This window comes from Neomonachus schauinslandi, chromosome 11 (assembly GCF_002201575.2).
Source record: "Neomonachus schauinslandi chromosome 11, ASM220157v2, whole genome shotgun sequence".
Lineage (NCBI taxonomy): Eukaryota > Metazoa > Chordata > Mammalia > Carnivora > Phocidae > Neomonachus > Neomonachus schauinslandi.
Window position 1 is genome coordinate 54,233,462 of NC_058413.1, and position 72,089 is coordinate 54,305,550.

The 72,089-nt window shown below is 37.7% G+C and overlaps 1 protein-coding gene across 1 annotated transcript; it reads right to left on the reverse strand.

Moving 5' to 3' along the window:
* Window positions 1-2,847: 2,847 nt before the first annotated feature.
* PGM2L1 (phosphoglucomutase 2 like 1) lies at window positions 2,848-56,168 on the reverse strand. Its single transcript, XM_021704668.1, has 14 exons — window positions 56,058-56,168; window positions 35,050-35,217; window positions 31,057-31,163; window positions 30,244-30,328; window positions 26,322-26,405; window positions 13,332-13,525; window positions 12,309-12,498; window positions 11,897-11,994; window positions 11,064-11,244; window positions 9,069-9,162; window positions 8,382-8,511; window positions 7,958-8,147; window positions 4,633-4,766; window positions 2,848-2,950 (listed from the first exon to the last, which is right to left on the reverse strand). Exons 1-14 carry the CDS (start codon window positions 56,166-56,168, stop codon window positions 2,848-2,850), a joined length of 1,869 nt encoding a protein of 622 aa, XP_021560343.1.
* Between the last annotated feature and the right edge of the window lie 15,921 nt (window positions 56,169-72,089).

Genomic DNA, 72,089 nt, shown 5'->3' on the forward strand with positions numbered 1-72,089 from the left:
TTTTTCTCACAATCTCTGTTGTATTCCTTTTTATTTCTGCTATGTCCTCTCCTCCCCAGCTCCTGGCAGGAATTGAATCAGTAAGAGGGGTACTTTTTCTCACCTCCTACAACTTGGTCTCTTTTTAGTGGTTGCTAATAAAGGAAACCAAAAGTTTCACTATCTATCTGCTCATCATTATAACAAATGCACATGGGTAAACAACTTGCCCACAGTTGAGTCCCTACTTTTAGAGAGGTAAGTTCGCCCTTCACAAGAAGCATTTCCTGTGCCATCTTATTGACCCTTCTTATTGTTTCTTTATTTCTACTGTTTATCTTCAGTGTATGCTTTGATCTTGCCCACTAGTTCATTCCTTTTCCCCAAAACTCTAGAAAAGCCCAGTTTTAATCTACACACTCAATGAGAATGGACTCATTTTCATGATATTGTTCATAAAGAAAAAGCTAAACAATGTAGAGCCCAAGGCTGAGACCTACAGTCCAGCACTCTTGTCTTTCCTGGTCGGCTTGGGTTACTAAATTTACCCTGTTAGGCAACTGTACACCACTATGTCAAGTTCATGTTCAATATCACGCTAATATAGACTTGAGAGCTTGGCTAGAACCAAATAATTCCCTTAATCTATACACATCGGGAACATTTGTAACATTTTGTTGATTTTAACCTTGGATTTTTACATTTTTGAGATAAGAATCTAAGCTTTAATAACTTTTCACCTTGATTAAGATGACATATTATATTAAATGTTGTATTATATTAAAGCACTCAAAACTGTTCTCTTTATAATAGAATGACAATCATGACATGGCTTTAGTGATTATGAATGGGTTAGCATATCATTTTAGCTCCACTTTGTTCTTCGGTCACTGAAACACAGATACTAAGCCAAATATACATATTTTTCATATATATAGCATTGTTCATACTAGTTGGTAGAATATAGGCCATCTCCTAAATTACATTCTACATTCCTAAAAGCAAATAAAACAAAAAAAGTCTGCACATTTCTTCTTCAGTACAAAGCCTTTAAAAACAAAGTCATTCAGAAGTATAGTGCTCTACACTTAGCTAGCTGTCTATTATCTACAGTCATATGAGATCTAGCTATAGGAAAGGAAGTAATAAATTAACTATAGTGGCAATACAATAATTTGAAAATTATATTTGCACTATATGGGTTCAACCAAATGTTAGCTGATAGAGCTGCAACAAACCATACCATTATTTACTAAATAGTCTAATCAGTTTAAATGTTATATTATTATTATTATTTAGGAAATAAACACTCTAATGCCAGTTATGTCCCATTAGCAATTTGTTTAGTACAATTACACCCAAGGTCTTGTTATTGTTACCTCTTAACTATACCACATGTGTTTAAGTATTCTGTGAGTTGTATAGGACAGGATACACTTTAAGAAAATAAAATAACATTAAATTAAATTAAATTAGTACTTCTCTCGTAAGACTTTTTTAGAAGACTGGAGAATCAACCAAAAGTGACCTTCCAAAATTTTTTTCCACACTGAGGGGCACCTGAGTGGCTCAGTCAGTTAAGCCTCCAACTCTTGGTCTCAGTTCAGGTCTTGATCTCAGGGTCATGAGTTCAAGCCCCACACTGGGCTCTACGCTGGGCATGGAGCCTACTTGAAAAAAATATGCAAAAATTTTTGTCCACATTGAAAGAGAAATACTCTTGGGATCAGAAATTCTACAGTAGCCAGCATGATATTAGAATAAACTGGACTTTAGTTTTAAAACATGTAGTTTTAGTGTTAGATAACACCTAAAATCTGGATATTTTATTTCTTAGTAAAATTAGCATTACTTCATCTGATAAAGGAATAAATCTACTTATAAAAAGGTAATTCCAAAGTCAGATTTTTAAATAAATTCAGAGCTCCTTTCTCAGTTCAGATTTTTTCTTTACCTGAAGGCTGTATTATTGACATTAATTCTTACAAGAAGATCCTTAAGCACAGTTACATTGAGTCTGATTTTATTAGGATTTTTATTTACATTCATAAGATTTTTAAAGGGGCAAATTGATCTGATATAGAGGGGAAGCACCTACGTAGTTTGGTCTGAAATAACTGTCTGAAAATTAACTGACTAAATTATATTCCATGCAGGAACACTGTTTTAATTCACACCATACCCTGAGAAGGCACCAAGAAATCTGACAAGAACGAAGCCACTAGGAGCATGGCCACTATTGTTTCACGTTTGGTAAACGTCAGAATTTTAAATACATACAATAAATTTACACTGCACCAAGAGCACCTGAAACCACATATGGTAACATCTGTTCTAAGCTAGAAATGCTAATACCCGATTTCAAATACTCTACTTTGTAAGTTAATACCTATGACGTAATAATGACACTTTCCCACACTATGCTGGCAGCAATGCCATTTTCTTGTCAATTTTATAGACTAATTTCTTTAACTAACTCTATAACTATATAACATTTATCTGCCTTTTAAAAAAAACCGTGCTATACACAATTACAATAATGGAACTAAGCTCAATCACACTTCAATAAGAAAACTCACTTATGTATTGGTTTTTTTTTTTTCTGTTAAAGGAAGAACAACGCGTTACGAGAATACTTTCAATGCAATGACATTTGTTCAAGATTATGAAAAAATTTGAATCCTTTCTCTCAAGACCATTTCCTTTCGAATTTATAGTTTGTTGCGTCAGCCCACCAAAGGAAAGCAAATCAAAGTACAAAGATACTTGGCCAGATGAGATAGAGAACACTAACATGACTTCAACGCATGGAGTTCCGGGTTGTTCTGTTCTACGTGCCAGTGCAAAGTCATGGCGTTCTGGTGTGCACTAAACAGAACGCCAGATCAGTCCATTTTTACTGGGCTCAAGAAAATTCTCAATCAGAGCTTCAATGAGTTTCCTCAATTCCTCTTCTAGGAAGGCAGTGTCGCTGAAGAGAAAGATGAAGAGTTTCGCAAGTCTTGATTTTCAACACTTTAAATTTTGTTTAAATTGTTATAATTTTAAAAGGGGACGATTAAACACTTTGTAAGCCAAAAAGAAGTTCACTCAGTTAAAACAAAACAAGACCAAAGGTGGGGAAAAAATCACACACAAGAAAACACCATGATCACAAACTGAAGTTGAACTGCATTAAAGGGAGTTCCTTGGTACACGATACATGGATGAGTTTTGGTGTATCTACAGATTTTTCTCCTGGGTCAGGCAATTTAATGGTCCAGAACACCAATACCAGGTATTCTGCTAAAATGGCTTCCTGAAATACTTTGAAGAACACCCATAGATATTAGGGGATGATATGGCATGACTCAGATACAGAGGAGTGATGGGACTAAAAAAATAAATGGACATTTACACGTATGTGCTTCAAGGCATCACTGCTGTTGCCCAAAACATTTCTAGGAAAGCCTCTTTTCAACTGCCTTCATGGTCATTTGTTATTACCGTAATAATCATCCTTTATTTTTAATCAAATATAGCATTACCCAATTTGGTTTCCTTTAAACTCTACTCTGAATGACTTCAGGATGTCTTTTTTTGCCCCCAAAGGGAATAAAATCTACTCTTAAATGCAAAGATTTAGGGACATACAAAATAATGTACCTTGGACTCGGAAGGCAATTCTAAAAAATCTCTTTCCCCAAAATATACTGATCAGTGACATTATAGAAGGTACTACTTTTAATGAGTTTAAATAGCCTTTGAATATGTTTATTAAAGTCAATTTAGTGGCAATTCATACTCTTAAAAGGAAATAAATTGGGCAGATTAAGTCAAATCACAATAGATGTAAGAAATAAAGAAATTATTTGTTGATCATTTCTTTATGTTCATCATTTAATAGTTAAAGCTCACAAAACCTTCCCAGTAATAAAAATTCACTAAAATTTTAAAATTCAATTCCCAAATGGTCCAGCTGCTTTGGAAAATAGTCTGGCAGTTCCTCCGAAAGTTAAACATAGAACTACCATGTGACCCAGCAATTCTCCACCTACATATAGACCCAAGTGAAATGAAAACATGTCCACACAAAAACTTGTGCACAAACATTTGTAGCACGGTTATTTGTAATATTAAAACTGTGGAAATAACCCAAATGTCCACCACCTGATAAAAGGATAAAAAAAAAAAAAGTGTTATATCTATACAACAGAATAGTATTAGGCCAAGAAAACAATTAAAAAAAAAAAATAAAGTGATTCGTGCTACAACACAGATGAACCTTGAAAACATTAAAGTAGAAGATGCCAGTCACAAAGGGCCATATGTTGTATGATTCCATTTATATGAAATGTCCACAATAAGCAAGTCAATAATGACAGATAGTAGATTGGTGGTTGCCTAGGGCTAAGATGGCAAGTGACTGCTAATGGGTATGGGACTTCTTTCTGAGGGGATGAAAATGTTCTAAAATTGTTCTAGTAAAAAAAATTTTGATTGTAGTGATCTTTGCACAACTCTGAATATACTAAAAACCACTGAATTGTATGCTTTGAATGGGTAAACTGTATAGTATGTGAATTTTATCTCAATAAAGCCTATACATATATATATAAAAATATATAAATCTAAATATATATGTGTATATATATTTAAAAAGCCAATTCTTACCTCTGCTCGGGGGATGCACACATCTCTGCATAATACTTTATCTTTGGTTCTGTACCACTTGTCCGAAGAGTAGCGACACAGCCATTTTGAAAAGTGAATGTAATCATTTGGCTGTTTTTACTTACAGGCAGCACCTATGCACAAGGTGAACAACAGCTGAGTTACACTCGGTACCTTTTTTCATTTTCAAGAGCTGTAAAATATACTCTACTTATGTGAGGTACCTAAAGGAGTCAAATTCATAGAAACAGGAAGTCGAAGGCCATTGGCAAGGGGTGGGGTAAGGGGGAAATGGGGAGTTGTTTAATGGGTATGGAGTTTCAGTTCAGCAAGATGAAAAAGTTCTGGACATCTCCTGCACAACAAGGTAGACAGAATTAACACTATGGACTGCATGTTCAAAAATAGTTACAGTGGTAAATTTTGTTACGTGTTTTTTACAATTAAAAATATTTTTTGAAAATTATAAAATACAAAAGATTACATGCATAATAATTCATAAATATGCCATTTACTGAACATTTATAATCATACAGGCATTGGGTTATATACCTTACACACACGATCTCCAGGCCTCAGCAACAATCTTCCAGGGTAAATATTACTGCCAATTTACTGACATGGCTCAAAAAGAGTAAATGACCTGGTCAAGGTAATCAGCTAAAGTGGCAGAGCAAGAAGTTGAAGCCAGGTCTGTCTGTATCAAAGTCCAAACTGCCTCTACATTTGCAAAGGGCTTTATAAGTTCGAAACTCTTTCTTTTTTTTTTTTTTTTTTTAAGATTTTATTTATTTATTCATGAGAGACAGAGAGAGAGAAGCAGAGGGAGAAGCAGGCTCCCAAGGAGCAGGGAGCCCGATGTGGGACTCGATCCCAGGACCCTAGGATCATGACCTGAGCGGAAGGCAGACGCTTAACTGACTGAGCCACCCAGGTGCCCCGAAGCACTTTCATAGACAGTTTATCAATCATCTCCAAAGCAGAGTGCACGTGTCCTAGAGGACAGGCAAAATAATCCACTGGGGTACAAAAAAAATTTTATATTTTTTACCTAAAAGTTAAAAAAGGAAATGAAGCTTTACTGACGTTGAACATACGGATTCATACTAGTACCCTTCCTGGACCACAGGTCAGTCTGTGAAGGTATCTTGGGGGAACTGTGGTGGTTGTATAGGACAGAGGTGGTGCCTTTCATCAGGTGTCCAGAGCCTGGTCCTCTCCTTGAAACCCCTCCCTCAGTTAGTGGTGCTACCATACACCAGCTGCTTAAGACAGAGACCTTGCTCCCCTCTTTTTCACTCGCAGACCATCAGCTAGCAAGTCCTGTCTATTCTAGTCTTTATTTAACTCAACTTTGTCCAACTCTCTCCATCACTACTGCTACTGTATTTAATTCAGGCTCCCATCATGTCTCATCTTATTACTGAAATAGAGTACTAACTGACCTTCCCGCCTGGGAGTTTGCCTCTCTCTAACCCACCGTGTGTGCCATTCCTCCTTGAACTCCACACTACAGTTGTAGAGGACTCTTTGTGGTTCTTTGGAGGAGAATATGCCTTCCTACCTCCAGACCTAGCACTTGCTGTTCCCTTTGCCTGAATACTCACCGTTCCTCCTCCATCGGGATAACTCCTATTACTCATACTCAGCTCACAGAAGTCCCCTAGAATGTCTTCTGTAAGCCTTCCAGATCTGAGCATCTGTGCTCTTCCATGGCATCTTATGCACCCCCTGGTCCTTTTATCATTTTGTAAAGTAATCCTTGCTTACTTCCATTTCCCCACTAGACTCCTGAGTGCAGAAACAGTGCCTTTCTCATTGCTCCTTCTCCAGTGTGCCAATATCTGTAGCACCGAAGGGCTTTGATAAATGCCTGTTGAACACACAGAAAGCAATCTGGAGTGTGAAGAAAACACTCAGGAGGTCTTTGACACTTACTATGTGACTGCTGGGGTAAATTAACAATGTCTACAGTACCTGCCTTACAAAATTGTTGTAAGCATCTATGGAGAACAGATAGAAAAGTACTTTGAATAAGGACTATCATAAACCTTAAAGGGAGTTAATAGGAAAAAAGCATCACACCAAGAACTACTCTGAGCACAACAACATTAGTGAAATAAAAAGAAGAAAAAATTTGGTTCTTCTCTTCAAGTAGTTTACAAAGATAGAAAGATAGATACCAGTAACTGGGAACGAATATTTGTTGATTAGATGAATAGACACAAAAGGAATATGAGCTCTATTCTATGCAAGAAATTGCAGATTTCCCAAAATATATTATGCCCCTAGCATCAGAGACAACATCAGGATATTATAAATGGAAGTTAAGGCTAATAATCCTAACAATAACCAAATAGATATGATCAGCAATTTATGGCATTTAAATATTTGTTGAGCCCCTACCATGTAGGCAGGAGCTTTGACAGGCATGGAGGTATGTCAGAAATGGATCTGCCATGGACAACAATGATAACACAAAATAGAAAGTGATAAATGACAAGAGTCAGGCCCAATATATAATGAAACCTCAGGAGGAAGATATCTAATTATGGGACCTGGAGGGTATGTGGAGGAGGTGACATCTGCCTGAAGTCTTAAATAACGCCTAAGATGTGGACCTGCAGCAGTAGGAAGGAGAGGCAGACTGGGGAAATAGCTTGAGCAAAAATACAGAAATTTATATTTTTATTTCTTTAAAGATTTTATTTATTTATCTGAGAGAGACAGATAGCCAGAGGGAGCACGAGGCAGGGGAGGGGCAGGGGGAAAGAGGGAGAAGCAGACTCCCAGCCGAGCCAGGAGCCCGACTTGACTTGGGTTTCAATCCCAGGACCCTAAGATCATGGCCTGAGCCGAAGGCAGACGACTAATTGACTGAGCCACCCAGGTGTCCCCAAATACAGAAATTTTTAATAAAAATGTATGCATATAAGAAACTGTAAGTTGCTCTATTTGGATGCAGGTATAGGGACTAAGGTTGAAAAGGGAAGTTGCAAATAGAAAGGTGTAACGGTGAGCTTTGAAACAAAAGGCTTTCAGACTTTATTTTCAACATCACACATTCTCCCTCTCTCTGTTCCTTTCTCTTTTTGTCTAATTCTCTTTCCCACCTCCCCACCCTCCAGGGAGGAGCATACACTTGGGGAGAGAGGAGGACAGGATCAGAGGCAGGGAGCCTGTCAGTGGGATTATAACTGCTCTGGAGAAAAGCAATGGATCCTAGTTTCAAAGACATTCACAGGCTTGAACTTCCACTATTTTACTATAGTACAAAGTAATACAAATTGTTAAAAAACTTAAAAAAAAAAAAAAAGGTACTTACTGATTTCTTATTAGGCTGGCTGTTATCATAGCCAGTGGTAACGTCCCGTATGTGCAATATAGCAAATGTCCCACAGAATTTTGGATATTCTTTTGGAGAATCAAAATTGCGAAGCCTTTCAAATATACTTTTGATGGTACTTGGATCATAACACAAGAAATATGAAGTTTTTGAAATATGATAACCATATCTGCACAAAGATTTAAAGTGTTAAAATCAGATTTCAGATAACTCTTCAGAGAAGTACATAATAAAGATAAGCCTATTATAGTACTATGTAGAAAGTGGCAGTCTTTAGTTCAGTTTTTGAACTTTTTAGAAAGGACTGACTATTTTCAAAACCAAATTTAGAAAGCTAAAAGTAGGACCAAAAAAATGAGAAATTTGGCAATTGAAATGAGAAGTTCATAATAATAGAACTTACTTTTCATAAACCTTAATCAGTTGCTGTTTCAATGTTATATTCATGGTTTCCAGGTAAGCTGCCATCTCGGCAGCAACTACGGCTGCACTCACCCCATCTTTATCCAAAACCGAAGTGCCACACAGAAAACCTAAGAATTAAAACACATTTTTATTTTTATTTTATTTTTTAAGATTTTTGTTTATTTGAGACAGAGAGAGGGCGTGCAGGAGCAGGAAGGAGGAGCAGAGGGAGAGGGAAAAGCAGGCTCCCTGCTCAGTGGGTAGGCTCCCTGCACCGCACTGAGCAGGGAGCCCGGATGGAGATGGGGCTTGATCCCAGGACGCTGGGATCATGACCTGAGCCGAAGGCAGACGCTTAACTGACTGAGCCACACGTTATTTAAAAAGGGGAAAACTTAAGCCTATAATAATTTCAATAGTTTTACATTTCTTCAGAAGAACCAACGAATTTAAGAGCCTACTAATGGATGAAACCCAGTGATACTAAAGGTACTTAGGGGACTTTTAAGAGTCAGAGTCTTCCCCCCACCCCACCATGAAAAATGCATCTACATATTTCTGAGTTCTCTGTGGTTTTTACAACTCAAAATGCAAAACCAGAAGACAAAAATTCCTCTTCATAAACATACTACATTTTAAAAAATGCTCTCATCAAATTTCAAAGATTTCAATATTTACTACATACCAATCGACTCCTCAAATGCAAAAAGGACTTCTTTCCCATTTTCCAGGAGGTCTTTTATCCTACTTCCAATCCATTTAAAACCTGGTAATGTTTCCTGAAATGCAGAGAAGGCCACTCTAGTTAAATGACTCCTCATAAATATATCTAGAGAAAGGCCTGTCACTAAATGCACGTAACACTCTCATAGTGATCTTCTCTTACGGTTTTTGGTCCACACAGATTTATATCATGGTGAGCACATAGCCAGAAGTGCTTGGATTCATATTGCCACGACTGATAACCTACTATTTATTGAGCACAGAAATAGGTGATTTACACCAAATATAATCCAACATTTGTAAGTGGTGATCCATATAGTCACAAAGTAACATAAATACACACATATATTATGATCATCTACTATTTATCAAGCACCGTTAACAGGCACTTTATATCATTGTTTTTTTTTGTTTACAAAAACTCTTGCTGAAACAGAGGCTCAGAGGCTCAGTGAATTTGCCCAAGACCATGCTGTATGTATGAGATGGAGCCAGGATTCACTTACACTGCTTCTCAGAAACTGTCATTTGGGCTGTATTATAAGTACTAATATAAGAGAACCTATGAAGGTTGTGATTTAGTCCCCCCGAGTAATCAAAGGCCATAAAGCTTTTTAATGATGTACTTTCAACATTATCACAGTGTATGCTTGAATCAAGTGTTCCTTACCACAATACCATAGACTAATTAAAACCAAGGAAGTTACTAAGCCCTTCTTTCATAATTGGATTCGAGGACTTTTCATCAGATGAGCTACTATTCACTTTAAAGACATGAACTGTTTTAGAGTCAACAGAAAGAGCATGTAATAGACACTGATTCTAGAGCTCACCATTACTAACTTAGGATTCCCAATTCACCTCTCTACTTCCTCAGTGGGAAAAAATAAAAACCAAAACCTCTGCTACCCTCCCCAGAACCAACAACAAACACAAGGAAGCAAATTTATAATACTAGTCTTTACAATCATGTTCTTTTTTCTCTTTTGTGCTCTTTATACTTTTTTTTTTTTTTTTGCCATAGATATTGAGGAAAATGTTAACATTACCATAATTCAGAATCTTGGGCTTGAATAAATTTTCAATTTTTTCTCTTTAGCAATTTGTTTTTGTTTTTTTTTTAAAGTAGGCTCTGCGCTGGGTGTGGAGCCCAATGCAGGGCTTGAACTCACAACCGTGAGATTGAGACCTGAGCTGAGATCAAGAGTTGGACAATTAATGGACTGAGCCACCCAGGCACCCTGCTATTTGTATTTTTTTTAAAGCCTGAGATTGAAAGTTCTATTTCATTAAATTAGGTATAATTTTCTTTTATTCAGCCAATTAGTGTTAAGACCTGTAGCGTGGCTGTGGCTCAAGAAAAATGCCCACAGGTGTGACATTTGCACTGATATTTGACAAAGATGGCGGAGGAAAAGCAATTTAATTGGCATCAGTCCCAGAAGCTATAAAAATTGTCAGCTTAACTCTCTAAGGCTCACGAAAGTTAATGATCTGTGCTGAGAGAGAGTTATTATTTGTTTTTTGGATGTAGAATCATTGGATCTTAATTTACAATTTAGAAGACTAAGTTTCTTAAGACTGAACTTGAAGAGCTTAAACAATGGTTGATGATACCTACAATTTTTTGGAATGGAGTTTCTGTTACTGATGAGGTCACTAGGAGCCAGATTTTCTCAGTATGAAAACCAGATTTTATTGTATGGAATAATAAGCATTAATGCAATTTTTAAAGAATATCTTATCTCAGTTCCAGAAATTCACATACTGGATGGATGGACTTGGCTCAAGGTGTCTAAACTGTCAAAAGATTAAGCAAGTGTTAACAGAATTTAAAAAAAAAGGGGGGGATTATAAATCGAATCAATACAAGTCAGTTTTGGTGGGGAGATGGCTTTAATGTATACACTTAGAAACTGATTGAGAAAAGTAGCACGCAGATTTTCTCTGTTCTTACTTCAAAATGAAATCCTTCTTTGAGTGCAATTGCCTTCAAAATTTTGGAAGAGACTGTGGTGGCTAACATATAAACGTTCTTCACATCAGCATTTCTTGATGTATTTTTCTTCCAGCAATCAAACATCCACCACCCAAACAAAGCTGCCAATTCATTCCCTGTGAAAACTTTCCAATGACCACTGTAGAGAGAATGAAGATTCAAGTCAAGACTTTTGTAACTTCTCATTAAAATTTCTTGACCCTAAGACGTATAAATTACCATCCCTCACATAGGAAAATCCAAAAGCTATTATATGAGATTCTTGAGAAAACATTTAGGATTATTTCTAGCTCACCAGCAGTGAACTTAGGGTAGAAATGGCAACAATGTCTGTTGAAAAATTATTACACTGTAACTATTGTTCTCCTACTTAATGAGAGAAAAGTTATAATATGATGTCCTGTCTATATAAGGACATTTGTCACAACATTATAAGGGCAAAAATACATAGCAATCCAAAGGACCAAGATTAGAAAACGGTTATATTGATAAAGCAATCTGTTGGGCTATCATGCCTTTTTAAAAATCATATTTTAAACAATATTTAAGGACTGAAAAAAATGCTCATGGTACAATATTAAGTGGAAAACAATCAAAATATAAAAATATATGTAGCATAACAATTTTATAAAAACAAATATATCTTAAGGAAATATCAAAATGTCAACCTAGGGGTTATTTTTGGATAGTGGACTTACAGGAAATTTATTTTCTTATTTTTTTATTATTTTCCAATGAGCCTGTAAGACTTAAAATCAAAAACTCTTTTTCGAAGTTGAAGCTTTACTTACTTCTCCTGAAGCTCTGCCACTGCCAGCCGGTCTGCATCAGGATCTGTGGCTAGCACTACACGGGCTTTTTCTTTCTCTGCCAGTCTCAAAGAAAGTTCCTGAAACAGTGAGCCAAATCACCAGATTGTATTCCAGAGGTTAAATTCAATGTTAATAATCCTACATGTAGGCACTACGTTAGTTGACATAAATTTGAGAAGGAATACAGTTTGACTAAATTTAAAATAAGCCTAGAAGTAGGGATATCCATCACAGAAATTTCAAATATAACAGGATATATGGTTCCAATAGAATTTAAATGATGTCCACGAAGGTGGTTTCTGTCTTTGTAAGTAATCTCTGAGTTGTCAATGACTTCTATTTGATGAAGTTTAATACACTAATAATAATGTAAATAGAGAAAAAAAAATACCAGCACAGATTCTCCTTCTTCAGGATTTGGGCATTTAACGGTAGAAAAGTCTGGATCAGGATCTTTTTGTTCTGGTACTGGAATTGGAGGCTTAAAACCAAATACTTGGAAAGCCAACTGCACATAGTCGTGTCCAACCCCATGGAAAGATGTATGTACAAATTTCAAGGTGGTCTTTGAGTTTAATTCCCTGTAAAGGAAAAGAATTATTCAATCGATATCATAAAACTTGGTGCTTATGATATAATTAAAATAAGCTATAGAGAAGAAGCTAAAATTTATTTTTTAGGATGAAGAACAGATACTCAGCAAGCCAACGGCTTTCTAGCAATAGCGTTAGCTATTTATGGAACAGTTATGAAAATATGGAAATAAGGCAAAATCAAATTTTAGAGGAAATTTCCTAATCTCATATAGAGAATACATATATTTAGCTATAATTTTTTAACAGCTTTATTAAGAAGTACTTAATATACTCTACAATTCATCTATTTAAAGTGTACAACTCAGTGGCTTTCACTATATTCATGGAGTTATTCAACCATTATACTATAATCAATTTTAGAACATTCTCATTATCCCCAGAAGAAACTCTACCCCAGAGCTGCCACCCCCTAACACTCCCATTCCTCCTAGCCATAGGCAATCACTAGCCTCTGTCTGTTTCTGTCTCTGTAGATTTGCCTTCTCTGGACATTTTATATAAATGGAATCATACAATATGTGGTCCTTTGTAACTGGCTTCTTTCACTTAGCATGTTTCCAAAGTTTATCCATGTTGTGGTATGTATCAGTATTTCTTTTTACAGCTGAATAATATTTCATTGTATAGATATACCACAGTTTATTTATCCATTCATCAGTTGATGGATATTTGGGTTATTTCCACCTTTTAACTATGGTGATTGGTACTATTTAGCTATACTTTTAATATAATGAACAGACAACACATTTTTATCTCTATTTCTTTATTTGTTAATCTTATTATATGGTAATGCTATCCCTACATTCCCATTTGGATACCTGTGAAAACAGATCTTTTTAAGATCTTCCATGTATCTTCTGCAAATGTCCTGCAGAGGATCTCTCTTCAGTGGGCTGGTATCCACTAAATTATCATTCCAGGAACCATTCCAAGGTTCCACACATTCTTCGATACATTTCAGAATTTCTTTATCATGAGGAGATGTGATCTGAGCACCAGTTTCCCAATAAACCTAGGTGAGAGGTAAATACAGCTATAAGTACGTGAAATGTTGCCCAGATATTTTTAGCTACAGTAGAGATATTTGGCTTTATAAAGAAGTATCCCAAATTAATTAAGTAGAAAATATCAACATGGGACCAACTTAATACCAAAGGATGTTGATGATAATGATGCTACAGGTACTCTTCAATAAAATGATCATGTGTTGGGGAGAAAAGATGGCGGAGGAGAAGGGGACCCTATTCCAACTGGTCCCCGGAATTGAGCTGGATATCTACCAGACCACTCTGAGCACCCACGAAATCAGCCTGAGATGTAAGAAGATCTGGATCTCTACAAACAGAATATTGCAGGCAGTTGGTTTCGAGGTACCAAGTGGGTAGCTGTGGTTCCGCGGGCAGATATCAGAGGATAAATGGCAGCGGGAGGGAGCCTGGCCGTGGGGATCCTACACCACTGGTGCACGATAGCCTCCCGCGCTGGGGACGGGCACAGACTTGCAGACCGATAGCAGCGGGGAAAGGACTTTAGGGCAGACCTCGGGACGGAAACCAGAGCGGCAGGGTCACGCCTGTGAACTGGGAGCAGCTGGCGGTTTTAGAAGCACAAAAGGCAGAGATGTGCCCTGACCTGGAGGCAGGACTGGGGTGCTGCGGAAGGGCGCACAACCCAGGACGCTGCAGTTTATAGCAGCACAGATAGAACGGAGATAGTGTGGCCTGGAGAGCTCACTGAAGAACAGACTGCGATCTCTCTGCTCTGAGGCAGAGGGTTGGAAATGGTCTCTTCTGCTCTGACTTGCGGAAGAGACGCAGAAAGCCACCAGGGAAAGCCGCCAGAAAACAAAAGCCCCCAAAACTGGTTACCACTGAGCCCATCCCCCGCCACAGGGGGGCAGGGCAACTCTGCCCAAATAGGGTTGCCTGAATAACAGCATGGCAGGCCCTTCCCCCAGAAGACAGGCTGGGAGAACAAGAGGCCAGCAGCCCTAAGGTCCCTAGAAAACAGGTGCATCTTGCTTGGGTTCTGGTCAATAATTTGGACTCTATACATTCCTTTAACCACCCATCAATAGAATGACTAGGAGGAGGAACCCCCAAAACAGGAAAGACTCAGAGATTACGACTTATGCTGCAGATTTACAAATGGATGCAGATATAACCAAGATATCGGAGACGGAATTCAGGCTAGCAATTGTGAAGACAATAGCTAGAATGAAGAAATCAATTAATGGCAACATAGGGTCTCTAAGGGCAGAAATGAAAGCTGGATTGGCAGAACTTAAAAATGCTATCAATGAGATCCAATCTAATCTAGATAATCTAACAGCTAGGGTAGGTGAGGCAGAAGAACGAATTAGTGACCTGGAAGACAATAGATAAAAAGGGAAAAGAGGAAGCCAGGGAAAAACAACTCAGAATCCATGAAAATAGAATCAGAGAAATAAGTGACACCATGAAGTGTTCCAATGTCAGAATTATTGGAATTCCGGAGGGAGTGGAGAGAGAGAGAGGACTAGAAGATATATTTGAGCAAATCATAGCTGAGAACTTCCCTAATCTGGGGAATGAAACAAACATTTGTGTCCTAGAGGCAGAGAGGACCCCTAACAAGATCAAGGAAAACAGGCCAACACCCTGGCATGTAATAGTAAAACTCGCAAATCTTAGAACCAAGGAAACCATCCTAAGGGCAGTTAGGGGGAAGAGATTCCTTATGTACAGAGGGAGGAACATCACAATAACCTCAGACCTATCCACAGAGACCTGGCAAGCCAGAAAGGCCTGGCAAGACATATTCAGGGTACTAAATGAGAAGAACATGCGGCCAAGAATACTTTATCAGCAAGGCTGTCATTTAGAATGGATGGAGAGATGCAGAGCTTCCAAGACCGGCAGAAACTGAAAGAATATGTGACCACTAAGCCGGCCCTGCAAGAAATATTAAGGGGGATTCTATAAAAGGAGAAAGACCCCAAGAGTGATATACAACAGAAAGTTACAGGGACAATCTATAAAAACAGCGTCTTCACAGGCAATATGATGACAATTAATTCGTATCTTTCAATAATCACTCTCAACGTGAATGGCCTAAATGCTCCCATAAAACAGCACAGCATTGCAGATTGGATAAAAAGACAAGATCCATCCATATGCTGTCTACAAGAGACTCATTTTGAACCTAAAGATACATCCATGGAGATGGAGATCCATCTTCCATGCCAGCGGACCTCAAAAGAAAGCTGGGGTAGCAATTCTTGTATCAGACAAATTAGATTTTAAACTAAAGTCTGTAGTTAGAGACACAGAAAGACACTATATCATTCTTAAAGGGTCTATCCAACAAGAAGATCTAACAATTGTAAATATCTATGCCCCCAACATGGGAGCAGCCATCTACTTAAGCCAACTGTTAACCAAAATAAAGAGTCATATTGATAACAATACGTTAATTGTAGGAGACCTCAATACTCCACTCGCAGCAATGGACAGATCATCTAAGCAGAAAATCAACAAGGGAACAAGAGCTTTGAATGATACATTGGACCAGATGGACCTCATAGATATATACAGAACATTCCACCCTAAAACAACAGAATACTCCTTCTTCTCGAGCGCACATGGAACTTTCTCCAGAACAGACCACATACTGGGTCACAAATCAGGTCTCAACCGATACCAAAAGATTGAGATTATTCCCTGCATATTCTCAGACCACAGTGCTTTAAAACTGGAACTCAATCACAAGAAAAAATTTGGCAGAAATTCAAACACTTGGAAGCTAAAGACCACTCTGCTCAAGAATGTTTGGGTCAACCAGGAAATAGAAGAAGAACTTAAACAATTCATGGAAATCAATGAGAACGAAAACACATCGGTCCAAAACCTATGGGATACTGCAAAGGCGGTGCTAAGGGGGAAATACGTAGCCATCCAAGCCTCACTCAAAAAAATAGAAAAATCCCGAATTCACCAACTAACTCTACACCTTAAAGAACTAGAGAAAAAGTAACAAACGATGCCTAAGCCACACATTAGAAGAGAAATAATTAAGATTAGAGCAGAGATCAATGAATTAGAAACCAGAAACACAGTAGATCAGATCAATGAAACTAGAAGTTGGTTCTTTGAAAGAATTAATAAGATCGATAAACCACTGGCCAGACTTACCTAAAAGAAAAGAGAAAGGACCCAAATTAATAAAATTATGAATGAAAGGGGAGAGATCACGACTAACACCAAGGAAATAGAAACAATTATTAGAAATTATTATCAACAACTGTATGCCAATAAACTGAGCATTCTGGATGAAATGGAGGCCTTCCTGGAAACCTATAAGCTGCCAAGATTGAAACAGGAAGAAACTGACAACCTGAATAGGCCAATAACCAGTAACGAGATTTGAAGCAGTGAGCAAAAACTCCCAAAAAACAAGAGTCCAGGGCCTGATGGATTCCCTGGGGAATCCAAACATTCAAAGAAGAAATAATACCTATTCTACTGAAGCTGTTTCAAAAAATAGAAACAGAAGGAAAACTCCCAAGCTCATTCTATGAGGCCTGCATTACCTTAATCCCCAAACCAGGCGAAGACCCCATCAAAAAGGAGAATTTCAGACCGATATCCCTGATGAATATGGATTCCAAAATCCTCAACAAAATCCTAGCTAACAGGATCCAACAATACATTAAAAGGATCATCCATCACGACCAAGTGGGATTTATCCCCAGGATGCAAGGGTGGTTCAATCAATCGCAAATCAATCAATGTGAAAGACCACATTAATAAGAGGAGAGAGAAGAACCATACGGTCCTCTCAATTGATGCAGAAAAAGCATCTGACAAAATTTATAGCATCCTTTCCTGATTAAAACTCTTCAGAGTATAGGGATAGAGGGAACATTCCTCATGTTCATAAAATCCATCTATGAAAAACCCACAGCGAATATCATCCTCAATGGGGAAAAGCTGAGAGCCTTTCCCTTAAGATCAGGAACACGTCAAGGATGCCCACTCTCGCCACTATTGTTCAACATAGTACTAGAAGTCCTAGCAACAGCAATCAGACAACAAAAAGAAATAAAAGGTATTCAAATTGGCAAAGAAGAAGTCAAACTTTCTCTTTTCGCAGATGACATGATACTTTATGTGGAAAACCCAAAAGATTCCACCCCCAAATTACTAGAACTCCTACAGCAATTCAGTAATGTGGCAGGATACAAAATCAATGCACAGAAATCAGTTGCTTTCTTATACACTAACAATGCAACTGTAGAAAGAGAAATTAGAGAAACGATTCCATTTACAATAGCACCAAAACCCATAAGATACCTTGGAATAAACCTAACCAAAGAGGTAAAGGATCTATACTCTAGGAACTACAGAACACTCATGAAAGAAATTGAAGAAGACACAAAAAGATGGAAAAATATTCCATGCTCATGGATCGGAAGAATAAACATTGTTAAAATGTCTATGCTACCCAGAGCAATCTATACCTTCAATGCCATCCCGATCAAAATTCCAATGACATTTTTCAAAGTGCTGGAACAAACAATCCTAAAATTTGGATGGAATCAGAAAAGACCCCGAATCGCCAAGGAAATGTTGAAAAAGAAAAACAAAGCTGGAGGCATCACGTTGCCTGATTTCAAGTTATATTACAAAGCTGTGATTACCAAGACAGCATGGTACTGGCACAAAAACAGACATATACACCAATGGAACAGAATAGAGAACCCAGATATGGACCCTCAACTCTATGGTCAAATAATCTTCGACAAAGCAGGAAATAACATACAATGGAAAAAAGTCTCTTCAATAAATGGTGCTGGGAAAATTGGACAGCCACATGCAGAATAATGAAACTCGACCATTCTCTAACACCATACACAAAGATAAACTCAAAATGGATGAAAGGCCTCAATGTGAGACAGGAATCCATCAAAATTCTAGAGGAGAACATAGGCAGTAACCTCTTTGACATCACCCACAGCAACTTCTTTCAAGATACATCTCCAAAAGCTAGTGAAACAAAAGCAAAAATGAACTTTTGGGACTTCATCAAGATAAAAAGCTTCTGAACAGCAAAGGAAACAGTCAGCAAAACAAAGAGGCAACCCACAGAATGGGAGAAGATATTTGCAAATGACACTACAGATAAAGGGCTGGTATCCAAGATCTATAAAGAACTTCTCAAACTCAACACCCAAAAAACAAATAAGTCAAAAAATGGGCAGAAGACATCAAAAGACACTTCTCTGAAGAAGACACACAAAACAGACACATGAAAAAATGTTCATCATCATTAGCCATCAGGGAAATTCAAATCAAAACCACATTGAGATACCACCAGTTAGAATGGCAAAAATGGACAGGGAAAGAAACAACAAATGTTGGAGAGGTTGTGGAGAAAGGGGAACCCTCTTACACTGTTGGTGGGAAAGCAAGTTGGTACAGCCACTTTGGAAAACAGTGTGGAGGTTCCTCAAAAAATTAAAAATAGAGCTACCCTATGACCCAGCAATTGCACTCCTGGATATTTACCCCAAAGACACAGATGTAGTGAAAAGAAAGGCCATATACACCCCAATGTTCATAGCAGCAATGTCCGCAATAGCCAAACTGTGGAAAGAGCCAAGATGCCCTTCAACAGATGAATGGATAAAGAAGATGTGGTCCATATATACAATGGAATATTACTCAGCCATCAGAAAGGGTGAATACCCAACTTTTACATCAACATGGATGGGACTGGAGATTATGCTAAGTGAAATAAGTCAAGCAGAGAAAGTCAATTATCATATGGTTTCACTTACTATTGGAACAGCAATGGAGGACATTAGGAGAAGGAAGGTAAAATGAAGGGGGGCAGAAATCGGAGGTAGAGATGAACCATGAGAGACTATGGACTCTGAGAAACAAATAGGGTTTTAGAGGGGAGGGGGGAGGGGGGATTGGTTAGCCCGGTGATGGGTATTAAGGAGGGCACGTACTGCATGGAGCACTGGGTGTTATACGAAAACAATGGATCGTGGATCGCCACATCAAAAACTAATGATGTACTGTATAGTGACTAACATAACATAATAAAATTAAAAAAATTAAAAAAAAATAATAATTGAAAAAATAAAATTAAAATTAAAAAAATGATCATGTATTATTTTCACTTTTAGAAGTATACTTTAATAACAACACAAGTAAAATATATCAGGGCATCATTAATGACAACATATTAATATGCATATGCCATAGTATCCAATCATACTCTTAGATCTATAACTATATACTAAAAATAATCTAAGAAATCATGGATATCCGTAAAATTTGATACTATAAAATTTTAGCATTATAAAGTAGTTCTGCAATAAAGAAGAAATTATTTTTCAGATATAAAGTAGAATATATGTCACACCAGATTAAGTCTGTATCAGGAAAGATAATTGGCATGTTAATTATTACATATACATTTCAGTATATTTGTTTTCAGTACTTAATGAATGAAAATACATTCCATTAAGCTGTCAGTTTGTCAAGTAGCTTGATCAACAAGACATTAGAAACAGTTAACAAAGAAAAGCAAGAAAATGTATTTCTATAATTCATAGGATCTCAAAGTTAGAAGGGACTTTGCTTAGAGAATATCTATAATGACTTCTACCATATATATGACAGGACTACCCTCTTTTGCCTTGTGAATGAAGGAAAGAATAAATTTGAATATGTACTATGTACTAAGCTCTGTGCCAAACAAGATGGTAGACTAGATGACCTGAAAATTCTTACTCTTTATACAAACACCTTAAAATGTTAGCTAATGTCAGAAAAACATTATCTAAAATGCATAGCTTAGTTCATAAGAAGAAAAGGGAAACTCCAGGCAATGGGAAAATAGGAAAACCAGAGTGACATAATGCTGTGAGCTGATGGTGTGACTGCCCAGGGTTTGGGAACTGTCCATTTATCTGGTTTTTGAGTTGTAATGCCCATGTGGAACATAGGAAATTGGGAGATCTGAGACTCCCCCCACCCCCACCCCCGCCATCCGTGGAAAGACAGAATAGAAGTTCTGCCCACTAATTATAGAAAGGTGTTGAGGAAGCATGTCTATTCTTCTGGGGTATTAAAAACTTTCAAATCTGAGGTCTCAGTTAACACAGAAAGTGCTCCCAGTCAATGAAACTCCTGGTTCCTGCAGAAATTAAAAAAACAACCAAAAACTGCTCTGAGTGATGTTCCCACATTCCAAGGCACAATAAAGATTTTATCCATAGGCCCTAAAGGCCTATGAATGAAAATTTATAAAACATGAGAAAAAACGCCTAGCCTTTCTCCTTTCCCATTTCTTCTTGCCTTTGTATATGGATATGATGCCTAGAGGTACAACCATTATACAATGTTCACACTTGAAAGAAAGGCCAAAAAAACTGCAGAGATGAAAGGCCCAACAACACTGAGCTACAGAACCCTGCCAGCAGCCACCTACCTCTGGACTTTATGTGTGAAAAATAAACTCCTATCAGCTTAAACCATTTTTGTGGGTTTTCCAAACCTGTAGCAGAAACAATCCCTATCTGATTTAATAACAGAAAAATCCATGCAACAAAACATACCCATGAACAAACTTTAAAAGAAATATGAAAAGGGGCGCCTGGGTGGCTCAGTTGGTTAGGCATTCCACTCTTGATTTCATTCAGCTCAGGTCATGATCTCAGGGTCGTGAGATCAAGCCCCACCTTGGGCTCCACGCTGGGCATGGAGTCTGTTTAGGATTCTCTCTCTTACGCTCCCTCTGTGCCTCCCTCTCCCCCGCTCTCTCTCTCTAAAAAAAAAAAAAAAATTCTTAAAGGAAATATGAAAGACCTATTAAAAATTATTTAAAATGTTACTGAAGTATGTAATAGAAGTCTTGAAAGAATAGAAAGATACATCCTGTTCATGAATAAAGAGACTCAAAAAATATTATAAAAATATTGAAGCTTCCTAAATTAATCTATAAATGAAATATGATACCAATACAAATGCCAAAATAACTTTTTTTTCCCCAAATGGAAAAAATATCATAATACCGTGCATGGAAAAATATAAATAAAGTCAAAGTCAAATGAGGATATGGGGGGAAAATACCTGCAAAAGAGATGACCAAGAGCTATTTTTTACATATACAGAGTTCCCACAGATCACTAAGAAAAAGAGCAACAACCCAAGAGAAAAATGGACAAAACCTTTTACAGACATCTGAGGAAAGGGAAAACAAGTATCATGCAAATAAATGAAAAGATCCTCAACCTTACTTATAAAACAGGTGCAGATTAAACATAATATTTTCACCTATTTGATTGGCAAAGACCAAAATGATAATATGGAAGGTATGGGATAAAGACCCTCATACACTCTTAGTGAGAGTATCAATTGGTGCAACCACCTTGAATAGAGAGTGACAAATTTTCTTTCATATCTCTTTGACTCAAAAGTTTCACTTCTAGAAATTTATCCTATAGATCAACAGTGCCATAGAAATATAATGTGAGCCACAAATGCAAGCCACTTATGCAATTTTAAATTTTCTAGTAACCACGTTAAAAAAGATAAAAAGAAACAGTTGAAATTAACAGTAGTATACTTCATACAGCCCAATATAGCCAAAATATTATCATTTCAATATGTAATCAATATAAAATTCATTAAATATTTTACATTCTTTTTTCATACTAAGTCTTTGAAATCTGGTGTGTATTTTACGCTTTCAGTACACCTCAATTCAGACTAGTCATATTTTAAATGTTCAATAGCCATAGGTGGCTAGTGGCTAGGATATTGAACAATGCAAATATAAGATGAAAAGAATAAAAGCAACAGCTAACATTTATTGGGCACTAGGCATTTTTCATGCAATATCTCCTTTAATCCTCACTCTCACCCTATAACCTTGGTTCTATTATTATCCCTAGTATGTTGATGAGGAAACTAAAGCACAGAGAAATGAACTTGCACAGGGTCACAAAGCTCTGAGCGGCACAGACAGGTTTTATTTATTTATTTTTAAAGATTTTATTTATTTATTTGAGAGTAAGCAAGCGAGAGAGCACAAGCAGGGGGAGCAGCAAGGGGAGTGGCAGAGGGAGAAGGAGAAGCAAGCTCCCCACTGAGCAGGGAGCCAGATGCAGGGCTTGATCCCAGAACTCTGGGATCATGACCTGAGCCAAAGGCAGACGCTTAACCGAGGCGTCCTACAGATAGGTTTTAAACCCAACCCATAGTCCTAACTACTATTCTGTACTTATTATATAAATCTACTTGCACATATGAACGAAGACATATGTAGAAGAACATTCTTTGTAGCACTGTTTATAAGTAGCAGAAAATCAGAAATAAATGAACTGTTCACCAACAGAGGATTGGTTAAATAAATCAGGATTATGGGGAGGCTGGATGGCTCAGTCGGTTAAATGTCCGACTCTTCATTTCAGCTCAGGTCATGATCTCAGGGTCGTAAGACTGAGCCCCATGTGGGGCTCCACGCTCAGTCTGGAGTCTGCTTGAGATTCTCTCTCTCTCTCCCTCTCTCTCTGCCCCTCCTCCCACCCATGTGTTCTCTCCTTGCTGATCAGGGAGCCTGCTTCTCCCTCTTCCTCTGGTTCCTCTCTGCCCTGCTTGTGTTCTCTCTCTCTCAAATACATATTCTTTAAAAAAGATAAATAAAATAAAATAAATCAGGATTTGTTATATAGATTTTTAAAGATGAATGATCCTATCAATTGATTGATTGAGAGAATGATCTCTAAGATTGTTTCATACTGTTGTGTGAAAAATGCAAGGCGCAGAACACTCCATATAGTACTCCACCATTTATGGAAAAAAAATGTGGGAGTGACAAATAGATATATGATTACAAGTGCTGGGGGGTAACTAAAACCAGAAATAGTATTTGCTTCTGAAATGGGGTACGGGGGGTGGGGAAAGGAATGGGAGAGATACTCTTCACTGTTTATATACTATTTAACTTTTATCCTTTTTACCTTGTGCTTATATTTTAAGGAAAAAAAAAAAAACCTTTGAGGCTTTCCTATGTGACAAATATGTTTACCAGCAATGAACATCAAAACAGACTAAGTCGCTTCACCCATGAGTTTATATTGGAGAACAGGGTTGGAGAAGGTCAAACAAAGAAGTCAATAAAGAAACAATTCATCCTCAAGATAGCAGATAATCAGAAACAGTGATAAGCTCTGTGAAGGAAATAAACAAGATGATGAGAAAGTCACTGAGGAAAGCCACTTCAGATAAGTGGCCTGGGAAGGTCTCTTCAAGGAAATAACATCTGGGCAGGAACCTGAAGGATATAAATAAACAAATCTGCAAGATGAAGGCAAGAGCAATGCAAGCAGAGGCAAAACCATTTACAAAGGCTCAGAGATGGGAGAGGGACTGGAGGACGAAGGAACAGGAAGAAGCGGGAGTGTGATAGAACGCAGTGAGGACAGGAATGAATGAAATGAGGTTGGAGAGGTAGGCAGGAGACAGTCCTGTAAACCCGAAAATGGATTTTAGGAAGAACAATGGGAGCGGGGAAGATACAAGCTAGGATGCTGCATCTCTGACAGAAGATGACAATGCTTTGGAATGGTGGAGGCAGAAGAAGTGAGCAGAAGCAAACACATTCCAACATACCTTTTTTTTTTTTTTTTTTGAAGCTAAATGTGATTTGCTTTGTTTTATTAGAAAAAATACTCAGGCAAGGTCTACAATCATCGGTCAATTAAGAATGACTTACAAGAACATGAGGCAATAAAATAAAAAATACAGGTACAAACTATATATCTGAAACACTTCTATTTGGCAATTTTATAAAAATCAAAATTTTAAAAGAACAAAGGAGATTGCAGATTACTTCGTAGATACAGAATAAAGCAATTGATGAAGTGCTTAAGCAAAAGAAAACAAAAAAAAGTAAAACACACTGCTTTTCTTTTCAAAAATAAAATCACATTTGCTACAGATCAAATGGATAATACCCTTATTAAACAACCATTCCAGAATGTCTTCTAGTAGCAGTGCTTTTATTTGCACTTCATTTAATTTTATATGACTCATTTCATGTATATAGCTCTTTACCCCACTGTTAACGAATAAAGTCTCCCATAATTTTTATTCTTTTAAAAATTTTTGAAGTAAATGAGAAATGACTTATGTATCATGGAACCTTTCCCATTTCCCAACATACCTTTTATTTTATTTTTTTAAAAGATTTTATTTATTTATTTGACAGAGACACAGTGAGAGAGGGAACACAAGCAGCGGGAGTGGGAGAGGGAGAAGCAGGCTTCCCGCTGAGTAGGGAGCCCGACATGGGGCGCAATCCCAGGACCCTGGGACCATGACCTGAGCCGAAGGCAGATGCCCAACGACTGAGCCACCCAGGCGCCCTCCAACATACATTTTAGATGTAGAATTCGTAGAACCTGTTTGTGGGTTAAATGTTAGGAGCAAAGGAAAAGGAGTAATCGAGAATAATTTTTCGTTTTTGTTTGGGTGGGTGGTAGTGCCAATTTACAGAGACCAGGAAGAATGGGGGAGGAACACATTGGGGTGTGTATGTGAGAGGCTGTGGGGGAATTAAGATCGCTATTCTAGAGACAGTAGTTCTGAAATGTCTGTTAGACATCCCAATGGATATCAAGTAGACACAGCTGGATTTAGGAGTCTGATCTGATGCTCAGAGGAGAGATCTGGGTTGTCAGCTCTCTTTGACAGTCAACTTCTCCTTCCCTGCAATTCTCTTTTTCTCCCTTTGGTTTTGATGGCACTGATCTCTCCTGGTCTTTCTCCTATCTCCAGCACTTCTTCTTTCTCCCTTGCCTTAAAGTTGATATTCCATAGCAATCCCTTTTGGGCTTGTTTTTTACTATCTACTATCTATCTTATCTGATAGATAAGCCACTTATCTGAGTAAAAGACTTCCAAATACCCTTACATGTTCTAATATATATGATGGCCCCCAAATCTGTAACTTCAGCTTAGATTTCTCCCCCAGGCAACAGATCTATATATCCAGTTGCCTACAGGGTGTTGCTACCTGGTTGACCCACAAATACCTCAAACTTAGTATGTCCCAAACTGAATAATCGTTTCTTCTTTGCCTCTGTGCATGGTAACACTACCAATTTAGCTAGCCAGGGCCCAAATCTTAAATTAGTATTAAATATTCTTTTCCCTAGTAAAACAGAGCTCAGTGTACCTGAAAGACCTTCCATACAAGAAGAAAAACAAATAAAAGGCCACGCACTCATCACCCAGGAGCTCCAAACACCGGCTCAATAATGTGCTGTATCCTCTGTTTGCCATTTTTCACCCTTCTCCACCCTGCTTTCTGCCATGGATGCTGACACATCACATGGATCCTATGGCCGATGGGGCATCCCAGTAGAAGACTGGAGGGAAAGGAGAGTAAGATCAAGGTACTGTTCCTCTGGCTCTCCTCCTGCAAACTCTCATTCTTTAAGTTCACAGTACAATATGATTTTGTTTCTAAAATGGTAGATAGGGTGAATTTGGGGATAGGATAGGGAAATCAAGGGCAGGAAGATGCTAGAAGCAAAAAGACCACTGAAGAGATTTTCATAGTGTCCATGTTGAGAAGTAATAAGGGTCATTAGGGAAACATCCTTTGAGGGCTGGCTTTCATGTTTTTATCTGCCTGTCCCCCACATCTAAGCCTGCTCCTCAGCGATGAGAATATACTAAGCACATATTATTTAAAAAAATAAGAACTGTGAAATAAGCAAAGATCAGGAGTCTAAGGTTTACCTTGTATCCATTATCTTCTTTGCGGTTGTGAGAAGCAGTAATCATCACACCTGCAACTGCTTTGAGCTCCTGGACTGCATATGGCTGAAAAAAACAGTAACACCATAATTCCATTTTGCTCTCCAGCTACTTACACATTTGACATAAGAATAACCTGAGTAAATAACAGGAGAAGACATTAAGACATAAAGAGCCTAAAACTTCAACAATCAACTCCAGATACACTGGGTACGATATAGCTAAAGCCATCTAACTGTTAGGTCACCAATAGCCACCTAACTGATAGACTGAATGGCTTTTTCCTCCTAGTCTAATTTACCTTAGTCCTATAAACTTTTCTTTTTCTTTTGTTTATTTAACAGATATTTAAGGAACACTTACTATATGCCAGACTCTAGAAATATGAGTGATGAATATAATCTTAAAAATGTTAGTGTTGGAAGTTAATTTAGGAATCATCTAATCCATCATATTTTACACATTATAAAATCGTAAGGGAGAAGATTCAAGGGTAGAACAACATAGTCTACTGACTTCCAATTTGAAGATCTTTATATATACTCCATGACCTTTATAACATAATAGGTCAAGTCACCACCTTCTCTTCCAAAATTAATTTCCAGGTTGGATTTACCTTTTTCTCTGTAGTAGCTATTATTTGTCAGCCTAGGATATACCCCCTACCCTTCTACCATCACTTCTGATTTCTCTTCTCCTGGCCATAGGGAACAAAAGATCCAGGTCTGATCAGAGTAACTTATTCCCTTGATGATATGATTCAGAGACTGGCTCATAACCACCCAAGCCTGGTCAGAGTCCTTCCCCAAGATGTTTCTTCCGCAGCTAGTCAAAGAGAATTGCTAAGGAGGACCACTAAAAATATCTTCCCTACATACTAGAGCAAATCTACCTGTAATGAGAGAGGAAGGCCAACACACAGGAATTGATGGTAGTTGAAGGTGGCAACCCAATGGCAGAATCCTACAGACATGGTCTAGATTCCTGGAACCTCTCTGTTTTCTGTCATTCATTAGAGCTAATTGCTTAGTGATTCCTTCAATTCTTTGAGCCACTCAACACATTTCCAATGAATCACTAGAATGGTTTATAGAGATATTATCTATTCCTCAAACATTTGAGAAAACTTGCCTATAAAATTATTTGTACCTGCCATTTTTAATTTGAGAAGATTAAAAAAAAAAATACCAGTTGAATTTATTTAATGATTACAGGTCTCTTCAGGTTTTCTATTTCTTATCAGTTTCGATGTATCAATTATTCTAGGAAATTGGCCATTTCATCTCAGCTTTCACATTTATTTGCATTATGTTCAGAATACTGTGGTTTTCTTAATCTCTACTGTATGTATTATGCTCCCTTTTAATTTGTCTTACCTTTTTTTCTTGAGCATCCTTGCCAAAGGTTTGTCTATTTTTATTAGTCTCTTCAGTGAGTCAACTTCTGCTTTTAGTCATACCCTGTTTTTAAAATTTTTCTATTTAATTGATTTTTTCCTCAGACCTTCACTATTTTCTTTTACTTTATTTAGATTTAGTCTATTTTGATTATAACATACTAAGCTCGTTATTTTTTCATCTTCCCTTTTTCTAATATGTTAAGGCTATATATTTCCCTTGAAGTAGGGCTTTAGTTATAGTCTATAATTTTTGCTATTTATTATTTTCACTGTGGCTCAGTTTCAAATACAGGTAGTCCTTGCTTTGCAGTTCCAATACACATGAATTTCTGATACCATATTTTAGTTAAATAACACCCAACAACACAGTCTTCCAACAACACATTCAAATTTCAGTTACCATGGTATATTAACTGTGAGAAACTGTATCAAGTGCAAACTTGCTACCTCTTCAGTCCACAAATATGTATGTATATAAGAGATCCATCATGATCGGTGACCAATCATGTCACTCTGTTAAAGTCTGCCAGTGATCTGTGCATCTGTTATCAGCTCTCAACAGACAGCAAAGCATGTAGTTGTGTTGCCTCCTTAACTCCTGGTGATAAATCCATGGGATAGTTTGCAAAAATGGATAACTGAAAGACGGAACTGGCCAAAAAAGATGACAGTGTAGAAAAGGAACAAAAAGTGACAACAATGGAAGGGAAATTTGAATCAAACATAAATGGAATTACAGAAAAACATAGCTGGGAATGTTGACATAGCTGTCATTCAAGAGACTCTAGATGTGCACCCAGATGAGCTTAGTGTAGGTGAACATATGGATATAAATGAGGAATGTGGTTGGGATGAAAAGGATGAAGATGTCCCAGGGGAAGTGATATTGGCAAAAAAATTTCACATTAAGGAACTCTCAGAGAAAAATCGTAACATTGAAAGTACAGTGGATAAAATATGGGAAGCTGATCCAAACTTATAAGGGAATGTGACAATTCACCAAGACATAGAAAGGATGCTCACTCATATTAAGTTATAAAACAAAAAGCACATACTGTTTATACTTTTTTTTTGTTATAAAGGTATCCTTTCTTTTCTTTTTTTTTTTTTTTAAAGATTTTATTTATTTATTTGACAGAGAGAGAGACAGCGAGAGCAGGAACACAAGCAGGGGGAGTGGGAGAGGGAGAAGCAGGCTTCCCGCTGAGCAGGGAGCCCAATGTGGGACTCGATCCCAGGACCCTGGGATCATGACCTGAGCCGAAGGCAGACGCTTAACAACTGAGCCACCCAGGCACCCCTCTTTTTTTTTTTTTTTAAGATTTTTATTTATTTATTTGACAGAGAGAAACACAGCAAGAGAGGGAACACAAGCAGGGGGAGTGGGAGAGGGAGAAGCAGTGAGCAGGGAGCCCGATGTGGGGCTCGATCCCAGGACCCTGGGATCATGACCCGAGCCGAAGGCAGACGCTTAACGACTGAGCCACCCAGGTGCCCCAAAGGTATACTTTCTCTATCTATCTATCTATCTATCTATCTATCTATCTATCTATCTATCTATCTATCTATCTATGTAATTTCTACACCCAACATGGGGCTCAAACTTACAACCCCAAGATCAAGAGTCATATGCTCTTCCAACTGAGCCAGCTAGATGCCCCTGTCCTGTTCATACTCTTGATAAAGTTTTTACCAAGAAATAAAACACTTTATTCTCAATGTTTTTAATGTTTTAATTATAGTGTACTAAATAAGTATTAATTTTACTATTTTTTTCTTTCCCTTAGACATTTTAAACCAAGAATAGGGTATTCTTAATGTTTTGACAAAAAACTTTAAAGTTCACAGAACAGTTGTAATTTTCCCATTGATTATTAAGGATCACTGTGCATGGTTTCAGCTTATAGTTATCTTTACAGTCCAACAATACCATGCAAAGCAAGGACTGCCTGTAGTTTCTAATCTTCATTATTATATCTTCCTTAATCCAGGAATTACTTATATTTTAAAAATTCCAAACATACGGGGTTTTGTGAGTTTCTTATCTCTGATCTCATTGCATTGAGGTCCAGGACCATGGTTTGACAAGCAGTTCTCTGGTATTTACGGAAATTTCCTTTTTGACCCTGCTTGATAAGAATGAATATCCTACTGAATGCAGTATCTTCACGCACACCCCCCACTCAGATCAAGCATGCTAATAGTATGTTCAAATCTCTCCTTAGCCATTTTTATCTGCTTGATAAGCCAGTTTCTGAAAGAAGAGTATTAAAATATCAGACCATGACTGTGGACTTGTCATCTTGTTATAGATTAAAATCTTTGGTGGGTCAACACATGCTTGTTGAATGAAAATAAACTCAGAGCAAAATTTGTTTTCCTTCCTTTCGTCCTTCCTATCACTTAATATAGAACTATAAGCATGACAAAGATTTGAATCCCAGTTGAATTAAGAAATCTTTTTAAGAGCAACAAACTGTACAATCAATAACATGTCACACTTACTACAAAAGGTGTAGGAACATATTTTGAAAAAAGGTACACAGGAACATCTTTGGCCAGTAAGACTGCAGCAGTGAGTTTAGCAAGTCTAAAAAAAAAAAAAAAGAGAGAGACAGAGATTTTACTTAGTCCTTAGCTTACCATACATTTTAAAACCCAACCCTCCACAAAATAAATGTTTCATATTATAATTGTTCTGAATATGTAGTAGCCTAATACAGCCAATTCTTAAAATCACTGGTTATTTAGGCTTCATGCTCCAACTTAAAAATGTGAAATAAGATTTTTTTAAAAAGGAACTTAATAAGAAATAGAACTGATATTTTAATTTCTTCCTTTTTCCTCCTCCTTTACTAAGAAATAAAACCCGCAAAAGGCAAAAAGAATGGAGTAAAGTGAAATAAGAGACTTTGATCAACAAAAATGCATAATTAAACCCTGAAAAAAAAGTATCACTATCTCATGATTACCTATGTATGAAAATACCCTAAAACTAATTAAATGTGAGTATAATGAAAGAATACAAGCTATACAATCACTCCTACCCAATACGTTGGCCAAAATATTAAAAATCATAACATAAACTATGATGTCATTCTAAATACTAACCCTAAATATTTAAAAATTTTAATCCTGCCTGTAAGAGCTAAAGGTTATAATACAACCTTTAAAATGCTTCTAGTCCAGCTCTAAAATAAACATTAGCATGTGATCACATTTCTATTTGACAGTTTCCTGTTTCAGAAAGCTTACTACTAATTTTTTTTAAGGTTTTATTCCAACCCAACTTAATCTCTCAAACAATTCACACTGTACCTCTGGCTGCTGCAGCTGCTAGTTACTTGACCCCGGGTGTCATACCCAACAACAAAGCCTCTCTGCTTGAAGTCTGAGAAACATCTTTCAAGGTATTTGTACATTCCCTGAAGCAGATAAACACAAAAGATTAGTTCCTGACTAATACCTGCATTTTCCACAACTTAAAATCTATTATTTTTTATGTGTAGTGTGCAGCTAATCGGCTCAAAGGGAACTGGCTTCCGCCTTTATGCTCATGTTTACCAGTGTGGGAACAATACTGTTCAATCCTCAGATGTGAGATGACAAACATTTATTTCCTCCAGTTTCAGACACATTTAATACCACAGAAATATCAATTAAGTAACTGTGAAAGCCAATATAATACATAAAACGTTAGGGAAAAAAGAGGGGACAAGAGAGTCAGTATGCTAAAAACAAATTGTTAGAAGAACCAAAAGAAATCTTGCCTTAAGGCTGTAGACAACAGAATTTTGACCATTTTAGGTCCTGCTAAATCATAACACTGAAGCCAACCAAAAGATTTGACCTGTTTATGACACAAACATTTTTAATCAGCAACATAAACTTTCTTTTTTTTTTTTTTTAGATTTTATTTATTTATTTGACAGAGAAAGACACAGCGAGAGAGGGAACACAAACGGGGAGTGGGAGAGGGAGAAGCAGACTCCCTGCCGAGCAGGGAGTCCGATGCGGGACTCGATCCTGGGACTCCAGGATCATGACCTGAGCCGAAGGCAGTCGCTTAACCAACTGAGCCACCCAGGCGCCCACAACATAAACTTTCATTAGAACATTTCTTTCTGTCCTTCCTTCCTTCCTTCCTTCTTTAAAGATTTTAAGTAACCTCTACACCCAACATGGGGCCGGAACTCCCAACCCCAAGATCAAGAGTGCACGTTCTACCGACTTAGCCAGCCAGGCATCCCATTAGAACATTTCTTTCTTTTTTTTTTTTTTTTAAGATTTTATTTATTTATTTGTCAGAGAGAAAGAGAGCGAGCGAGCACAAGCAGGTTCCCCACTGAGCAGGGAGCCCGACGCGGGACTCAATCTCAGGGTCCTGGGATCATGACCTGAGCTGAAGGCAGATGCTCAACTGACTGAGCCACCCAGGCATCCCACCCATTAGAACATTTCTATAGATGGCTGATCCCATTTGTAATTCCTTAGTTTTAAAATCTCACAGAAAGAAAATTTCATGAACTAGGAAAATTTGCAGTCAATGGTGACAAAAAAAGAAATGAAGTATTTAATATTGAAATCATCACAAAAATAAACTAGAACCATTTAAGTATCCTATGAATGATTCGCTAACTTTAATAAATGCTTTTATCTCTAAAAATAACACTTCAGGGCGCCTGGGTGGCTCAGTTGGTTGAGCGGCTGCCTTCGGCTCAGGTCATGATCCTGGAGTCCCTGGATCGAGTCCCGCATCGGGCTCCCTGCTCGGCGGGGAGTCTGCTTCTCCCTCTGACCCTCCTCCCTCTCATGCTCTCTGTCTCTCATTCTCTCTGTCTCAAATAAATAAATAAAATCTTAAAAAAAAAAAATAAAAAAATAAAAAAATAAAAATAACACTTCATACTGTAATAGTGCTTTAAAACCACTTTCACAAATGTTGCCACATTTAATCCTTACAACCCTGAAAAGAAAAATGATACTTTTTCTATTTTTGTCTGTCCTTCAACATCTTTTCAAAAAAAGAGTAGCATAAGATTGAAGCTCCACTTAATGACTTGCCCAAGGCCATTCATTCAACTAAAACTAAGTTACTCTAATTTATTGAAGACCTACTGTATGTCAGGCACTGCTAAGACACTATGTGGCAGCACCAGATGAGGCCCTAGTGACTTTCGGACCCCTCTTTCATGGCTCTTTCAAATATAATTGTTCTTTCCAACCTGCTCCTGAAAGAGAACTTCAACCACCTCCATTTTGGCCTTCATCTGTACTATCTAAGCTCTTCTTTCCAGCCTATCTCTTAAATCAGGCAAAAGACCCGGTTGGCAAAGCATCCTGTGATGGGAACCAAAACTACCTACCCCTCCAATAATGTCAGCAAGACCCTTCATGAGGGACCCCAGGACAATGACTAACCTGACCTTTATTGCCGACCTGCACATACCCACTACTTTTGTCCTACACTTTCCTTATATAAACTTAGAAGTTTTTTTGGGCACTTTGGAGACAGTCTTTGAGTTTTTTTTTTTTTAATTTTATTTATTTATTCATGAGAGAGAGAGAGAGAGAGAGAGGCAGAGGGAGAAGCAGGCTCCCAAGGAGCAGGGAGCCCGATGCGGGACTCGATCCCAGGACCCTGAGATCATGACCTGAGCCAAAGGCAGACGCTTAACCATCTGAGCCACCCAGGTGCCCGACAGTCTTTGAGATGTTAAGTCCACTGTCTTCCCGATGTTGGCCTCACTGAAATAAATTCCTTTCTTGTTTCACCGCCACTGTTTCTCTGCCTTTGGATTTTGTCAGCAGCAAGTGGCCGAACTTGGGCTGCTTAGGATCTCCAGTCAGGTGCTCTTGCACCTCTGTACTCTGGTTATGAGCTCCCTATGCGTGTGTGTGTGTGTGTGTGCGAGTGTGGGTATGTGCACGTGCACACATGCTTAAGATAGCCCACATTGGTCAGTTTCACCAATTTATTTGTTTCTAAAGATGATGCTGTCCTAAAATCTCACAGAACTTGCTACTATTATCTGGTATAAAAATCTACCTTATCTTATCCCCGTGTACTAGATTCTGAAAAGGGCTAGGGCTTAAGAATCAGATTCCATTAGGCTTTTCCTCTTCACACAATGGAATCTCAACTCCAGTAACAATTTACATTTCCATAGAAATTGACTTTCAAACACCTCCTCCAATCCTTTTTGTAAAGTCAAGGAATCTTCCTTTAAAATGAAAACTTACAAGGAAACGACGAATTTATTAAAAAGAGTGACCTGATGCATCTCTGGATGAGGAAAAGAAAGGGGGCAGGGGTACAGAAGTGGCAGGTATCCTACCTATTCAGTCATCTTGTTGTCCCTTTTTCCCCATCCCCTGCATTAGCCTTTGCCTTTAGAGAATTCCCTCAGAACAAGGCTAAGGATGATTTACTGTTTGGCAGTATTGATTAGAATTATATCTACTGAGCAATTCTCTAGTCCAGAACTATTTTTAGTATATGCTAAATGCATTTTAGCCTCAAAGTATAGTTCTCCTTGAATCAGTGGGAATGATTCACTAGAAAAAGAAGTAATCTGTGTCTAAGAGAAATAAATTGTATCATATCATACACTGTCTTAAAGAACTCTCATGGACTATAGGAAACAAACAGAGGGTTGCTAGAGGAGAGATGGGTCGGGGGGGCAGGTAACTGGGTGATGGGCATTAAAGAAGGCATGTGATGAGCCCTGGGTGTTATATGCAACTGATGAATTACTGAACTCTACATCTGAAACTAAGGATGTACTCTATGTTGACTAGTTGAATTTAAATTAAAAAAAAAGAACTCTCATGGATATGAACACTGTCTTAAAGAACTCTTGTGCATATGGAAAACCACATCAAAGAGAAATATTTTCAACTACATTTTCCAAATACTCTGGTTAACCTTTATCAATGGCCATATACCAAAATGAATAATTCTCTTTTTTCTAAGTTTGTTTTTTGTATTAATTGGAAATGTCAATATCCATTTCCTGATTTCAAACACAAAGGAACATTGTCAAGAGTTTGACAATGGTCACCAAAAGGACTCTTAATCAGAAAGTTAGTCTATAACCTTGAAGATACACAAATGACTTCTAAGATAAATCTTGTGCAAGACCAAAGGTCAGCATTTATTCTACATTTTTTATTTACAAGAAAGTACCTTCCTAGATACAAAGTTTGGGTTTTGTTGTTGTTGTTTTTTTTTAGAAAGGCACAACCTAATTTAGAAAGCCAAAAAATAGTGTGATAAAAAGTATACATATAGTACTTTGTAATACTTACCTGTGTTGACTGTATTACTGTAAGGTCATTAATATAGCAAAATCCTGCCCCCATAGCAGAACGAAGTCCTGCAGTCCCAAAAGTCATTCGGCAACAAAGACGATCTCGCAGCTCCTTGTTCATCCCATTCCGTAACAGATTTTCAATCTGCTCTTTTGTTTTGGGATTCTATAAAAAAGTATTAAGACTTAATCAGGATCACAAGCAGGGTCCTAATATGAAGCCCTTCTGAGGAGCCAGTAAGTATTACGCATATATCACAAGGTTCTAGACACACTATAAATTCCACAGTGCTACTGATCAATATTAGTATGTATAATAAAACAATACTGGCCATTTACTGAGTCCCCCAAGGAGTCAGGCCCTTACTGGAGTCCATTTACATAGCTCTAATTGTCATAGCATATTTTGTAACAATATTCAAGAATTTTTTTTAACAAATTGATAAACTTAAGAGCAATGGATCCAAAACAAGCCTCTTAGTCAAAAAAGAACATTAATTAGAGTCTATATTAAGTTTTAAAAGAAATATGGAAGCTATTGGGCAAAAGCCATCAACACATGCTGACCAACTACTTCCTAAATTTCTGTGATTCAAAGTGACCAGATAAGCCTTCCTGCTCTTTAAAGTCACAGAAAACCACGTGACCATAAAATGGTCTTAGATATTAAATGTGGACTTAGCTAAAAATGAGAATGAAAATTCAGTCCAAACTTGGCTTGCCAAGCAGGACACACCAACACCTATATTTTAAGATTCTCTGTTTCATTATCACATCTTTTACCTTATTTTCATAAAGCTCAAGGATGCCCCTGGCTGAAATAGTACTTCACAAACAATTAACAAACTTCAAATAGAAATGCAATAAAAATTAGAATAAAACTTGAATGGAATTTTCCAGTATTTTCTTTTCAAGAGTAAGAATCAAATATTACGAAAATAAAGTGAACCACAACTTCTCCCTTCCATTATATATATATAGTATAGATTTAGTCCATACTAAGAGCTTAGATCTTCTACATCTATAGCCTATACAATGATAATGAATATTCAGAATGATAAACCAAGGCACCTACAAGGTGTTAAATATTAGAGTATATTTGTACTTGCAAAGAAATAAAAACGTATTAATATATATTTAAACAAAAAGGTTTTCTGGTTATAGTGGAATTAAAGTAACCAGAGTACATGCCACAAACTAATGAGAAGCCATGGAAATTCTGATTAACTGAAATTGTAATCTGCTAAAAATGGATAGAGTGTAAAAAAATATATATATATACACACATATATATGCCATATACATATATAAAATATACATATAAAACCTTGACTCAAGGAATCTCTTATAAATGGCACACACTAACAAATACATAGGCTACATAAAAATATGAATAGCTCTTTTTAAAAAAAGATTTTATTTATGTGAGAGAAAGAGAGCCATGTGCACGAGTGGGGGAGGGGCAGAGGGAAAGAGAGAAGCAGACTCCCCACTGAGCAGGGAGCCCCACACAGAGCTCCATTCCAGGACCCTGGGATCATGACCTGAGCAGAAGGCAGATGCTGAACCAAGTGAGCCACCCAGGTGCCCCAAAATATGAATAGCTATTAAGAGAAGAATCTAAACAATAAGATGACCTGGGCTACTATATATTATTCTAATGTCTAAGATACCACCAGATTTGATACAGAGGTCAAAGAGACTAGAAGAGGGCTAACATTTAAAAACAAGTATAAGAATGGCAAAAATTGAAGACTAAAAAAACCTCCATTCTGTAGAGGGTACATGGCAGTGTCATATAGTTAGTGACACTGAAATTGGGATAGTCCTGGGGCACCTGGCTGGCTTAGTCAGAAGAGCATGCGACTCTTGATCTCGGGGTCATGAGTTTGAGACCCACACTGGATGTAGAGATTACTAAAATTAAATAAATAAATTTTATTTAAAAAAAAGAAATTGGGATAGTCTTTTTAGAGTTTCAGCCACTATGAAAATTTAAACTGCATATGTCTTTTGGCCCATAAATTTCTCTGTCCACAGCAATATCTTCACCCAAACAAAAAAAGATTTATTCATACAAGAATGTTGATTGCAGCATTTTACTGGTAGTAGTATTATCACCATTGTATTGATAAAGAACCTAAGATTTAGAAGGGAGCCTAGTAACACAGAGCTAATATTAGAGGTCTAGACACGATTTGAATCCAGGTTGGTCTGGCTCTAAATCCTATACCATCTCACTACAAACAACAAAATAATTATGTAGGGCAGGCTAATAATGCTTCTAATAATAAACTCCAACTGTAAAGTAAAACATTATTCCTTTTGATTACAGCTAAATAAAAATGATCTACCAGACATGAATACTATTAGGTTACTGAGTACTTCCTAATGTTTAACTGTAGAGCTAGTAGAGTAGGACCTAAAAATTCCATTCTCTGTTATAAACATCACAGCTAGTCCTAACCTAATTCCTGGTTCTGAAAAAGCCTATAAATTAGAGAAAAACAAAAATGGATTAAGAATCATGATGCATTAGACATAAGTATATTTTTATGGTAAACAATGTTAAGTGATTATAGTGACAGGCATTTGAAATCTACTTTAAACTTAGATTTCTCCACTATTTTATAGGTAGACATTAAATTAGATATTGATGTCACAAATGTTTTAAAATATACCTAAAGGGCTATCTATGTAGCCATGATTACCATATATTTTCCATTTAGATGAAATTGAATTTGTATTTTGTTGTTAAAACCTTCAAATGACTATGATTTTTATAAGCTATCATATATGAAGATTCTAAAGAACTACAAATTATTTTTTAAATACTATTTCCACATAGAACTCAGATATATTAAATGAAAAGCAGAAGCATATATAATGTGTTTTAATTTGTGTAAAAAGAGGCATGTGTATACTTATATCATTCCAGAAATTATCCTTGCAAATATGAGAGACTAAAAATAGTGATTATCTCTGATGGGGAAACCAGGAGTGAGGTCTGAGGTAGAAAAGTGACTTATTTTTATTGTACAGCCTTGGTACTGTTTGGATATTTTATGGATGTATTACTTATTTTATGGTAAAAATTAGGTAAATATCTATGATGGCTGAGAAAAACTATTATTTGTGTGTCTACATGAATACTTTTTACTTCACAAATTGTTCTTTTTAGAACAGCACTCACAGAAGGCTATTAATAAAACATATATTGGAGCTTTCTCAAATACCAATTATTGTTCACTTAATAAATGTGCTCTCTTCAAAAAAAAACAAAAGAAAACAAAAAACAAAATAAACGTGCTCTCTTATTTACAATGCACTCATTACTTGAGGATAGGAGCAGCCTAATCAGCCAAAAAAGAAATAACTGGTTCAACTGGTGTCAACTATAAAGAAAGCACCTCTAAAATTATACTGTAAGTCTGTGGAGAAGTTATATGATTTACATACTTTTTGGTAATGCACTTATTGATCTACTATATAAAATGAAAATTAATTATTTAGAAAGTAAATGCTTTCAATCTGAACTAAATTTGCTCTTAACTAGTATACTTTAGAATCCTAATAATTTTATTACCCCAAAAAAGTAATCCTGCAGAAAATCCAAAAAGATTTTAGTGACTGCTAGCATTTTCTATACTTCATCAGGAATAAAGCTGATTGTTTAGTAGGAAATCAGTAAGCTAAAGATACAGAATTAAAGCCATGCATTATTTTCAAATTTTACCTGTTTACCCAAAATTTTCCTTTAGGTTCTAATCCTATGGATTGCTGCAACTTTATATGGCTGAAATGAAGAAAAGAAAGTGTCTTCTTACCTAATACTCTGTAGAGTTCTGTTTTTTCCATAGTGTAGGTCCATAAGGTCCAAATTCAAAGAAAACATGAAAGAACTGATTTACCAAAAAAACCCCAAAAAACCCCAAAAAAACTTCTAACAAACTTCTACAAACTCTCATAAATGTGAATAAAGCTATATACCAGACCAAACTCACTCCAACTCTGCCTGCATGAAATGAAAGTACTAGTACTCACTTACGAAGGATTATTTTGGACTCACCCAAGCTTTTCTGAACCTATTCAGTTCATAATTAGGGGGTTTCTGTATTATTTATGTGTAATAAATGTAAATGTATATAAAAGTATGTGAAAGTAATTAATCATCATTTTATAAAACAAATCAAGTTTGTCAATGAAGAATTCACCTATAAATCTTCTTTCCTACTTCTTTTATAAACCTAATATTTGTATAATTTTTATACAACTTGAATCTACTCTATTAATATTCTAGTACTAAACCTAACAGCATAAAAACAATTTAAAATGTGACCTTCATTGTTTAGAAGATTAGACCAGATCTAAAAGAACATAATATATATTCACAATCCAAATCCTAATATTGTTATATATCTAAAGATGAGGCAATATACAAAACTGACTTTTTAGTGGCTCAAATATATCTAAAATTGCCAAGCTGCAAACATTTTAAAATGTTACTGACAGAGGCTGGTGTCTAAACAATAAATACCAGTTTTATATAACTACAGAGAAAAAAATATTTAAGTTTTTTTCTAAACAGAAGTTAAAATAGGAAACGGCAGTCTGAAAATCTGAAGGGTAAACATTTACTTCTGAGGGTCAGCCAGCTTGAAGAGCCAAATCTAGAGACCTGAAGCAGAACATGTTTTCCCAACCAGATGCTTCCTTACTGAGTCCAAAATATACTCCTGCTGACCAATAATTTTTTCCCATTAAAGGGTCTTTGTGTAATTACAAATTTTATTTCTCAATCTTTTTCATACAGAAGTATAGTTGACATACAACACTGTATTAGTTTTAAGTAAAAACAGTGATTTGATAATTCAATAGATTACACAATACTCACTATGATAAATGTAGTTATACCATCTGTCACCGTATGTTAATACAATACAATATTATTGACTATATTCCCTATGCTGTACTCCTCATCTCCATGACTTGTTTATTTTATAACTGGAAGTTTGTATTTCTCAATCCCTTTTGCCTATTTTGCACATGCCTCCACCCCACTCCCCTCTGGCAACCACCAGTTTGTTCTCTGTATTTATGAGTCTGTTCCTGGTTTTTGTTTGTTCATTTGTTTTGTCTTTTAGATTCCACATATAGGTAAAATAATTTCTCATTTTAAAAAAATTTATAGAAATAGCATAAATTAAATTGGCTTAGATAAATTTGAATGACTATTCTTGTCATATAAAATGAGATTTCTTTAGTAATAATGGCTTAATAAAATTTGAGAAATAACCACTTAATGAATATAAGAATCATATCCAGGAAATAAAGATTCTAACTACTCAAAAAGCAGAAAATACAATTCCAAATATAATATATTATCATTTAAGTATAATACTAAATATACCAAAATTAGTGTGAAAGATGAAAATATTGCTGTGTTTTTTTTAAAGATTTTATCCATTTATTTGTCAGAGAGAGAAAGCAAGCAAGCACAAGCAGGGGGAGTAGCAGGCAGAGGGAGAAGCAGGCTCACTGCCAAGCAAGGAGCCCAATGTGGGACTCCATCCTAAGGGATCATGACCCGAGCCGAACGCAGATGCCCAACCAACTGAGCTACCCAGGCATCCCAAAATACTATTTTATTTCAAAACTTAAGATTACATAGACAGTCTTTTTTTTTTTAAGATTTTATTTATTTGACAGAGAGAGCACAAGCAGAGGGAGAGAGACGGAGAACAGGCTCCCTGCTGAGCAAGGAGCCCGATGTGGGACTCGATCCCAGAAACCTGGGATCATGACCCGGGCCGAAGGCAGCCACTTGACCGACTGAGCCACCCAGGTGTCCCCAGTCTTTTTTTTTTTTTAACAAAGCACACACATTGAGCCGAATTTTACTGTTCAATAATATAGTCATACTCAAGTATCTATTAAGCTTTAAACAAACAATATTTCTCATATAAGGCAGTCAAAATACATTTCAAGTGTTTGCTGTTTTTCTCTAGGTATTTTGACACATACTTTTCTTGACTAAAAAACAAAATAATGTCTTAATTAAAAAAAAAACAAAACAGAAAAAACACCATCTCAGATGCAGAGAAAGCATTTGAAAAATTCAACACCCAATAATTATTTTTATATTTCTCAGTATTTTTTTTTTTTTTTTATTTGAGACAGAGAGAATGAGAGACAGAGAGCATGAGAGGGAGGAGGGTCAGAGGGAGAAGCAGACTCCCTGCCGAGCAGGGAGCCCAGTGCGGGACTCGATCCCGGGACTCCAGGATCATGACCTGAGCCAAAGGCAGTCGCTTAACCAACTGAGCCACCCAGGCACCCCTCTCAGTATATTTTTAATAGTAATTCCACGAGGCATCTACCCAAGAGAAATGAAACATATTCACACAAAGACCTGTAAATGAATTTTAATGGTAGATTTATTCTTAACAGTTGAAACCTATTGTCCATCAACTGGTGAATGAATAAAGAAATTGTACATCCATAAAACGGAATAACATTTAGCAATAAAAAGGAATAAACTGCTGAAATATACAACAAAACGGATAAATCTCACAAACATTTTGTTAAGTGAAGGAAGCTAGACACAAAAAGTCTACCTATTGTATGATTTTTGTAAAGGCAAACTATAGGAACAGTAAAGAACTATTACAACTCAACAATAAAAAGACAACCCAATTTAAAACGGGGCAAAGGAGGGTGCCTGGGTGGCTCAGACGGTTGAGTGTTTGACTTTGGCTCAGGTCATGATCTTGGGGTCCTGGGATCAAGCCCCTGGAATGAGCTCCTGGAATGAGCCCGGCAGGATCCCTGCTCAGCAGGGAGTCTGCTTCTCCCTCTCCCTCTGACCCTCCCGCACCCCTGCTCGTGCTCTCTAATAAAATCTTTAAAAAAATAAAATAAAAAGGGGCAAAAGATTCACTAAAGAAGACATATAAATAGCCAATTACCTATAATAAGTATTGATTCATGCTACAATATGGATGAACTTTAAAAATGTGCTAAGTGGGCGCCTGGGTGGCTCAGTCGGTTAAGCGACTGCCTTCGGCTCAGGTCATGATCCTGGAGTCCCGGGATCGAGTCCCGCATTGGGCTCCCTGCTCGGCAGGGAGTCTGCTTCTCCCTCTGACCCTCCTCCCTCTCGTGCTCTCTGTCTCTCATTCTCTCTCGCAAATAAATAAATAAAATCTTTAAAAATGTGCTAAGTAAAAGAAGGCAGACACAAAGGAGGCCACATACAACAACAGTATGCTTCCATTTATAGGAAAGGTCCAGAATAGGCAAGTGTAGACTGATGAGTGGTTGTCCGGAGCTGGGGTGGGGGAGGAGGAATGGGAAGTGACTACTAATGGGTATGGGGTTTCTTTCTGGGATGATTGCAATGTTTGGGAATTAGTGGTGACAACTGCACAGCCTTTTGAATATACCAAAACCCACTGAATTATACATCTTAAAATGGTGAATTTTATTTCATGTTATGTGAATTATATCTCAATTAACAAAAACAATAGGACAAAATTAGATCAGTGGTTGACAGGGGTGGGAACAAGGAGATTCACTACAAAAGGGGCAGGAGGGAACTTTTTGCAGTGATACAAATGCTCTTTGATTGTGATGTTGGTTATGCAATTATATATACTTTTCAAAATTCATTAAATGGAACACTTAAAGGAACGAAATTTACTGTCAATTATGTAAATGTAAATTATACCTCAGTAAGTCTGACTTAAAAAAAAAGTATATAGAAAAGCCCTAAAGCTGAGGTTGAAGCAGAGGAAATATGTATAAATACAGATGCATAGTGTTTTACATTATAAAGTAGGAATTAATAACAAACAATATTAGGTGGTTTTTTTCAATTCCCTTTATAAAACATTCGAAAAATATAATGGAATGTTAAAAATACAATATTTGAAAGATACGTGAATTCTCTTTATGAAGCAGTTTTTTTTTTTTAAAGACATACAAATTACAAAAATAAATTCAAGGGTGCGAGTTGTACTGTAGTAGAATATCAACTCTCTTACTATTAAGTTTTTCCTGAGAATTATGTAAAAGTTCCTTGATGTTTGGGAGAGAGGACATTTAAATCATTAATTCTATGTAACTATGAATCTAATTTTACAGAAACCACAAATGAAACTTACTATCTTTGTAAAATATGACATTTCTATTCAATGAACATCTTAGGCTGTATTTGATGTTATTTTATTGTTGACTTGCATTATAAAAAACAAAATACCTCAATTTTGATTTGAGTGTTTTCAGGCTTTGAAATAGTTTTGACTAAGTGATTTCTTTTTTTTTTAAAGGAGCTGTTTAGCTTTCAGGGTTATCTTTACTTTGATTAAATGAAAAACAAAGCTATTTTTCAAGCAAACAGGAAATTTAGACAAAACTCCAGTATTCTTAGATATGCCTTGGCTACTTTGGGGAAAGGTGGAAGGGGAGGAGAATGGGATCAGTAAAGTGGATATGGGAATTTAAACTGAACCTGTAATTTATTTCTTTAGAAAGGAGATCTGATTCAAACTCAGCAAAATATTATAACAAAATAGGAGATGTTTATCATTCTCCCTGTTTTTAAAAAGGAGAGGTCAATTTGTTAAAAAAGGCTCATTACTTCTTTCTGTTGGAAGGCTCTATAATCATCCTAATGTAAAACTTTGTTATCCATAATTCTAGAATAGTCTCCAGGATCACATCTCCAACCCATCTCATCCTAATTACATACTGCCAGACTAATCAGCCAAGAACCAACAATAGAGTCCAATTCTGGTTACATCAAATATAAAGGTCAGGTAGGGTGGGAATCGGATCCCAAAGGCCAGAGATCAAAATCTTTTCAGATTTAAATACTCTCCATTTCTCTGAGCCCCCGAGTTTATATATAGGGTTAAAAAATGGGAATAACTACCTCAAACAATCCTTGAAGGATTAAAAGAGATTTTTTTTTTTTACATGAAAGCATCTACTAACACATCTGGCAAATGATCACTCAATAAACAAGAGATTTCCTTTTTCCTTTACGTAATCTTTTTCTTTTTAGAATTTTTTTAAAAATTTATTCATTTGAGAGAGAGAGGGCGAATGAGGGCAGGAGCAGGGGGAGGGTCACTGGGAGAGGGAGAAGCAAACTCCCCGCTGAGCAGGGAGCCCCACCCTGGGATCTAGTTCTGGGCCAAATGCAGACACCTCCCAGGCGCCCCTCCTTTAAGTAATCTTCACTGCCACAGCAGTCCAACACATGTGCTACACTTGAGCTAAAAAAAAAAAAACTTCATTACTCTTGCACACTACCCATCCAGTTTCATTTCCCTGAACAGTTTCGTTTTCCACTTTATTCTTCTATTTCTCCCACCTTAAATTTTCTGTCCCCATATTCATCATCTATTTCTACCCTATTTATCCTTCAAGACACAGCTAAAATTCTACTGCTTATGTAGTCTTCCTGACTTTGAATTTCTATGGCTCTTAAAAAGCAGCGTCAGATAGTTGACCATTAATTGTTCTTTATTTGTATCTTATTTTTTTTTTAAGTAGGCTCCACACCCAGCACAGAGCCCAGTGCAGGACTTGAACTCAAGACCCAGAGATCAAGACTTGAGCTGAGATGAAGAGTCAGACACTTAACCAACTGAGCCACCCAGGCGCCCTCTTTATTTGTATTTTAAATATTATTATTAAACATTTTCCTACTTCAAAAAAATACTAATAATACAGATAAAGCTAAACACGTCTTTGACTATTACCCTCAGTCCCAGGCCCATTCTGTAGGGGGAGCCAGTAATGTTGTGATGCATCCTTCCAGACCTTTACTGGCATCTACATATGTATAGCTATGTAGTTTTGCTCTCTCTCTTTTTATTTTATATATCTGGTATCGAATTGCACACAATGTTCTATAACTTGATTATTCACTTAATATATCTTGGAGATCCTTTCAATACATATAGATCTGTATTTGTTTTGTTCTGTACATTAAGATATACAGCATGATGGTTTAGTTTATATATACAATCGACCCTTGAACAACACAGGTTTGAACTGAGCAGGTCCACTTACATGCAGATTTTTTTCAGTAAAGTCAGTACAGAATTATGAATGTACTTTCTCTTCTTTGTGATTTTCTTAATAACATTTTCTTTTGTCTAGCTTACTTTATTGTAAGAATACATTTTATAATACATATATAAAGTATGTGTTAATCAACTGTTTATGTTATCGGTAAGGCTTCTGGTCAAAAGTAGGCTATTATTAAGTTTTTTGGAAGTCAAAAGTTACATGAAGGTTTTTGACTGCTTGGGGTGTTGTCGCCCCAACCTTCATGCTATTCAAGGTATTGTGAAATGACTGGCACAATAGGTTTAGTTAACATCCATCATCTTATATAGATACAACAAAAGGAAAAAATTTTCTCTTTGTGAGAAATTTCTTTTTTTAAGAGATTTATTTATTTTAGAGAGAGAGAGAGTAGGGGGAGGGGCAGAGGGAGAGGGAGTGGAAAAGAATCTAAGCAGATTCCCCACTGAGCATGGAGCCCAAGGTAGGGCTCAATATCACGACCTCGAGATCATGACCTGAGCCGAAACCAAGAGTCGGATGCTCAACCAACTGAGCCACCCAGGTGCCCCTACAATCTACTTTCTTAAAAATTTTCCAATATATCATACAGCAGTGTAAACTATAATTATATTGTCTATTACATCCCTAGTACTTACTTATATTATAACCAGAAGTTTATACCCTTTGACCACCTTCCTCTAATTCTGCATACACAACCCCCATTTGGTAACCACAAATCTGATCTAGGAGTTTGGTGTGTTTTTTGGTCTTTTGGGTTTTTTTTTTAGATTCCACATGTAAGTAAGATCATATAGTCTTTGTCTTTCTTGTCTATCTTATTTCCCTTTAGCATAATGCCTTCAAGTTCCATCTATGTTGTCACAAATGGTAGTGTTCTCTCATTTTTTATGCTTGAATAATATTCCATGGTATATCTATACCACAACTTCTTTATCCATTCATCCCTGATCTAGTGTATTCAACTGTTGCAGTGTTCCAATTTGTTTATCCTTTCCCCTTTGGTGGGCATTTAGGTTTTTTCTAAATTTTACCTGTATAAATAATGAAACATTTCAGAGGAAAAATGACATGAGAAAAATGTGAAGCAGAAACCACAAAATAAAACCATTATTTACATTAAAGAGATTTTCTGGTTAGCTGAAAGTTAAAAGGCCTACGGATCTGAGAAGCATAGGATTTTCCATTTACATTATAATTTTAATATTCTTTTGGGCATTTAATACGACCATGTCATAGTTTTGTTTGGTAAGATCCAGCGCTCACTAAATTATCTGGTGTAAAGGATCTCAGGCAGGATTAGATATAGTACCCACCTGTCTATATTCTTTTCCACCAGAAAAATATTATTTTCTCCATCAACTCCCAACACCAGAGGGCAGCAGCCTTAGTACTAGCTGGTAATAGAAACTGACTAATGAAAAAATATTTTAGTAAAATCTGCACTAAATTACTAATCAACCTTTCATTTTGGGGAAAATATATCTATGAAAAACAAACAGACACATGAAATACGTAAAAACAATTAAACAAGCAAATCATGCTGTCTCTCCAAGAGGATGAAAGAAGTCTAATTTAGATAATCCAGGGAGGGACTATGAAAATCTGAAATGGTGAAATATAATACTTATATTCTTTGCTTAGTTCAATATATTTTACAAGTAAAATCTGAAAGAACCAAATGAAGACAAATTCCTTTTCATTAGGTTCTCTAGGCTCTCTCAGCTTTTTTAAATAGGAGGAAAGAAAGAGGGAAAATAATTTTTGATCAAAGATATATCCACGTAGGCTTTCTAATGGTCCTGTAGAAAACGTGAAGGAACTAAACAAAAATCCTTTATGAAAGAAAAGATAGGGCAAAGAGAACCCCCAAATAAAAAGCAGAAGAAGCCAGTCTACCTATTTTGAAAATTTCAGGTGGGAAAGAAGGATGTGCTTTCAAATATGAATCCTTTCCCTTTGAAGTACATATATATTCTTTAAATTCATAGACTTTACTTTTTTTAAACTTTTTTTTATTATTATTTTTTTTTTAAGATTTTTTTTATTTATTTATTCATGAGAGATAGAGAGAGAGAGAGAGGCAGAGGCAGAGGCAGAGGGAGAAGCAGGCTCCCCGCGGAGCAGGGAGCCCGATGCGGGACTCGATCCCAGGACCCTGGGATCATGACCTGAGCTGAAGGCAGATGCTTAACCGACTGAGCCACCCAGGCGTCCCAACTTTTTTTTATTATTAAGTAAACTCTACCCCACAATGTGGGGCTGAAACTCATGACCCCGAGATCAAGAGTCACACGCTACTGACTGAGCCACCCAGGCATCCTCACCCTAGACTTTACTTTTTACAACAGTTTTAGGTTACAGAAAATTGAGCAGATAGTACAAGGAGTTCCCTTCAGTTTCCCCTGTTGTGAACATCTTGTATTAGTATGGTACACTTTTTGTAATTGATCCAATACTGATCCAATACTACAAACTGAAGTCCATAGTTTAGGTATGGGTTTTGATAAATACATAATGTATTACACATTACAGTATCATACAAGAATAGCTTTACTGCTCTAAAAATCCTTTGTGCTCCATCTACTCCCTCCTTTTCCCTGGTAATTTTCAGAATGACATATAGTTGGAGTCATACAGTATGTAGCTTTTTTAGAATGGCGTCTTTCATTAAGTAGTAAGTGAAGTTTCTTAACTGTGTTTTTGTGGCTTGATGGCTTACTTCTTTTTGTGGCTTAATAACTCATTTTAAAAAAAAATCAGTAAATAATATTCTACTGTATGGATGTACCAAGGGTTGTTTACCCATTCACCTACTGAAGGACATCTTGATTGCTTCCAGTTTTAGTACATTTTTAATTTGAAAAAAATAATAGTTTCAGTTGAAGATGAAAGACTCAAATGCTTGTCTCCTCTTCTTCCTGAGAATTTTTAAAATGACAGTAAAGGTATAAAAGGGCTAAACCACTAATGCAAAAAGAACTGGGGAAGGGGTCAATGGGTACTGAGGAGTAGATGAAATTTCAACATATTTCCGAAAGACAGAAAGTAGCATGAAACAAAGCACAGTACGCCAAAACCCTATTTATGCCACTAACATCTACATTTTGTTCCAGCAATCCCACTTCTGGGTATATAGCTGAAAGAACTGAAAGCAGGGTCTTGAGATATTTGCACATCTGTGTTCACAGCAGCACTATTCGCAACAGCCAAGGGGTGGATGCAACCCAAATGTCCATTGATGGATGAATGGATAAAAAAATATGGTATACCCTATTATTCAGCCTTATAGAAGGAAATCCTGTCACAGGCTACAACATGATGAACCTTAAAGACATTATGCTAAGTGAAATAAACCAGTCACAAAAAGACAACTACTCTATGATTCTCTTTCATATCTCTTTATATGAAGTATCTAAAGTAGTCAAGGGCGCCTGGCTCAGTCGTTAAGCGTCTGCCTTCTGCTCGGGTCATGATCCCAGGGTCTCGGAATCGAGCCCCGTGATGGGCTCCCTGCTCAGCGGGAAGCCTGCTTCTCCCTCTCCCACCCACCCTGCTTGGGTTCCCTCTCTTGCTGTGTCTCTCTCTGTCAAATAAATAAATAAATAAAATCTTATAAATAAATAAATAAAGTAGTCAAAATCATAGAAACAGAGTAGAATGGTGGTTACCAGGGACTGGGGGGAGGGGCAAAAGGGGACTTACATAATCGGTGGGTTTCAGACTTGCAAGATGAAAAAGTTCTAGAGATCCATTTCACAACAATGTGAATATAATTAACACTACTGAGCCGTACACTTAAAAATGGTTAAGATGGTGGGGCACCTGGGTGGCTCAGTCATTAAGTGTCTGCCTTCGGCTCAGGTCATGTTCCCAGGGTCCTGGGATCGAGTCCCGCATCCCTGCTCAGCGAGAAGCCTGCTTCTTCCTCTCCCACTCCCCCTGCTTGTGTTCCCTCTCTCTCTGTCAAATAAATAAATAAAATCTTTAAAAAATTGGTTAAGATGGTAATTTTATGTTATGTGTTTTTTCACCACAATAAAAAAATAATTAAATCTTGTGTTTTGTCTTCAGGTTGATCCTCAAAATTGAACATAATGTAAACACAAGGTTAAGATCATCTAAATATTGTTCACTGTGAATCCCTGTAGTGGGTGCCCACCTATGTCTCCTTAAGGTATTGAGATCAAAAGGAATTGTTTCTTAAGCTCTATCAATTCATTGTTCAAAATCATGCCATGTTTTCATTTGCTTCATGTTCAAACCATAACTTGCTTACTCAGGTCTTCCTTCCTTTCCTTCTTCCCTCCCTCTTCCCCTCCCTTCTTCTCTGCCATCCGTGGATAACTGCTTTGCTTTTTTTAATGTTGTTGCCAGAAAAACATACCATCTTCACCGTATCACTAACATCTTCCAGCTTTTTATTATTTATGGCATAGACACATTTCTTGAAGCCCAATGTGGATCTAGAGCACGATAGTCATCTGGGATTTCTTCACATTGGAGAAATTCGTCCATGTCAGTGCCAGTGTCCTCTTAAACAAAACGGGCAATTGGGAGCTCTGGATTTGTGAGTTGGGCTTATTGTTCTGTAGACTTTGATAGCACTAAGTACATTATTTAAACTTTTTAAAAAATTACTAAAACATAACCATTGAAATTTAGGAGAGGTAGAGAATCGTGTGAGCTCTGAGTTTTTATAGCATGTATTCGACAAATAATACATAAGTCAAGGACTACTGGTACTAGCATATTATTTAGTCTTTTGATGGTAACCATGAGAATAACTAAAAACAAACAGCTAAAAATGGCTTCTAAGGAGCAAATCAAAAATGAGAAGTGGTTAGGAACATTGTTTCCTATTATGTTCCCTTTTGTACATGCTTATGCATATATTTCTTTGAAATAAATAAAAATGCATTGCAGATGAAATGGTGGAAACTGAGGGGGAAATGTAATAAGTTTGGAAATAAAAAGAAAAAATAAGTTTTATTTCTAAGAAGTAAAATGAATTCAAACCCTTATTTATATGTTAAATTTCTCAGACAGAGGGAGAATGTTGTTGCCAGGGAGACCAAAGCAACTGTTGATCTGCAAATTCAGCTCTTTAAAAAAATTCCATGACATTTATTCTGCAATTACATCCTACTCAGGTTTTACAAAAGCCAATAAAATGGTTTTAATGAAGTCCTTGAACCTGGTGTATGTCACTAACATTTACTAAATATTCAGGTTATAGAGTATAGTGCAATGATCAGAAAACTAGAGTAAAGGTCAGGTAACCTCGAGTCTAGTCCTAACTCTGCGGCTTAAAAGTCATACATCCTTGAGTAAGTCATTTACCTTTCTGAAACTAAGTTTCTTTACTTGTAAAAATGGGGATAACGACTACCTAGTTTGCCTACCATTCAGGGTTGCTGTGAGTATCAAATGAGATTTAGATCATTTTACAAAGTTTGAAACATTACACAAATAAATTCAACTAGTAAGTACTAATATTTCCCCAAATTAATAAAGCCATATGTATTCTGTACTCTTCATTGATTAAAGACCAAATTAATTAGAAAAATGTGAACCAAAAAAAGTAATATAAACTAGTATTGTAAAAATTGGATTGAACTAGGTGGCAGATACAAGCTCTGGTCCAGGCTCTACCACAACTTCTTTAGGTCTCTATACAATGAAATTACACTAGACCACCTTTGTAGAGGTGCTTCTTGGATATATTTTCCATCACACAATGATGATTTAAAAGGGAATTTGTTCACCCCTAGTTTCCTGGGCTATATTTTGCTTGAAAAAGTTTCACTGCTAGATATCTGAAAATCACTGGCTTAAAGTCTTTTATTTCTATTTTCAGGCATTTCATAACCCTAACCTAACCTAACTCATCTTTAGCTTTACATTCTATCCTTTGTCAATAGAGACCTACATTTTGAGACTAGAGTGCTCTACTTACTATTTCTCAAAATGCCATGGCCAATCTCTGCCTGCACATTTTGTCAATACAGAGATGTTGCTGCTCCAGCTGGCTGAACAACGCTGCCCTATATCCTGTCCCACTCCCCAAGCACACATTTACACACCCAAACTTGAGCAGTACTCAGTATCTTGGTTACATCTGCTTTCAAAAAGTTAAAATTTACAGTAGATCAGAAAAAGGTGATAGTTGTCATGTTAAAGAGAATCTGGCTTCTAGGCCAGTCAAGACTTGTCTATAATGTGATAGAATGTATGAAAACATCGAAAGAAAGAAGTAGGAAGAAAGTGGGAGCCTTAGTTAGCCCTAGAGCATAGAAGGGAAAGCGCAGTTTAGAAGAGTCATCTGTGCATTACCTGGAGGAGGAACACCTTGAACCTCGGACTTGTTGGGTACCAGTGGTAGGATAGTCCCATCATAGAAATGGATGCATTTACTTATTACAGGCCAATGATGTTAAACATTTAAGCACGTATCTGAATCCCTGTGATCTGATTTCATGATCACTAAAAATCTTCTGATTCTTTGACTTCCTTGATGGTGCATCTAGGAAATACCCTGACTAGAGACAAATCCACTTATATTACATCTGTACCATAAATTAATAAAATTGCATTCTGAATTCAGACATCAGTTTCAGTTTCTTGAGTAGGGGGACTTCATCCTGAGACAAGACAGACTAACAAAGTCTGAAGGCATAAAAACTGAGGGTCAGATAGGGAACTATAGTAAATTTACCAACAGAATGCCACCCCACAGAAACTATGTGGGATACTCCAGACTGCCCCAACAAAAACCCTGTCTTGTTGCATTATTTTCTTTTTAACACATACATACACCTTTATTTATTCAAGGCCACTAAACACATACTGAATGTGTCTATGACCTCGTCTCTACATACCTTTCCAATAATTTCTCTCTCTGTACCCAAAGCTATAGCAGAAACAAACGTTCTAAGTACACAAAGTTTCTATCTCTGCTTGGAATAGCTCCTCTCTATGTTGGGAAGTCTAAATTTTAACTAATTCTGAAAGTTTAGCACAAATAATACTTTTTTTTTTATGAAGACTTTTTTTTTAAAATTTTTTATTTATTTATTTGACAGAGAGAGACACAGTGAGAGAGGGAACACAAGCAGGGGGAGGGGGAGAGGGAGAAGCAGGCTCCCCGCAGAGCAGGGAGCCCGATGTGGGACTTGATCCCAGGACCCTGGGATCATGACCTGAGCTGAAGGCAGTCGCTTAACCGACTGAGCCACCCAGGCGCCCTTCATGAAGACTTTTCTAAATCCACCACCCTACCAAGGCTAAAACTAGCAATTTTGGTGATCTAGGCAGAGTCATTGAGAATCAGCCACATTTGATAGGTTCCTTTTTTTCACTAAATAGGTATTAATCAGGTATTAAACTCAGTTTCTCTTCTAAAAGACTATATTTGTTGTCAGCATGTAATGTAATAAATGTTGTAATTTTGATCTATTATTTTATCTATTTTCAAGCAAAATAATACCTAATACCTGAGACCTTAGGCTCAGGTCTGCACTCTAAATTTCAGTGCCCTGGGATATAGCCTAGGTTACCCACACTATCAATCTACAGTAAATACACCTTTGTTTACCAATTAAAAGTATTATTTCCCATTATGAGCGGGATCAATTATTATTTTTATTAAATAATTATTTAATATTTATTCCTTGATTAAGGGCACTTATTACTTGCTCCCTTTGTGAGCTTTTGTTTAATTTTCCCTTCTATGTTCTCTAAAGACATAATTCCTATCTATCTCATTTTTGTATTTTCCACAGGCTTTTAGCTAGTATTTTATATAGAGAGGGCACTTTAAATATAATTTAAGAATTTCTCTTCCATTTTCAGTGAAGGCTCCCCTCAGTCTTTTTATATGTATCCCATGTTATAAAGTCTTCCTTGATCATCCCAGTCCACAGGTCACTCCTTACTTTTGAATTCCTATAAGGACTGCCTATAAAACATTTAATTGCCACCAATACTGCCCTAGTGTTATCTTTTTGTGTTTATATGCATTTTATAGTCTTTTTATATTTCCATACATCCCAATATCTAGGCACAGGATAGACAATTAATAAATATTAATTCATTCAACCAATCTTCTAAAAAAAAATCAGTGAAGGACTCGTTAGGAAAAGTATAGTCAAAACTCGTACCTAAAAAGAACAAAAGATCTCAACCATGGCAATGAAAACAAATTCCTATTGTTGGGATCAAAAGCTTTGACATACACAGTAGTTACTAGTAAATTAAATTGTGTTGGAATTCTACAAGTATTTTCAAATTTCATGAATCTTCCTTTCTCTTCAAGGACACATAAGTGTCCAACAACATTCATTTCCTGAAAATACCAATGAAAGCAGATGGCTTTTTTCTTTTTTTTAAAGATTTTTTATTTTTTATTTGACAGAGAGAGAGTACAAACGGGGAGCGGCAGGCAGAGACAGAGGGAGAGGGAAAAGCAGGCTCCCTGCTGAGCAGGGGCTCAGTCCCAGGACTGAGATGTGGGGCTCAATCCCAGGACCCCGGGATCATGACGGGAGCCGAAGGCAGATGCTTAACCATCTGAGCCACCCAGGCGCCCCGAAAGCAGATGGCTTTAAGCAAAAATGATTAACCATATTAAACAGATAAGGTTATCATTCATTTGTAATTTGTCAGGTTTCTTTTTTTTTTTTTAAAGATTTTATTTATTTATTTGAGAGAGAGAGAGAGAAAGAGCACAAGAGGGGGGAGCGGGATAGGGAGAAGCAGACTCCCCGCTGAGCAGGTAGCCCGATGCGTTCCGATCCCAGGACTCCAGGATCATGACCTGAGCCGAAGGCAGTCGCTTAACCAACTGAGCCACCCAGGCGCCCTTGGTCAGGTTTCCATGCTGAAGACATTTATATAGTCAGCTTGTAGTACATTTGTTTTTATTGTATGCTAAGCTGACCTCTGACAAATGGCTTTAAAGTTATTTGCTTTTTACACATCCTTATGGTAATTAATGGGATATCACAAATTCTGCACACTTGACTTAAAAAAATGTATCTAGGGATGCCTGGGTGGCTCAGTCGGTTAAGCGTCTGCCTTTGGCTCAGGTCATGATCCCAGGGTCCTGGGATGGAGTCCCGCATCGCATCAGGCTCCTTGCTCAGTGGGGAGCCTGCTTCTCCCTCTGCCTGCCCCTCCCCCCGCTCATACTCTCTCTCTGACAAATAAAAACTTAAAAAAAATATATATCTATATGGTCAAATCCTTTAATAAGGAAGTTATTTCTTTAATTTGGTATGTGAATCAGAACACTCTAGAGTCTTCCCACTCCAAGTGTGGTCCACAGACCTGCAGCATTGGTATCACCTGGGAGCTCATTCTTGAGGCAGAATCTCATACCCTACCCCAGGCCTACTAAATGTGAATCTCCATTTTAGATCCCCAGGTGATCTGCAAGCACTTTACGGTTTAAGAAGCACTGGTTTAGACTCTAGAGGAAGAAGAGAATATCTAAGATGCATATGACCAAGTAACAGTAACTAACTTATTGTAATTACTTATTTGTTGGTCTTATCTGCTAACTGAAGGCTTGTTGAGGGCAGAACCCCTTCTATTTCCTCACCACTAGTATTTATTCCTAACAGGCTCAGAAAACATTACCCAATGCTCAATAAATATTTTTTGCTAAATGCATTAATGACCAAGCAAAGTGAAAATAAGACTTTTTCAGAAAGCGAATCCTTTAGGAAATTCTTTTGTACATGATTTCACATACTGCCATACTAATTCCTTAATTCACTATTATTAATTCCATTTTAAATACGTTGCCTTCTCTACTTGAACAAATACATTTAATGCACTTGACAAAGCAAAAGCTTGGATCATGTTCCTCTGTTGGAGACATCAGCGGCCTCTTCCACAAGTGAGAGAGCTGCATTTTAACTCTGGCTTTCACAGATCATCCCATATGCCTGCACATAATGAAATCACCCCAACAACTTGGAGGGGGTGGCAGAAGTAGAGGAGGAAAAGGAATGGGTGAAGCAAGGGGCGCCTGGGTGGCTCAGTCGTTAAGCGTCTCCCCTCGGCTCAGGTCATGATCTCAGGGTTCTGGGATTGAGCCCCGCATCGGGCTCCCAGCTCAGCGGGAAGCCTGCTTCTCCTTCTCCCGCTCCCCCTCCTTGTGTTCCTGCTCTCGCTCTCTCTCTCTCTGTCAAATAAATAAATAAATAAATAAAATCTTAAAAAAAAAAAAAGGAATGGGTAAGGCAAAAACACTTCCGTATCAGGAACATCAAATGAAACCATGAAAACACGATTCTTTGAACAGGATACTTCCAGAAAATAACTCTCGGCAAGGGAAATATAGAGGTAAGAGAACTCTTACCTTTCTCAAGAGCAAAAGGTGATTAACTAGAGAATACCAGGGAGTGATAAAAGACCAGCGACTACCTAGCGACGGAAGGTGGAAACACACCAGACCAGAAGTAAACCGAAGAGCGGTTAGAGACATCTAAAAAGGGTACCAAAAACCACTTTCAGGTATGCAGAGAAGGAAATCAAGGGAGAAGAAAGGAAATAGCTCTATGAAGCGTTTAACTTACGATGATGATATTAATAATAATTTTTTGAGAGAGCGAGAGACAACGCGCACTTGAAAGGCGGGGGGTGGGTGAGAAAGGGAGACTGCAATCCCGCGCACTGCAAAAGGAAGAGACTACTGGCAGCCCGGCTCAGACGGTCCCGGGGAGGAAGCCCAAGCATAGGTGGGTGGCAACGCCCGGCTCCGCTGGTCCCCGCCCGGTGGCTTGAGCCATCTCCTCTGCAGCCTGCCGAGCACCGGGTGGGGACGGGAAAAGGCGGACTGCTTGTGGGAGGGCGTGCGGGAGGACAGGGCGGATGCCGGGCTGACCAGGTACCCACCTTATCCCAACGGAGCCACTGTCCGATGGCCGTGTCTAGCTGAGGATCCCCGGTGTGGTAGGGGGTGTGGAGCAGGTTGGAGTTCAGGTCCCCCTCTGCATTTTCAGCCATGGCAGCCAGACTGGGGTGTGAGGGCCTGGGGGGTCAGCGAAGACACTGGTTTGGGGGGGGCTGAGATGCGCTCACCAGGGTTCTGACGCCCCCTCCTCACTGAAGGGCATCGGAAACCTACCAACCGCAGGGTGTCTGAGCCAGCTCCTGCTGCAGCTTTGGAGAAGCAGGAGAGAGGGGGGATGCGGCCGCCCGCTCCCACCAAACCAGCTCCGGGTCTCTTTCTGTGCGAACGGACTGAGGCGGTCCCACCACGAGAGAACAACAACAGTCCCAGATGTCTGGGTCGTGGCCGCGGCCGCCGCCGCCGCCGCCGCCGCCGCCGCCCTACGCCCCGCCCCACAGGGCCCGCCCCTTCCCGCCCCTGCCGATTTAAGTCGCTGGGGCGTGAGGCACGAGCGGAGAGCGCGCTCCCGTCGCCTCCGCAGTAGTACGAGTTAGAATTCGCTAGGGTGGTGAGGGGTTGGGTTATTTTTTATAATTTGCCACTTGCCATGCGTCCTATCCTTGTTACAGTCCCCACACACTCCCACGCGTCTCCTTTTCTCAACCAGCTGCCATAGCCACCACCAGCACCCCACTTCAGCGATCGCTCCGCGGACCCCCGGCGCGCACGTAGGACCCCTTCTGTCCCCCGTTTCAGCTCGGGGCACGCGCTAGGCGGGAGGGTACAAGGGACTGTTTCCGCACGGCTTCACGGGAATTGTAGTTCTTTTCTTTCTCCGAGATCTGTGGAGGCTGCCGCAAAGACTACAACACCCAGCAGCTCCGCTCCCCCCTTTCCTCAAAGAAAAAAGATCTGCCTCCAGGCTGTTCCGTACGGACACGCCCTGTCCCTGCCCTGCTGCGCAATGTGGCCCTGGAATTAAATTAATTTAAACCTGGACTGATGCAGTGAGGGGACCACTGGTATCCATTTAATGCTTTACAGTTTACGAATCGTGTTCTATCGCTTCAACCATCTTGTGAGGTAGGTGGGCGTGATCTATCCCTATTTTACAAACAAAAGAGGAAAGTGCCCCAGAGTGAAGGGACTTTTTCAAAAGAGGCAGAATTCCTATGTGATGGAACCAGGGTGCCAACCTCGTTTCAGATCTCGTCTGTTGGCAGTTCTTTTTGCTGTTGCAGTGGAGGAGGAGAGAGAACAAGATGAAAGAAAAAATAAACAAGGAAGTTAAGGAGGGAAGATGGGTCAGCATTTAACCATAACACAAGCAACAATGCACAAGCGTCAAAAGAGGGATACAAAGAGAAATGGCAATAGGCAAACGGAGGAAGAGAAGAGATTATTGAAATAATCTTCAATTTCTTCTTACTTTGGCCTCTCTCCTCTGGAACGCTCACCTTGCAAAATCACACAACTTGAGGTCTGGGAGATGCCGGGGAGGGCTTACCTGCCAGACACTCAGGGGCTGCTGATTTTCTTGGTTTGGCCTTCTTAAAATGGCTCTATGAATTTGGCGGAGTATCTTACAGCTCCTTCCCTAGTCAGCTTTTTTGTAAGGAGGGTGTAATAATATTTACAGCATGGCTATACAGTAACAATAAATGGCTTTAGAGTGCTTTCAGGTTCACAGATAAAAGACATAATAAATTCAAAGTATTACTTTCCTTTAACAAGCCATTTACCATAATAAAATCCAAGCCACCGAGGTACAGAAGGATCGTAGTGCCAGTTCCTGAAAAATAACGTGCCACAGTTGGCATTTACAGTCTTTGCTAAGCAGTTGGGTGGTTTCCTTCATGGAATTAGCAGATTCTTTTAATCACACAAGGCCTGGGAAACAACCACATGTCCTGAAAAGAAATTAATCGTTCACTATCATCACCATTACTGTCCATGACAAATGTTAATTAAATATTTACTCTATGCCAAGTATTATGCTAGGAGCTGAGGCTATAAGAAAGTATATAACAAAACTGTTCATTTCAAAAAATAAAATGTGTCTGGGGAGACGGGATATATGTGAGAAAATATAGCCCATGATAAACAGCAAATGCTTGCTGCAGACAACTGTTAAAGAATTCAGTGCCTGAGGTGGTCAATGGAAGCAACAAGCAGCAGGAGCGACAAGCACTAGGCTTTGAGAGACAAAAAATAAGTAGAGAAAAAGGTGGAGGGCATTTCAAACCCATAAACCACTGGTTCTCAAATCTACCTAGGAGTTCATTTAAAATGTGTATTCCTGGTCACTGCCCCAGAGATTCTGAATCAGTACATTGGGATAGGACCTAGGTCCCTACATATTTAACAAATACTATTGATTATGGCATAAATGGCCATAACCTTGCTACACAGAGCAGGTCCTCTTATAAGGTCTTCTGGAAAATACAAAATTTCAGGCCCCATCCCAATTCTACTGAGTCAGAATCTATATTTTAACAAGATCCAATGATGATTTCTACACATATTAAATTTGATAAGCAGTGGTTTTATAAGCCAATTCTTTATTTTTTTTTTAAGATTTTATTTATTTTTTTGACAGAGACACAGCGAGAGCAGGAACACAAGCAGGGGGAGTGGGAGAGGGAGAAGCAGGCTTCCCGCAGAGCAGGGAGCCCGATGTGGGACTCGATCCCAGGACCCTGGGATCATGACCTGAGCCGAAGGCAGACGCTTAACGACTGAGCCACCCAGGCGCCCCAATTCTTAAATTTAATTCAATTCTGAGAAACACTACTAAATCAACAACTTCCAAGAGATGGAATTATATAAGGCAAGCATAAAAGACTGGAGAAATACAAGTTTTAATTCAATACCAGAGTCAACCAGTCCTCAATTTCATCAACAAAATTATGACATACAATGGTTACCAGAAACCTTGCCCAGCATCTTTGGCTTATTGCTTAGGAATTGAGGGGTGACCAAAGAGACCCAGAACTCATCAGATCAAAGAATAGTGTGTAAGTGTGTCCAGAAGAGGGAGTATAATAGTTTTCCTAGTCAGGGAAAGTTCAGAAGCTTTAATTTCTGTTGGAATTTGCCCAGAGTTCTTTTTTTTTTTTAAGTTTTTATTTAAATTTCAGTTAATTAACATACAGTGTAATATTAGTTTCAGGTGTACAGCATAGTGATTCAACATTTCCATATATCACCCCCTGCTCAACACAACAAGTGTACTCCTTAATCCCCATCACCTATTTCACCCATCCCCCCACCCACCTCCCTTCTGGTAACCATTAGTTTGTTCTTTATAGTTAAGAATCTGTTTCTTGGTTTGCCTCTCTTTTTTCTTTTGTTCACTAGTTCTGTTTCTTAAATTCCACATATGAGTGAAATCATAATGGTATTTGTCTTTCTCTGACTGACTTCACTTAGCATAATACTCTCTAGCTCCATCCATGTTTTTGCAAATGGCAAGATTTCATCCTTTTTTTATGGGAATTTGCCCACGGTTCTCTAAATCCGACAACCCTAACTGTGGTTATAAAAGAGAATATCTCTCTTGGTCCTAATATATATATGACCTAATATTTTAGGATCATGATATATATATAACTTACCCTCAAATGGTTCAGAAAAAAATACTGTGTATACACACACACACACAAATGTATTTATATATACACATATATAAACATATATACAAACATAGATAAATAGGAAATAAATCAAATGGGGGAAATTTTAATAATAGGGGAATCTGGGTAAAGGATAGCTGGATAATCTTTGTACTATTTTAATTTGCATTTGGCTTATTGCTTAGGAATTGAGGGGTGACCAAAGAGACCCAGAACTCATCAGATCAAAGAATAGTGTGTAAGTGTGTCCAGAAGAGGGAGTATAATAGTTTTCCTAGTCAGGGAAAGTTCAGAAGCTTTCATTTGAAATTATTTCCAGGGGCGCCTGGGTGGCTTAGTTATTAAGCGTGTGCCTTCAGCTCAGGTCATGATCCCAGGGTTCTAGGATTGAGCCCCGCATCAGGCTCCCTGCTCCGTGGGAAGCCTGCTTCTCCCTCTCCCACTCCCCCTGCTTGTGTTCCCTCTCTCGCTGTGTCTCTCTCTGTCAAATAAATAAAATCTTTAAAAAAAAAAAGAAATTATTTCCAAATTAAAAATTTAAAAGAGAAACCTCAAGTGTATAAGAAATATACATTTATTTATTGTTTTAAAAAATCAAATTAAGAGACTCAAAGCTCTCATTCTGTCAGGGTAGCAAGAAATTAAATTTTCATCAATATCAGAGTCTCCCCTCTCATCCAGGCTTTATATGATACCAGGGAAACAGAGTCGACAGCTCTAATTCATCAAGGTTTCTGCTAACATCTGTATTGTCTAGGGTCATAGTAGTCTCTGGAAGTCTGACAGCTTTCTCCTTGCATACCATTCATAAGCTGTGGTCAGGAAACTTGGTTTTAAGGCTATGAACCCCAAAGCGTCTGTCTAGGTATGGTATATGGTCATCCCCTCAAGCATCTTGCCAATTACTTGAAGTATTGCTACCAAGCAATCTTTAGGGACTCTCTTGCTCTCTCATCACCCTCCTATTTTAAGACTTTAAGTTTTGAGGAAATCTATCATTCTGCTGTGTGATTTCTCTGAAAAGGTAAGTATTTTCTTGTTGCTCATCAAGATACTTGACCTAAACTCTAGTGAACTCTGTATTTAAAAAAAAAAAAAATAGAGTCAATAAAGGAAGTATCTTGTAAACAATTTTCTATTTTCTACTTTTAGCCCTATTACATAAAACTCCAAAGGGACAAAACAACAACAACAAAAAGTGGCTCTCTTTGTGTAAGGTAGGGGGAAGGATGCAGAGCACACTTGGGATTAGGGTGAAGCAAGGCAAAGAACCTAGGGTGCAAAATCTAAGGAGGCGTTCCCTTTCAGGTTTGTGGAAGTACAGGATTGGTGCCTGAGAGTGAGTGCCTTATTACATTTTTTAATTTTTTAATTTTATTTTTATTTTTAATTTTTTAAAGATTTTATTTATTTATTTCAGAGAGAGAATGAGATAGAGAGAGCACATGAGAGGGGGAGGGTCAGAGGGAGAAGCAGACTCCCTGCTGAGCAGGGAGCCCGATGCGGGACTCGATCCCGGGACTCCAGGATCATGACCTGAGCTGAAGGCAGTCGCTTAACCAACTGAGCCACCCAGGTGCCCTTATTACATTTTTTTAAACAGCTTTATTGAGATATAATTCACATAGCAAACAATTCCCCCATTTAAAGTGTACAGTTCTGTTTTTTTTTGTTATATTCATAGTTATGCGCAAACATCACTATAGTCAATTTAAGAATATTTTCATTACCTCAAAAAGAAACCTCAAGTCCTTTAGCTATGAGCCACCTATCACCCTATCCCACTCCCAGGCCTAAGCAACCAGTAATCTGCTTTCTATCTTTGTAGAATTATGGTTGAATAATACTCCAGTGTATGAGTATACTACATTTTGTTGATCTGTTTGTCCATTGATGATGTTTGGGTTGTTTCTGTCTTTTGCTATTATGAATAATGCTGCTACAAATATTCATGTACAGTTTATGTGTGGAATAGGTTTTCATTTCTCTATACCTGTGAATGGATTAGGTGGGCCATGTAGTAACTCTATGTTTAATCATTTGGACCAGCCGGACTGTTTTCCAAAGCAGCTGCACCATTTAAATTCCTACCAGCAGTGTGTGAGGGTTTTCCCACAGATTTTCTAACTCTTGTTATTATCTTACTTTTTGATTCTAGCCATTTTTAAAATTATTTTTTGGGGGGAGAGAAAGAGAGTGCATGGGGGAGGGGGTCGAACAGAGGGAGAGGGAGAGAGAGAATCAAGCAGGCTCCGCACTCAGCGTGGAGCCCAACTCAGGGTTCACTCTCACCACCCTGAGATCACGACCTGAGCTGAAATCAAGAGTCAGACACTTAACTGACTGCGCCACCCAGGCCCCCCAGATTCTAGCCATTTTAGTGACTGTGAAGTGGTATCTTATTGTGGTTTTGATTTGCATTTCCCTGATGACTAGTGACTTGGACATCTTTTCATATGTTTATTGGCCATTTGTATATCATCCTTGGAGAACTATTCACATCTTTTGCCCATTTAAAAAAATTTTTTTTTAAATTTTTGAGTTGTAAGATTTATTTGTATTTCTTGATGTAAGTTCCTGATACAAATCAGATAAATGATTTACAAATATTTCCCCTCATTCTGTGGGCTGTCTTTTTGCATTTCTTTATTTATTACAGAAGTACAGTTGACATTCAGTGTTATATTAGTTTCAGGGGTACAACATAGTGATGTGACAATTTCATGCATTACTCAGTGCTCACCACAATAAATGCAGTCACCATACAACATCATTGCAATGTTATTGACAATATTCCCTATGCTATAATTTTTATCTCTGTAGCTTATTTTGTAACTGAAAGTTTGCAACTCTTAATCCCCTATTTCACCCATCCCCTTACCCCCTGTCTTTTCCCAGTCTTGATGGTGTTGTCTGAAGCAGAAAACTTTTTAGTTTTGAAGAAGTCTGATTTATCTTTTTTTTTTTTTTCTTTTGTTGCTTATATCTAAGAATCCTTTGCCAAGGGGCGCCTGGATGGCTCATTCCATTAAGTGTCTGCCTTTGGCTCAGGTCATGATCCTGCAGTCCTGGGATCGAGCCCTGAGTTGGGCTCCATGGTCAGGGGGGAGTCTGCTTCTCCCTCCCCTCTGACCCTCCCCCCTGCTTGTGCTCTTGCATGCTCTCTCTCTCAAATGAATAAATAAAAAATCTTAAAAAAAAAAAAGAATCCTTTGCCAAATCTAAGGAGATTTTTCCTTTGTTATCTTCTTTTTTTTTTTTTTTAAGTTTTTACTTATGTATTTGAGAGAGAGAGAGAGAGAACACGAGTGGAGGGGGGCAGGGAGGGGCAGAGAGAGAGGGAGAAGCAGGTTCCCCACTGAGCAGAGAGCCCAGTGATGACAGGGGGCTCGGGGCTCAATCCCAGGACCCTGAGATCATGACCTGAGCTGAAGGCAGACACTTAACTGACTGAGCCACCCAGCCATCCCCTCTTTGTTGTCTTCTAAGAGTTTTATAGTTCTAGTTCTTATGTTTAGGTTCTCGGTCTACCTTGAATTAATTTTCGTATATGGTGTGAGGAAGGGATCTAACCTCATTCTTCTGCATGTAGCTATATGAGCTCCATTTGTTGAAAAGACTACTCTTTCCCTACTGGATGGCCTTGGCATTCATGTAGAAAATTAGTTGACTACGGACATACAGATTTAATCTGGACTCTCAATTATATTCCATTGATCTATATGTCTGTCCTTGTGCTAGTACCGCAAGGTCTAGATTACTGTTACTTTGTAGTAAGTTTTGAAATCAGGAAGTATGAGTCCTACTTTGTTCTTTTTCAAGATTGTTTTGACTATTCTAAGTCCCTCACAATTTTAAATAAATTTTACAGTTAGCTTGTCAATTTCTACAAAGAAGTCAGCTGGGGATTCTGTTTGGATGCACTGAATCTATAGATCAGATTGGGCAATATCACCATCTTAACAATGTTAAGTCTTCCAATCTGTGAACATGGGATTTTTTTCTAATTGTAGATCTTCTTTAATATCTTTCAACAATATTCTATAGTTTTCAGAGTGTAAGTTTTAGACTTTTTTGTTAAATTTATTTCTAAGTATTTTATTCTTTTTGATGTCATTGTAAATGGAATTGTCTTAATTTCATTTTTGGATAGCTTATTGCATATATATATAAATACAGTTGGCTTTTGTACATCAATTGCATCCTGAAACCACTGAATTCATTTGTTAGTTCTAATAGTTTTTTATTTAACCTCTTAGGATTTTCTGTATACAAGATCATGTCATCTGTGAATAGATAGTTTTACTTTTTCCTTTCTAATCTGGATGTCTTTTGCTTCTTTTTCTTGCCTGTTTGCTTTGGCTAGAACCTCCAGTACAATGTTGAATTGAAGTGGCAAGAGTGGACATCCTTGTCTTGTTCCTGACCTTAGAGGAAAGCATTCTTTCACCATTAAATATATTAACTGTGGGTTTTTGATAGATGCTTTTTTCATATTGGTGAAATTCTCTTCTGTTTCTAGTTTGTTGAGTGTTTTTATCATTAAAGAGTGTTGGATTTTGTCAAATGCTTTTCTGTATTTAATGAGGTGTACATGTAAGCTTTTTTATTATGTTGATTACATTATTATAATTATTACATTAATTGATTTTTAGAAGTTAGACCAAACTTGCATCCTACTTGTTCATGGTATAGCACTGTTTTTATATGTTTCTGCATTTGTTTTGCTAGTATTTTGTTGAGGATTAATCTATTCATATTCATAATAGATATTGGTCTGTAGTTTTCTTGTGATATATTTTTCTGGTTTGGGTATAAGAGTAATACTGGCCTTATACAATGAGTGTTCTCATCTCTTCTAACTTTTGGAAGAGTTTGTAAAGAATTGACATATTTTTTCCTTTAATTTTTAGTAGAGAATTCAGTGGTGAAACCATGTGGATTTGGGCTTTGTGAGTAGTTTTCTGATTATTAACTCAATCTCTTCACTTTTTATAGGTCTGTTCACTTGTCTGCTTCTTGAGTAAATTTCATTAGTTTGTTTCTTTGTAGGAATCTGTCCATTTCATCAAGGTTCTCTAATTTGTTGGCATACAGTTGTTTATGGTATTTCTTTATAATCCCCTTTTCCCCCCATAAGGTGAGCAATAATGTCCCCTCTTTTACTTCTGATTCTAGTAATTTGAGTGTTTTTTTGAGGGGGGGGAGGTTAGTTTAGCTAAAGGTTTGTCATTTTTGTTGCTCTTTTCAAAGAACTTGGTTTCATTGATTTTCTCTATTGCTTTTTCTATTCTTTTTTCATTAATTTCCACTCTAATCTGTATTGTTTCTCTTCTCCAGTTTCCTAATTCTCTTTTCTTCAGAATCTAATTTACTAAACTGGGCCTTAGGTTTTGTGTGTATGCATGTATTCCAAGAAAACTTTATTTACAAAAGCAGGCAGCAGGCCAGATTTGGCCCAAGGGCCACAGTTTGCTCACCCCTGATCCAGAGTAATAGTTCCTAACCCTGGATGCATAGCATTTTAAGGAACTGATTCCTGGACCTCACCCCCTGAGATTATGCCTCAAGTGATCTGGGTTGGAGCATGAAATGTTTTTTTCTTTGCTTGTTTGTTTTTTGTTTTAAGCTTTCTCAGGTGTTTCCAATGTGCAGCCAAGCCTGAGAGCCATCTTTTCAGAGCAGGGATCTGACCTTGGGTTTTTTTGTTTGTTTGTTCTTGGCTTAAAACAACAGAAATTTATTATCTCAGAGTTTGAGGCCTGAAGTCTGAGTTGAAGTGTCAGTAGGGCCATGCTCCCTCTGAAGGCTCTAGTGGAGAATCTTTCCTTGCCACTCTCAGCTTCTGATGGCTATAACTTTTCCTTAGCTTGTGGCTGCATGACTCCAGTTTGTGCCTCTGTCTTCACATGGCCTTCTCCTCCAGCTCAAAAACAGCAAACGAACAGATGCATAGGGCAAAATATGGGGGCATGGGGTAGCATGGAGCTCTGATGTCCTCAGGGCGTGCTACCCTCCTAGTATCTGGATGTGTCCACCAACCTGGAAGCTCCATCTTTGCAGTTTTAATTTCAGTTATGGTATTTTGTGGATATATATTTAATTCTTTTAGATTCTTGTGCAAATTTGGTATAGCACTTTTTATGGTTTCCTATTTTCTATAGAGATCTTCTATTTATTTAATGGAAGAACTGGTAGTATGTAGTCAGTTTTCTGTCTCTAACAATGTTACATTTCCTGATGAACTACAAGATTCACCTTCTATTATAATATGCATATTGTGGATGAAGGGAAATTGAATCTCTTGGAGTTAGCTCTGGGCTGTGGGAGGGAAACTGACTTTACGTTGATGAGATGTCCACAGCCTGATATATCCTAGAAATTTCTAGGATTAGAAGAAAATTAAAGATTTTGGACTCAAAGCAACAGGAGAACATAACTCAATATTATATGGCAAAGGGAGGACTAAAAAGTATTATTTTTGTGGATTTCATTGTTTAAAAAAATTCTATATAAATCACAAGCTGGAATGAGCAATACACATACACATACACACACTCTCTCTCTCTCATATTTTTCTGCCCACCCTTTAGTTAGGAATATCAGTTAGGAGTGAAATGGCCAAGTATGTATCAGTTATGATTGCATTTAGCTACATGTAGAAAACCAAACTAGAATGGTTTAATCAAAGAGAGATGTATTATGTTTTCCAAATAATAAGAAGTCCCAAGGAAGGCAATCCAAGTGCAGCAAGTCAGAGATATCAATAATGACCAGTCTCCTTTTTATCTTTCTGCTCTGTCATCCTAAATGTGTGGTTTTCAGCCTTATGGTCAAAAGATGACTACTGACTTCCGGCTTCCAGTCAGGCACGTAAGGAATTTGGAAGTTGTCATTGCATCCTAACAAAAAATAAAGAGCTTAACAAACTGAAAAATCAACAGCTTTCTTGGGTCCATCAGAGAAGTGAGGTTACAATGCAAACTGCTGCCCCCAAACTGGAGACACAGGCTTATTTCATATAAATTGAAATTTACTGTAGCAGAAACCCACAAGCAGAAACTTCAGGGACCAGTGCAAAGGTTGAAAAACCAAAACTGCAATTGATGAATTACTGGAGGCTCAATGTGGCCAAGTCTGAGAATCAAAAACTCCAAGAGGACCCAGTCATATGGGGGTATATATATACTATTGCCAGTTTTACCTCCAGGACCTTGACTAGGTTCTCATAGTGAATACTGGAGAAAAATCCCTCATGCTTCTGGCAGGCAAGGGGGTAAGTAGCCATTTTGAATATGCCAGAGCATCTGTTCTTAACAAGGCCTGCCCTCAGAAGAAACTGCTTAACCAGAGCCTAATCTGCTGGGTTTTTATCAGAGGTTAACTGACCTAGGGAAAGGGAAATACCCAACCTAAGCCCACTCTAGCCATCCTGTCCCTTCTAAGTTGGGGAGAAGACTGAAAGTTACTTGTGAATTTCACAATTTAAGGAGGTACAGGCTCCTTAAAAGACTAATACTAATCATAAGACTACAGAATACTTCTACTCCCCTCACACCTTACCACGTTACTAAAGACCTATTTGTAGCAGTTCTTTTACCCAGTACATCATGTCCAACTATCAAGAAAAAGTTATAAGACATATTGAGTGGCAAAAAAAAACAAAAAAAACAAAACAGTTTAGAGAGACAGACTTAAGAGCAAGGAAAGTTATCAGAGAACAAGTGGGACATCACATAATGATAAGGGGTTTAATTCTTCAAGACGTCACAATCCTTATTGTGTATACAGAGCATCAAAATATGTAAGGCCAAAACTGATAGAACTGCAAGGAGAAATAGATGAATTCACTATTACATTTGGAGATTTCAGCACCCTTCTATCAGAAATGGATATATCCAGGAAGCAGAAAATCAGTAAGGAAATAGTTGAACTCAACAGTACCATCAGTCAACTGGATATAATGAACATCCATAGACTTCTTCATCTAACAGCAAAATATATATTCTTCTCAAGCCCATATGGAACATTCACCAAGATAGACCATATTCTGGGCCATAAGACACACTTTAACACATTTAAAAGAATGTCTGCTCTCAGACCACAGTGGAATTAAACTAGATATCAACAACAGAAAGACAATTGGAAAAATCCCAAAATATTTGGAGATTAAACAACATTCTTCCTCATAACACATGGGTCAAAGAAGAAATCTCAAGGTAAATTTATTATTTTTATTGTAATTGTTTAATTTAAATTCAATTAATTAACATATATTATTGATTTCAGGGGTACAGGTCTGTGATTCATCAGCCTTATATAATACCCAGTGTTCATTACAACACATACCCCCCCCAATGTCCATCACCCAGTTACCCCATCCCTCCATCCCCCTCCCCTCCAGCAACCCTCAGTTTGTTTCCTAAGATTAAGAGTCTTTTATGGTTTGTCTCCCTCTCTGGTTTCATCTTGTTTCATTTTTTTCCTCTCTTCTCCTATGATCCTCTGCCTTGTTTCTTAAATTCCACATATCAGTCAGATAATTGTCCTTCTCTGATTGACTTATTATTTCGCTTAGCATAATACTCTCTAGTTCCATCCACGTCATTGCAAATGGCAAGATTTCAATTTTTTGATAGCTGCATAATATTCCATTGTATATATATACCACATCTTCTTTATCCATTCATCTGTTGATGGATATATGGGCTCTTTCCATAGTTCGGCTATTGTGGACATTGCTGCTATTAACATTGGGGGTGCTGATACCCCTTCGGATCACTACATTTGTATCTTTGGGGCAAATACCCAGTGGTGCAATTGCTGGATCGTAGGGTAGCTCTATTTTCAACTTTTTGAAGAACCTCCGTACTGTTTTCCAGAGTGGCTGCACCAGCTTGCATTCCCACCAGCAGTGTAGGAGGGTTCCCCTTTCTTCGCATCCTTGCCAACATCTGTTGTTTCGTGACTTGTTAAATTTTAGCCATTCTGACTGGTGTGAGGTGGTATCTCATTGTGGTTTTGTCAAGGTAAATTTAAAAATGTTTTGAACTAAATGAAAATACAAGTTATCAAAATTTGTAGGATACAGTGTAAACAGTCCTTAGAAGAAATTTTATAACATTAAATGCATATATTAGAAAGACAAAATCTGCCAAAGTCACACAAGAAGGTATAGGCAATCTGAAAGCCCTGTATCTGTTAGGGAAATTGAAATTGAAGCAGTAATTAATAACTTTCCAATACAGAAAGCACCAAGCCCAAATGGGTTCTCTGGTGAGTTCTCCCAGACATTTAAAGAAGAAATTATACCAGTTCTCCACAATTTATTTCAGAAGATAGAAGCAGAGGGAATACTTCCTAACTCATTCTGTGAGGCCAGCATTACCCTATTACCAAAACCAGACAAAGACATTACAAGAAAAGAAAACTGTAGACCAATATCTCTCATGAGCATAGATATGAAAATCTTCAACAAAGCATTAGCAAATAAAACCCAACAGTATATAAAAAAATTATACACCATGACACCATAACCAAGTGGGATTTATCCCAGGTATGCAAGGCTGGCTCAACATTCATTTAATGTAATCCATCACATCAACAGGATAAAGAAGAGAGAGCACATGATCATAGAAATAAATGCAGGAAAAACATTGTGCAAAACCCAACACCCATTCATAATAAAAACTCTCAGTAAACTTAGGAATAGAGGGGAACTTCTCAATTTGGTAGTATCTATAAAAACCTACAGCTAACATCATACTTAATGGTGATAAACTTGAATTTTTCCCCCTAACATGAGGAACAAGGCAAGGATGTCTCCTTTCACCACTCCTTTTCAACATCATACTGGAAATTGTAGCTAATGCAATAACATAAGAAAAGGAAATAAAAGGTATACTGATAGGTAAGGAAGACATAAAACTGTCTGTGATTGCAAATGACATGAATATCTATGTAGAAAATCCAAGAGAATTGAGAAAAAAAAAAAAAAAAAACCTCCTGGAACTAATAAGCAATTACAGCAAGGTTGCAGGATATAAGGCTAATATACAAAATTCAATTGCATTCCTATATACCCATAATGAACAAATGGAATTTGAAATTAAAAACACAGAGGTTTTTGGCAGCTTTCTGCTCACAACTAATTTTCCAAATTATATACCTACCTAACCAATTCCTGGCAAGGAGAATGAGACCATATGAGTGCCTTAGATCAGTCATAATTCCCTCCTGCAGTGAGCTGGAGCTAGAGAGCCTTGGGCAGGAAGATGGGATCTACTCAAAACTGGAACTCTACCAGCATGAGAATAGGAAGAATTGGCATATGGAGAAGCTCCAACAATATCTGCTAAAGATAGGGAGAAATGGAAAAATTAGAAGGAGAGAGAAAAAGGGAGAGAATGTGTGTGTGTGTTACATACCAAAAGAGAAAGCAAGAGACAGAGAGGCCATACATACTATCTTAGGGTTCTTGAATGCCACACTGTGGCATCAAAATTTCCTGGGGGAGGGCATCAAAACATCATATATCAACGTTGAGAGAGATGAGTTAATATGACAATTAGTAGTTGCTCAATTCTTATTTTTGAGTGCATAGAGTTTTACATCAGAGGAAATAATAATTGATCTCATGAAGTACTTTTTCAAATATTTGGTATCAAATCTATCCCAAGAGCAGTCTGTTTTCCCTATGATATATGCTCGTGGAACACTTAGAGAAATTGTTTCTATGCTTGATCTCAATCAAGGCAAAATAAGCAAGGATGGAGCTGTACAGACAACCTGCTTTTACTTAAAGCATTCTTTATTGTCAAGAAATGGGGTATTTTTTGTCTGAAGTGAATTACGTTACTTTTGAGTCACTTCTGAAGCTTTTTCATGACATTTAAAAAAACCTGAGGCAATTAAAGCAAGTTGCCTTAAGAGGTTGACAACAAACCTCTTTAAAACAGGTTGAGCTACGGCATCAGGGAAATCCAAATCAAAACCTGAATGAGATACCACCTCACACCAGTCAGAATGGCTAAAATTAACAAGTCAGGAAACGACAGATGTTGGTGGGGATGCGGAGAAAGGGGAGCCCTCCTACCCTGTTGGTGGGAATGCAAGCTGGTGCAGCCACTCTGGAAAACTGTATGGAGGTTCCTCAAAAAGTTGAAAATAGAGCTACCCTACGATCCAGCAATTGCACTACTGGGTATTTACCCCAAAGATAAAAAAGTAGGGATCCGAGAGGGTACGTGCACCCCAATGTTTATAGCAGCAATGTCCACAATAGCCAAACTGTGGAAAGAGCCAAGATGTCCATCGACAGATGAATGGATAAAGAAGATGTGGTATATATATACAATGGAATCTTATACAGCCATCAAAAGGAATGAGATCTTGCCATTTGCAACGACGTGGATGGAACTGGAGGGTATTATGTTGAGCGAAATAAGTCAAACAGAGAAAGACATGTATCATATGACCTCACTGATATGAGGAATTCTTAATCGCAGGAAACAAACTGAGGGTTGCTGGAGTGGGGGGTGGGGTGGGAGGATGGGTTAGCCTGGTGATGGGTATTGAGGAGGGCACATTCTGCATGGAGCACTGGGTGTTATGCACAAACAACGAATCATGGAACACTACATCTAAAACTAATGATGTAATGTATGGGGATTAACATAAGAATAAAAAAATAGTAAAAAACAAAAAAACAAAAAAAACAGGTTGAGCTAGTCCCCCCAACACGTACACCTTTCTTTAACTAATCAAGGTGAACAGTTAAAAAGAACCACACAGACTGTAGTTTATTTGTTACATGCATTCAAGATGAAAAGAAGTAGTTCTCAACAAGTCCCCTGGAGATAGCTCAACTTTTGTGTCTAGCCTTGTTATGTGATTTTTTTTCTTTGCACTTGTCTTTTGGTTACCATGACAACTGGAGAGCTCATGGGGAGGAGAGATTGTTTTGACTGTTGCACTGAGACTAGGAGGAAGAGTTGAGACAGGTGTAGAAACATGGATTCAGGTCAGGGAACAATGAGAGTTGGGGGCTCTGTGGATGTGTATATGCTGAGCATTTTAGGTTATTTTGCAGGGAATACAGGCCTGATGCTGAATAGTGTAACAACGAGGAGTATAAGAGTAAGACATGGAGAACTTAAAGGCCAGGGGGGCAGAAAAGTTTTATGTAGCCACAATGTCCCTTGCTCTCTCACACTGCACAGGTTTTGTGCCCTCGTCCACCCCTGAGTAAGTGACTGATCCAGCCAATCCATCATGCAGGCAAGTAACACAATGAAAATATATCTAACTAATAGCTAAATAAAAATCTCCCCTGGCCACACTCCCTATTATCAGGATATCTTGAGTAGAAGAACACAGCCAGCTTGAGCCTATCCTGCT

What these genes read in the sequence shown, in the direction of transcription:
- PGM2L1 (XM_021704668.1), bottom strand. Translation starts at nt 56,168, where the DNA reads ATGGCTGAAAATGCAGAGGGGGACCTGAACTCCAACCTGCTCCACACC. An exon ending in AAGAAGGAGAATCTGTGCTG is followed by an intron (nt 11,995 to 12,308) that starts GTATTTTTTTTT and finishes TCACTGTTTCAG; the next exon opens with GAACTTTCTTTGAGACTGGC. An exon ending in GCCAGCCTAATAAGAAATCA is followed by an intron (nt 4,767 to 7,957) that starts GTAAGTACCTTT and finishes CCTTGTGCATAG; the next exon opens with GTGCTGCCTGTAAGTAAAAA.